Here is a 72,089-nt window from a genome sequence, read left to right on the forward strand (position 1 = left end):
AAGGTTTTAATATTTTGTTATCAATTATACCAAGTGTCCTTGTACATAATTTCACCCCTGTTTTAATTATTCTAGTGGCTATTAATCCATTCCCGTGTCCGGTTAAATGAACGATTATTCGTACATATAAATACCCCGCCCATCGTGTCCGATTGAGTGTATATGGTAATTTATAGGGACGCCCAATTGTAAATCTTTATATTAACATTAACAAACTATCATTTAGTTAAACAAATATAAAGCCCATTAATAGCTCATAGTCTAATTTCCACAAGTGTCATTCTTTTGTCCAAACCCCAATTATGGTACAAAGCCCAATTACCCAATTTTAGTAATTAGCCCAACATCATGATTACTTCGGATTAAATAAGCATAATAATAACTTAGCTACGAGACATTAATGTAAAAAGGTTGAACATAACTTACAATGATTAAAAATAGCGTAGCGTTACACGGACAGAATTTCGACTTACACCCTTACAATATTCGCTAACATACCCTTATTATTAGAATTAAAATTAAAATTAAAATATAAATTATAAATATACATTTTACGTATATATGGAGAGAAGAGAAAGATAGATGGATTTGTGGTGCACCAAAGCTCGATTTTTATAGGCATGTGGGCTGGAACTGGGGCTCATGCGATCGCATGGATTTATGCCTTCCAGGCCATGCGATCGCATGGCCAGCTGGGGAGGCTCATATTTGGTTGTTTTCTTCTGCCGACGGTTTTATAAATAATATAATATATTAAATAATTATAAGAATTATTTAAATATTATATTATATTTATGTGCATAGTTGACTTGTAATTTTTAGTCCGTTGCTTCGAGCGTTGAGAGTTGACTCATGTCCCGGTTCCGGATTTTCGAACGTCCTTGCGTATAATTTAATATCTTGTACTTTGCGTTTTGAATCTTGTACTCTTGTAATTTCGAGACGTTTCTTATCAATAATTGGAACCTCTTTGATTGTCTTTTGTACTTTTGAGCTTTTTGGTCATTTGCGTCTTCAATTCGTCGAATCTGTCTTTTGTCTTCACCTTTTATTATTTAAACGAATATCACTTGTAAATAGAACAATTGCAACTAAAAGCTTGTCTTTCTTGAGGAATAATGCTATGAAATATATGTTCGTTTTTAGCATTATCAAATATTCCCACACTTGAGCGTTGCTTGTCCTCAAGCAATATCGTCTTGAAATACTAGAATCACTTCTTTATTCTTCACACTTTGTACATCAGTGATTTCTATACGGCGGTATAAACAATGATAGTAACGATAGAACCATGGTTAAAGGTGGGTGTGTCATCCACAGTTGCCTCGGGTTTAGGTCAACGACACTTGCAATCAAATAGCCGATTTACTTTCGGTTTCCAAAGCAAAGTGCACATTTGAAAGGCGGTTTACAGTCCCACATGACTATGAAAATGTAGATCCTTAAGGAAATTGGATCTTTATGAAAATATTTGATCTTTTGAAAATTCAATCTAGCTTTTACCCTAGATAAGTTTTCCGGAATAACCCTTCACCGGTGTTTGCAAAATATTTTTGTGGGCTTGGTGGGTTTCAGATTTGAAAATTTTAGCTCAAAACTTGCGGTTTTGTGTCACCCACTTGCTAACCTTGTATATGGAAAGCAACACGTCCAGTTTACTTGTCCCGTATATTACCTTTCGATAAACTACCGTCCGGTTGTAAAGGAAAGCGTTGAACAAGCAACTGTTAAGGCAATGTCCCCTGACATGCTTTTAATTATGGTCTATAACGTGTCGGATGCAATTACTATCCTTGGTAGGAGCAATAGTAAAGCTCACCCTTATGATTTTTCGGTCTGGCACAAGGTCCTGTCTTCGACCACTATGCAACCACCGTTCTTACGGTTGACACCCGATTTAGTTCAGGTGACCTAATGAATTCCAGGTGAATTCCTAGGATTTTACGTTCAATGGTAATGAACGCATTGAAAATAGGGTTTTCAGAAAACAAATAGGTTTGTAATTTTGATCAAAATATTTTCTCGTTCAAGCTCAAGTTCAGATATCATTGAATTCCATGAGTTTGTAATTCTCAATCTTTAAGGTCAATCTCTAGGATTGAGTAATATCAGTCTTAAAAGCTGATTTTTGATCTTTTAAGGAGATTATCCTTTCTGGGGATCTAATTCATTAGTCTTATCAAGCTAATTTGCATGGTGCCCCCCCATTGTACGAGATAAATCCTTCTCATGGTTAGGATAAATCTGACCACTTGGTGACCCTGTTTGATGCTGAGGTCCGTGGATTTCCTGCTGATTTTAGAGATGACTTTTCTAGATTTTTCGTCAACCTACAGCTGGTCTAGACGACAACTTCTTGACCTAAATCAAGAAGCGCGTGTCTTTTTCGGAAGACTTTACTTCCTTTAAATGATGGAATTGATTCATCGTGTAGATCCATCTCTTCTTTTCTTTCATCGGGTAAAATGGTTTAGTTTAGTCCAAAGCAAAAGTATTTTCAGTTATTTGTTACAGATATATGTGACATATGTTTAAGATAACTTGGTAAATTTTCCCACACTTGGCTTTTATTTTCCTTTTTATCGTCCTCTATTCCATTTTAAATGAATTTTAACATTTTGGTTTGTTTCTCAATTTATGTCCTTTCAGAGGTAACAATAATTTCGGTGTTAACACCTAGTTTTATCGTTCATAAATATGTATAAACATGAATTTGAGTTCATTTAATTGAAAATTTTTAAAAATTTTACTAGAATTGGGTAGTCAGTATATAAGACTAGGGCTGTTCTTTATTATCAGAGAGCACTAGATTCTAATACAACTACTGCTTTACTAGTATTTTTAATAGTAACCAAGTGTATAAAGTAAAAAATTTTAAAATCCGAAAGAATTTAACCCCTTCCCACACTTAAGATCTTGCAATGCCCTCATTTGCAAGAAATCAGTACAATTTAAATTATTGAGGGTGATTAGCGTAGAAATGATTAAATTTTACCAAAGTTTCCAAATATATTGGCGTTTGTTTGCTGAATGATAAATGGTGCATAGCATTTTTTCATTTCGTCTGTTGTTACATCACATTTATTTGTCATCTTGTCGTCAAAATTAGTAGCTTTTGCTGAACTTAATGCCAGTCTTTGAAAATGCGCTGTTTTACCCTGTTTTGAACAATCGACAATATACATACATACAAGTATAATCATGCATGGCAATTTGAAATGGGACTTAATATCCCACTTTCAAATTCTAAATATGAAATATTAGTACACAATAATAATAAAATAATAAAAATTACACAAATATATCCAATAACATAAGTTTAAACATGAAAAAGTCAAAAGATAAAAACATAATAATCATAAAAATAACCAAATGGAACTAAATCAGTCTGGATAGGGGTTCCAGTTCATCTCATCGGGTGGGTTCCATTGTTAGTTATAGGTGTTCTGATAGGCTTGGTTATAGTCATACCGGTTAAAGGGTGGTCGGATATCGGGGCTATGTGGCGGAAAATGAGCAGGTCGAGTAGGTACATAGTTATTTGGTTCCTGATATGATAGCTGGCTCATGATTTGGTGCTGATGAACTAACCAGCTATCATGTTGGCATCACCTATAATCCTCGTATACTCGCTCGGAGTTCCACTGCTCATACATACTATGTCTTGCCGCGTTCGTCATTGCTTCCTCATCTATACGAACGTGGACGTCAAGAATAGCATCTCGAAAGACATCCCTAATGTCTTCCGCCTTCTCCATTTCCTCGTCTGAGCCTCTCTCTACCTGAGGATGAGATCCCTCATAGGGTACTGCCTGGTTACGTCTACTTTTCAATACCTTAGCACCCACATAAACTTTCAATCCTAAGGGCTCAACCTGTTCTCTACAAATCTGTAATGGACCCCCTTGGTTCCTATCAACACCTAAATAGTCTCCAATGAGAGTAACAAAAATACCTCCTCCTATTATACTCCCGTCCTGCAATCCCTCTACCATTTTAGATAAATAAAAAGCAACACAGTAAGGGATATTGACAAAGCTTCAAGGATCCCGAATACACTTTAGGTAGAATAAATCATATAAGGTAATTTTTTCTTTATTATGACCTCTTTGTGTAATCGAGTTAGCCAAAAATCTATGAATAATACGAAGCTCGGCTCTGTCAATATGTGTATAGGAGTGTCCTCCTGCTCGTGTAAAAACATCAAAATGTGACATACGCCTCCAAATGGCGTCAGCGTCAAAGTTACTATCTACCCGTTCACCATAATGAATCAAGTTTGTACAATCGGGTAATAGCAACTCACCAGGAGTATATATCTGTAAGGCCCTGGCCATGTCCAGCATGGACATTCTGTACATCCTACCGCCAAGGATAAACCTAAGAAATCTTCTATCATCTATTCTAACTATATTTGTATCAAGTGATACAGTACTCATCAACTCAACACACCATTCCTTATATACAGGTCTACGAATGGTGAAAAGACGTTCCCAATCTGTAAAAGAAGAACTGCCATACCTTTGAACTAAAAGCTGTCTAACACGGTCAGCTAGATGGACCGTTTCCAAAGGGGCCCAATCAATTACCCTTGGCACCTCTACATTTTTTGTTACCAATTTGAATTTGTTCCTTTGATATGTCTCGTAATCTCTCCATCTTCTATCAAATCTCAGATTAGGATGTAGAGTGTGCTCAGGAATCGTTGGGAATTCTACTGGCGGCCTCATTGGGAATACTATGAATTCATCAACAAACTGTACCGGATCATAATAAGGTATGTGCTGATCAGGCTGTTGTTGTTCCTGTTGCGGTTCTTGTTCGTGTTGCATTTCTGGTTCTGGTTCTGGTGCTGGTGCTGGTCGTCTAGATGATGATGCTCCTGAACCTCCAGTGTCGGCTCTCTGTAAAATACATTAAACACAAAATTTGTGCATCCAAATATGCATTAGTGTTAGCAAAATAACAACTTAAAACAATCACTATAACATGTTAAATCAAAATTAAATTTATACACATTTTCACAATTTTTCACAATTCTACATTTTTCAAATAAGCACATATGAAAATGTATACAAAATTCATAAGCATTTAACTCAAATAACATGTCAAAATATTCATTACTAATAATTTAACAAGTCTCAAATGGCAAATATATCAAATAAATCAAGTTCATGACTTTTGGACTTAAAAAGTCCACTTTAATCTCCAAAAATCATGTTTAGGATCATTGTTTGGATCATTTAACTATCTAAACATGTTACACTACTCAATTTAGCAATAATTCATGACAAAAATCGGCCATAACCTGTTTATATCAAAAAGCCCCAAATTGCTCAAGAACACAAACCCTAGATTTCTAAAAATTTTGAAGTTTTTGGCTTCAAATCATGTTAAATAGCATCAATCTAGGTTATACATGCATAAAATACTAACAATTTAACACTAATTACACTAAAAATTAACAAAATTGCATTAGGTAAAAAATTGGTAATTATCACAAAAACTAGGAATTTATAGAGTTTAGGGGTGTAATTTTTACCAATTTGCTGAAGAATGAGAATCTAGGCATGATTAGAGCAAGAAAAATGACGAATTACGGTGGAAAAATGGCGAAAATTGGTGAATTTTTGGGTGAGTTTCGTGAATGTGTGTGTGTTGTGGTGAGGAAGACAGAACAGGCTGCTGTATGTATCAGGCCTGGATTTCAGCTCCATGCGATCGCATGGAGTTGAAGTGTAAAACCCATGCGATCGCATGGGGGTCCGGGTACAGTGTTTTCAGCCTTTTTTTTTTTTTTTTTATAAAACCTTATACTTTATAAAACTTATAATTAATTAAATTTTAAAAATTTTGTTTTCCTTTAGGAGCGAGGGCGTTTCGGATCGTTGTCCTAGTCTGTCCCTCGACAAAATTTTAAAATTTGTCAAATCAAAGCGCGGTTTTTATAAGTAAAGATTTTTGGGTTTTTTTTTTTTATGTTTTTGGCATACTTTAATTTAATAAGATTAAAAATAATGATAATAAAAGTTCTCGTCCCTCCCTCGGGTAAAGCAATTTCGGTTCAAAGACCTAGTCTTCAACTTACGACGAATTTTAAAAATCATATTTTTAACTTAATGAGATAAAGTAAATTTTTGTTTTTAAATTCACACAACTTAAATATAAAATTCAAAATTAATATTAAAAATTCACACCAAACTTAAAATTTGAAATGCATAAAATTAAAAATTCATATTTTAAAAATTAAAAATTCACACCAAACTTAATTTAAAAATTCAAATATTTACAATTTTTAAAAATATTATTTTTACAAAGTTTACAATATTAATTTAAGATTTAAATATTAATTTTAAAAACATGGTAAAAATAAAATTAAAAATCTTTTTGGCTTTTTATCCCACTTTAATCAATCAAATATTATCAAAAATATTCGTCCCTCTTTTCGGTAAAGTAATTTCGGTTCCAAGACCTAATTTAACTCATGACAAATTTTTGAAATATTTTGGGTTGATTGATTAAAGATATTTATACCTTAAGAATAAACGTTAAATTTCGCAGTGATGTAATAAATTTTTGAATGATATCAATAATTTCGGTCGCCAAACCTAATTTTATTCAATACCAATTTAATACTTTATAGCGAACAAATTAGCGTTTATTATCAAAAGGTTAAAAATAAAAAAAATAAAAAAAACTGTACAAACATACCTGTGAAATAGATTTCTTAGTTATATGATATATCCCATTCATAAGATAGTCAGTTTAATTGGTTTTCCATAGCTACATAGGCGTAACCTCGAGCATTCAGTGTCTTTTCTTCTAAACATATGAACGGTCCGTCTCTGCATAAAGTAACAAATTCGGTGTTTGAATAGGTTTGATTATTTGAACATTTACCTCCATGTGACCATTTTCCGCATTTGTGACATATTTCTAGGTGTCGTGCTCTTCTTTTTGCTGCGGATTTTGATTTTTCTTTACCAAATTGTAACTTATTATCTTCGCATCTGGATTCTTTTCTAACTCCGTTCATTCTTTCTCTGATTACTGATACTAATTCACTCGGAAGTATGTCATTATTACGTTTAGTGATCAAAGCGTGTAGCATTAGACCATGGTTTAGTTCACAGGCAGTCTTCATTTCGTAAAAACCTAAAAAAAATAAAAATTCAGAATGGGGGGGAGAAGACTAGTTCTTTAGGGTCTGCTAGGGAAAGACCATTCGGATTCTATTTTCGAGAACTACACGAAAACAGACAATCTAACTCTAACAGAAATACATATTATCCTTTAAAGACTTTATTCTCCCCACACTTAGTTAGCTGTGGTGTCGAAATTGTGATTAACTTCGTTGTCGACTTCCATCGGACTATCTATGTAGTGTTTAACTCTGTGACCATTAACTTTAAATTCAATCCCATTTGAATTTATTAATTCTATCGTTCTGTATGGAAAAACTCTTTTGACTATGAATGGTCCAGACCATCTTGATTTCAATTTTCCAGGAAATAGCTTGAATCGTGAATTGAAAAGAAGAACTCTGTCTCCTTCCTTAAATTCTTTTGAACTTCTGATTCTTTTATCATGCCATTTCTTCGTTCTTTCCTTATAGATTAACGAATTTTCGTATGCTTCATGTCTTAATTCTTCTAATTCGTTTAGTTGACTTAATCGTAGACGTCCAGCTTCATGTAAATCAAGATTACATGTTTTCAAAGCCCAAAATGCTTTGTGTTCAATTTCTACTGGAAGATGACATGCTTTTCCATAAACAAGTCTAAAAGGTGTGGTTCCAATTGGAGTTTTGTAGGCTGTTCTAAAAGCCCAGAGGGCATCCTCCAATTTAATGGACCATTCCTTCGGATTTGATCCTACGGTTTTCTCTAGAATACGTTTTAAGGCTCGGTTGGTATTTTCAACTTGTCCACTTGTTTGTGGATGATATGCGGTGGAGATTTTATGAGTTACTCCATATCTTTTAAGAACTTTCTCAAGTTGATTATTACAGAAATGAGTACCCCGATCACTTATTAAAGCTTTCGGTGTTCCAAACCTTGCAAAAAGACGTTTTAAAAAGTTGACTACAACTCGTGCATCGTTAGTTGGGAGAGCTTGTGCTTCCGCCCATTTAGATACATAATCAATGGCTACGAGTATGTATAGATTATTATGTGATTTTGGAAATGGACCCATAAAGTCAATACCCCAAATGTCAAATACTTCACATACTTGGATAACATTTTGTGGCATTTCATCACGTTGACTTATTTTTCCGGCCCTTTGACAAGCATCACAGGATTTGCAAAGAAGGTGTGCATCTTTGTAAATTATAGGCCAATAGAATCCAGCATCATAAACTTTTCTTGCTGTTAGTTGAGGCCCATAATGCCCTCCTGTTGGTCCTGTGTGACAATGGTTTAATATTTTACTAGCTTCATCTCTAAATACACATCGGCGTATTATTCCATCGGGACAACTTTTAAACAAATGTGGATCTTCTCAGAAATAGTGTTTTATATCACTGAAGAATTTCTTTCGTTTTTGGTACGATAATCCTTTTTCAAGGAATCCACAAACTAAGTAGTTTGCATAGTCTGCAAACCATGGGATTTCTTTATAATCTATCTTCAATAGATATTCATCAGGAAAGTTGTCTTGTATGGCCGATTCATTTAGAACTTCTAACTCAGGATTTTCAAGACGTGAAAGATGATCAGCGGCGAGATTTTCTGCTCCTCTTTTATCTCGGATTTCAATATCAAACTCTTGTAAGAGTAAGATCCAACGGATTAATCTTGGTTTAGCATCTTGTTTTGAAAATAGGTATCTAAGAGCAGAATGGTCGGTATAGACCACCGTTTTTGCTAGAACGAGATATGATCGAAATTTTTCAAAAGCAAAGACAATAGCAAGGAGTTCTTTTTCAGTAGTTGTATAGTTCGTTTGTGCTCCTTGTAACGTCTTACTAGCATAATATATAGGTTGAAATCGTTTTTCAATCCTTTGTCCTAAAACGGCTCCCATTGCAAAATCACTTGCATCGCACATTAGTTCAAATGGTAGATTCCAATTTGGTGTTATCATGATCGGCGCATTAGTTAGTTTCTCTTTAAGAATATTAAAAGATTTGATACACTCATCTGAAAAGATGAATGGAGCATCCTTTTCTAGGAGTTTATTCATAGGAGTGGCAATTTTAGAAAAATCTTTTATGAAACGTCGGTAAAAACCGGCATGCCCTAGAAAACTCCTAACTCCTCTAACATTGGTGGGATGTGGAAGTTTAGCAATTACATCTACTTTAGCTCTATCCACTTCAATTCCTTCTTTTGAAATTTTATGTCCAAGAACGATGCCTTCTTTAACCATGAAATGGCATTTCTCCCAATTAAGTACTAGATTTGATTGTTCGCATCTAATAAGCATTCATTCCAGATTAACTAGACATGATTCAAATGTATCACCGAAGACTGAAAAGTCATCCATGAATACTTCCATGCATTCTTCTATCATGTCATGAAAAATTGCCATCATACACCTTTGAAAGGTTGCAGGGGCGTTACAAAGTCCAAATTGCATGCGTTTGTAAGCAAAAGTACCATAAGGGAACGTGAATGTGGTTTTCTCTTGATCTTCGGGTGCTATTGGAATTTGAAAATATCCGGAAAATCCATCTAGAAAACAATAGTAACTATTTCTGGCTAATCTTTCCAACATTTGATCTATGAAAGGTAAGGGAAAGTGATCTTTTCTGGTGGCGTCATTTAATTTTCTATAATCAATACACACACGCCATCCTGTTACAGTCCTAGTAGGAATAAGCTCATTTTTCTCATTTGTAATGACAGTCATGCCACCCTTCTTAGGCACGCATTGAACTGGGCTTACCCATGGACTATCAGAAATTGGATATATCAAACCTGCATCTAGCAGTTTAATAATCTCTTTCTTAACTACATCTTGTATATTAGGATTTAGTCTTCGTTGGCGTTGCACATACGTTTTATGACCTTCTTCCATAAGGATTTTATGTGTGCAATACGAAGGACTTATTCCTTTAATATCATGAATCTTCCATGCAATGGCTGGTTTATGAGCTTTCAACACAGAAATGAGTTATGATTTCTCATTTTCAGTAAGAGAAGACGATATTATTACAGGTAATTCAGATTCACCATGTAAATAAGCGTATTCCAAATGGTTTGGAAGTGGCTTTAACTCTAATTTCGGAGGTTCTTCTATCGATGATTTATATCGATATCTGTCTTCTTCTTTTAGCATTTGAATTTATTCTGTTGTTGGTTCATATCCATTAGCTATAAGTGTAGCTAACATTTCAGCTTCATCAATTGGTTCATTACCTTCTCCTAAAGAACATTCTCCTGTTCCTTGTAATTCTGGAAATTCTTCTAATAATTCTGCATGTGCATCTATAGTTTGAATATAATAACATGTATCATCTGCAGATTGTGGTTGTTGCATTGCTCTATGATATTACTCAAAATAGACATATCATTAGTCACAATATCAAGTCCTATCGTCGGTTATTTCATACGAATATGTAATATTTCCATTATTATTCCGTTGTATTGTAATTAAGCATAGAATCATTAAATACTTGAAGAAATGTTGAAGATAATGAATGAAACAACTCAAAGATCAAAACCAGAACAAGAAATGAAGAAACAGAAAAATGAAAGCTACAGTGCGCGCCGCGCACTATCCGCGCACACCACCGCGCACTTAAGACTTTGATCAGAACATTTGATTAAAATGGAAACCAGAGAGCGCCCCGCGCAATTTCAACAGAGCGCGCCGCGCACAAGAGAGCGCGCCGCGCACTTCGCCGCGCACAAATACCTGAAACGTTCTAATTGGAGTGCGATCGTGAACTCGAAAGTAAAAGTGTGGTAGGTGAGTGGTGCGCTCCGCGCACCCCTTATGTGCTCGCCGTGCACAGTGCTTTCCAACTACTTTTCAGCCTTTTTAAACCTCTTTCCAGCTTCATTCCAAGTGTGCCAGTTTTCTTTCTGTTCAGAGACGAAAACATATCATTCAAAACAGTTCTTGAGCTTATCAAATTGCATCTAAACACTAAAATTATTGAAGATTCAAGGATCATTCAAGGGATTCATCCAAGATTACTCTAAAAAGGTCAATCTTGTATTTACAATGAATTCTATCTTTGTTACTGTTATGTTTAAGTTTTCTAGCATGATTGTTGGCTAGTTCCTTTTATGTTCATCTAGATAAATAACCGAGATGTTGAATGTTTACTTTTGATTGATAGTTACCATGCACGATAGTTTGATGTTTGAATACAAGAACCATTCTTGTTAAGTTTAATCTTTTCGATTCAACTAGTTAGTATACTTGTTCAACTAAGAAACACCATCTTGCTGATTTAGTATATTGATTTACACCTAGTGACAAGTGTTTACCCATCTTTTACCAAAAGGGGTAAGTTGCGTTCAAACGGTTAATCTATATAGGAATGTAAGAACGACTCTTGTAGATACTCTCAGATAGCTTAATTGATATGTGTAGTTGTCTAGGTGAACGATCAATTCCCTAGAATCTGTTATACATATTTTCACTACTCAATTCCATATAACTAATAGGTGTTAGTAATTTGCCTTATCTAGTGACGTTTATAGGGATCTTATTACCACACTTAATTGTTTACTTGGGTTGGGTGAATTGAACATTTAACTAGACTAAGGGAATGAACTAAGCTAAACCATTAGTTGACATAGGAGTGGATCATGATCAACACACCATTGACTTGATCATTCTTCAAGTCTTTAGACTAGTTGAATTAGTTGATTACAAATAGGAGGTCTTAGATGACAAGAACATCACTTGCGTCGTGTAATCCCGTTTGAGTGTTTATTCAAGACTACTCCTGGTAAACCGATCAATTAGTTCTCGTGCATAACCAATCAATCCGATCTTAATCATAAATAAACATTCACATCGAGGGTAAAAAGTCTAGATGAGCATATTTCATCTCTTTGATATCAAAACTATCTTAATTGCTTTCCTTGCACTTATAAATTTAAAAGACCAAAAATATTGTTTTTACTTTTACTCTTCTCTGATTTGGCTAATCGTTAAATAAGCCACAAAACATAAAACTTGTACCTTTAAGCTTCATTTGCTTAGTTAAGCATAATATAATTTATAATTCTAGTTTGACTAATACAACTGTCCTTGGAACGATACACGGATTTTACCATTATCTATACTACTACACGATCGGGTACACTTCCCGTTAGTGTGTGTAATCTTTAAAACCGGTATTTTCCATACAACAATTCATATACCACTTTTCGCACATCAAGTTTTTGGCGCCGCTGCCGGGGCAAAGAATTGAAAAACATTTCAAGCCCATTTATTATGCTAGCAAGACATTGCAAGGAGCCCAACTTAATTACACTACCACCAAGAAGGAACTCCTGGCAATCGTCTTTTCGTTTGATAAATTCCGATCCTATTTGGTACTAGCAAAGACGGTTGTCTATACAGACCACTCGGCATTGAAGTACTTGCTTGCTAAGCAAGATGCTAAACCCCGGTTAATACGTTGGGTCTTGCTTTTGCAAGAATTCGACATCGATATTAAAGACAAAAAGGGGGCCGAAAACCTAGCTGCCGATCACCTTTCTCGACTTGATAACCCGAATCTTGGGGTTCTCCATGAGACTGTTATCCAAGATAACTTTCCAGACGAAAATCTCATGAAGATTGAGAAAATTGATGATCCATGGTTTGTAGACATAGCCAACTATCTTGCGGGTGGATTCCTAGAAACCGGTATGTCACATCAGAAACGAAAAAAGATTTTCAGTGACATAAAATACTATTTTTGGGAAAACCCGTATCTCTTCAAACGGTGTCCCGATGGGATAATCCGTCGATGTGTCTCCGGGGAAGAATGCAATCAGATTCTTCTCCAATGTCATCTTGGTCCCACTGGTGGACATTTCGGACCCCAAGTCACGGGGAGAAAAGTCTATGAGGCCGGTTTTTATTGGCCTACCATCTTCAAGGATGCCCGCCAAGTATGTAAATCATGCGATTCTTGCCAAAGGGCAGGAAAAATTAGTCAGAAAGACGAAATGCCTCAAAACATAATCCAAGTTTGTGAGGTTTTCGACATTTGGGGCATTGATTTCATGGGACCATTCCCAAAATCTAATTCCAACCAATACATACTCGTTGCAGTTGACTACGTGTCAAAATGGGCGGAGGCAAAGGCTCTCCCCACAAACGATGCACGAGTTGTTATAATTTTTCTTAAAGAGCTTTTTGCCCGATTTGGTACCCCGAAATCATTAATTAGTGACCGTGGTACCCATTTTTGCAACACCCAATTGGAAAAGGTGTTGAAACGATATGGGGTAACCCATAAAATTTCTACATCTTATCACCCACAAACAAGTGGGCAAGTTGAAAACACGAATCGGGCATTGAAAAGGATCCTTGAGAAAACAGTTGGATCAAATCCTAAGGTGTGGTCAACAAAGCTTGACGATGCTTTGTGGGCGTTTAGAACCGCCTACAAAACTCCTATTGGAACCACACCTTACCGCCTAGTCTATGGGAAGGCATGTCATCTCCCTTTGGAGATAGAGCACAAATCACATTGGGCTCTTAAGACATGTAATCTCGATCTTACGGAAGCGGGAAACCTCCGTCTAAACCAACTTAATGAGTTGGATGAGTTGAGACAAAATGCCTATGAAAACTCACTCATTTACAAGGAAAAGACCAAAGTTTGGCACGATAACCGTCTCAGGAATCCAAAAGATTTTAAAGAGGGTGATCGTGTCTTGTTATTTAACTCACGATTTAATCTTTTCCCTGGAAAACTCAACTCCCGATGGATGGGACCATTTGTGGTTAATAAGGTTTTTCCATATGGAACGGTGGAGTTAAGAAACGCAAAAGGTGACACGTTTAAGGTAAACGGGCACAGGGTCAAACTATATGTTGATGGACCCATGAACATTGAAGATGAGGTCAACCTCATCTTCGACCCCAAAGCTACCTAAGTTTGGGGGAAGAGTCGAGTGAAGCGACTCAAATTTTAAACCTTCACGAATGGTAGAATTAGGATTGCATGATTTTGAGTGATTCTGTGTGATTTTTACTTCTATGATTACCTTAAAAGTTACCAACTAAAGCTAAACTGATCAAAAGTGAAAAAACAGTGAAGAAAACATGGTGCGCGCCGCGCACCCTTGTTTGTGCGCCCCACGCACACCACTGAATTCATTATATCGGGAAAAATTTTGATCAGCAAGCTTCCTGAGTTAGTCTCTGGTACATTTCGCGCAAAACCAAAAAGAAAAACACCGTGCAAGCTTGTGCGCGCCGCGCACACTTCTGTGTCGCTCCACGCACCCCTCCGTTCAGCTAATTACTGGTTCAATTATTGTGGGGCCCACTTTTAATTCTCAACCACAAAAACCCCAACCCCGATTTCTACCATTTTTCATCCCCAAATTCTGCATCTATCTCTTCCAAACTCAAAAACCTACCAAACCCTAACCAATTTTCATCCAATCTTCACCAAATCTCTTCCATTTTCAAGCAAATTCAAGATGAGGAGAGTATGTTCATGTTCTTCTACTTTTTATTCTTTTTAATACATCGATTTTAATCTCTTAAATTCGAATTTGTTGAAGAATTTAAGTGGGTTTTCTTTAAATTCATGATTTTTGTGAACATTAACATGCTATAAATATTATGTACACCTTGTATGCCTTAAAATTGAAGATTCCATTGTATTTTTATGATATTCTTATGAATCTAGGGTTTACATGCCAATAGAATTGCTAGCTTGATAATGTGTTAAGGATAGTTTGTAATTAGTAATTGTGGGTTGATTGAAGATGATTTTGGATGTTTTATGAGTCTTGTTATCTTGAATAAAAGTCTCAAAGTTGGAATGCTAACATGAATTGAATGAAAATTTGATAATGTAAGCATGAAAAATTTTAGTGTCCACTTAATTATGCTTGTTGTGATATGATTAATAGATTTTTGGGTAACAATAACATGATGAGTTAAATTGTGCTTAAGGATTATGTTCAAATTTGGTTTCTATAATGCTATACTAGTCATGATAATCTTTGCTCTTAAAATGATTTATTTGCTTGAAGGATTAACATAACTATTGCTATATGTATCTTTGAACATGTATTTTGATTTAACCTAACACTAACAAGGTATTATTTCTATATGCCTTTTTGTTTTGGTGATGTTTCTTATGTGTAGACAAGGTCATCTAGTCAAGCGGCCCAACAAGGACAAGGTTCAAACCAAGGAAGACAACAAGCACCCGTACCAGATCAAAATGATCCTGCTGTTTGGTTAGCTTATGTCCGGGATCATGAGGACTACGCGGAAGAATATGAATGGGTGGTAAGAAAAAAGTGTGAAGCCACTTGGTATTTTGACCCGGAACCATTGGTTCAAGCAAGAGAGTACAATAGAGTCGCACGAATGTTAGAGGTGAAACACCAATTGTCATCCGGACAAGAAATCACAATTCGGGCATGGGAACGGGTTATGCGGATAAATGAAACCATTTACCCCGAGTTGTGCAAGGAATTCATCGCAACTCTGAACTTTCAATGCATTTTAAATCCGAGAGGGCAGGATTTTATGAGGTTTAGATTGGGAGGTTTGGCTCGATCAATGAGCCAAATCGATTTAGCTCGTGCTTTGGACATATATAACGAGCTAGATGACGATCAATTGGACGCATATCTCCGACAGACAGAGTATTACGACTCCAGCTACAATCCCAGAATTTTTTGGAGCGACATAAGTAATTACCAATTCGCTGCTAGTCGAAGCACATTCACGAAAATACATCATCAAGAGGCGAAGTTAATTCAGAGGTTGGTTTCTTGCACATTCAATGCAAGAATAGAAGGAAACAACAAGGTAACGAGGCTAGACGTTTTTCTGATGGACATAATCTACAATAAAAGTCCAGTTGATATTCCAACCACAGTGGCAAAATATCTAAACGAAACAGGGACAAGAAATATAAACCCTATTGTAGGTGGTCACTATATCACTCGAATAGCGAGCTCGTTTGGAATTAACTTTGACCGGCTAGTAGTAAATCCGGACATGATGGAACCTTTGGGAAGTATATACTATATCAATGCCCAATTTTTGCAGCTCAACCAACACAATCGGCTCATTCCCTTTGTTCCTAGGATGGAACCACCTAAAAACCCACCCCGTGCCCACGATCATGAAGCAGGTGGTAGCGGTGTCGGACGAGAAAATGTGCAGGAGGAGGTTCACATGGAGGAACCTGAAAGTAAAGAAGAATTACCTCAGTTTCAAAGGAGAAGGCGTAGGCAGACGCAAAGGACACGGGAAGAAGAGTTGGAGGAAGTGATTTCCGGTTTTCATGAATTTCAGGTTGGTTATCAACACAGAGACGACCAATATGAAGAACAAAGGCGACAATTTAACGAATTTCAGGAAGAACAACGGGAACATAATAGGGCTTCAAGGTATGATCAAAGGTGGGGGAATTACAGGGGCGATTGGCTTCGCCATAATGTTAGTTTGTATATGCAACACCCACAGGATTATTATGCCACTTCCTACCAAAACCCGACCTATTATAACACACCGAACAGAGTTCCGAGTCCTCCCTTATACGATGAGCAAGCAGCTATGCAGGATGCACAGACGCGCTTTGAGGACCAATACCCGTGCGGGAGACCTCGAAATGATGGTTCGGGAACCTACTCCGGATGGCCTTTTGGTAATTTCTCTAGTGATGATTAGAGGGCAAATGTACTTTATTTGATGATTGGTAACAATTTGGTGATTTTTCAGAAGCTTTGGTTTGTAATTATTTGAATATTTGTATTGTAGACTAATGTTTGTGGTGGTTGTGTTAAAAACACCATTTTTTTTCTATTTTTATTTTGTGTGCTTGTTTATTTCTTATTGTTAAGGTTTAGTGATGCTGGCATTAAGTTCAGCAACGTACAAACATTTTGGAATTTGTGATAAAGATCAAGGAATGAACGATGATCTTATGCTGGCATTAAGTTCAGCGCCATCGCTCACCTAAGTTTCACGATCTCAGGCTTATTATCAAGGTTTTTTTCGAACTCTTTTCACAGAAATGCCCTCGTGAATTTAAGTAATAAGATTTAAGTAATGAGGGCCTTACTTAATTTCAAGTGTGGGGGTTAATTCTCTCGGGTACATCTTGGCTTACTTCCACATTCTTAATGGAAATAATTATTAAAGCCTTAACGAAAAAGCCAAGTGTAATTATTAAAGCCTTAACGAAAAAGCCAAGTGTGGGGGATTTTACCAATCTTTTCGAATTACTATCACAAAATTTTGCAAAATTAAAACGATTAAAGTACGTTTGGCTTGAAAAAGGAATAAAAGTCACTAAACGAAAGGATGCATCTAGTTCATCCTTGAAGGAAGTAAAGGCTTCCGAATTTCGCCTTACTTGATATAGCAAACTTCCTAAACTATGTCATTTCATACTAATATCATTTCACGATATAAAGTACAGTGGGAAGGGAAAGTCTTGAACTTTCAAACCCGAAAATAAACTTGGTAGGGTAAATTCAAGTCGCTATCCAGTGCAAGACCGATTACGGTGTATAAGCTGGAGCAGGATCTGTCCCGCGCGATAGCTTAGTCTTCGCAGTTTTAACCCTTGATCTTAATTGTACAAAATTGACATAAAAGACCGATATTTATATCGCGTCAGGGGGCGCCCGGTTAAGAGTTCCATGATACTACAATCATGGGGGCGAATAGCTTGCTACTCGCCGACTGAGACTTCGGTTTTCAGTTACCCTCAACCGGAATTTGAGGTTAAAACCGGAAAACGTGTCTAGTTAAAACTAGCAATGACATTTTCAAAATCTTAAAACGTTTTCTCAAAGATCCAATTTTCCCTAAGGATCCAAATTTTTAAAGAACTTTCATCGAAGTTCACCTCTCCCAAGCAATCCAAATGTGTGCGTGTGTTTCATAAATTGTGTGTTGTACCCTCACGAGTGTGTATTCCAATTGTGTAAACATGTGTTCATATAGCGTGAGTTGTGTTACAAAATAATGCGTGTGTTTTGTGTACTTCATGTGAATCGTGTGAAAATTGTGTACCATATAGCGTGAGTCTTTGTGTGTGTTTTGCGTGATTCGTGTGATTTGTGTATAATGTACTTCAACCAATGTTTTTTTTATTCATATATATTTGTGTTTTGTATACGCATGATTAGAACAAGACTTGCTTGAGGACAAGCAAGAGTTAAGTGTGGGGGATTTTGATATTACTCAAAATAGACATATCATTAGTCACAATATCAAGTCCTATCGTCGGTTATTTCATACGAATATGTAATATTTCCATTATTATTCCGTTGTATTGTAATTAAGCATAGAATCATTAAATACTTGAAGAAATGTTGAAGATAATGAATGAAACAACTCAAAGATCAAAACCAGAACAAGAAATGAAGAAACAGAAAAATGAAAGCTACAGTGCGCGCCGCGCACTATCCGCGCACACCACCGCGCACTTAAGACTTTGATCAGAACATTTGATTAAAATGGAAACCAGAGAGCGCCCCGCGCAATTTCAACAGAGCGCGCCGCGCACAAGAGAGCGCGCCGCGCACTTCGCCGCGCACAAATACCTGAAACGTTCTAATTGGAGTGCGATCGTGAACTGGAAAGTAAAAGTGTGGTAGGTGAGTGGTGCGCTCCGCGCACCCCTTATGTGCGCGCCGCGCACAGTGCTTTCCAGCTACTTTTCAGCCTTTTTAAACCTCTTTCCAGCTTCATTCCAAGTGTGCCAGTTTTCTTTCTGTTCAGAGACGAAAACATATCATTCAAAACAGTTCTTGAGCTTATCAAATTGCATCTAAACACTAAAATTATTGAAGATTCAAGGATCATTCAAGGGCTTCATCCAAGATTACTCTAAAAAGGTCAATCTTGTATTTACAATGAATTTTATCTTTGTTACTGTTATATTTAAGTTTTCTAGCATGATTGTTGGCTAGTTCCTTTTATGTTCATCTAGATAAATAACCGAGATGTTGAATGTTTACTTTTGATTGATAGTTACCATGCACGATAGTTTGATGTTTGAATACAAGAACCATTCTTGTTAAGTTTAATCTTTTCGATTCAACTAGTTAGTATACTTGTTCAACTAAGAAACACCATCTTGCTGATTTAGTATATTGATTTACACCTAGTGACAAGTGTTTACCCATCTTTTACCAAAAGGGGTAAGTTGCGTTCAAACGGTTAATCTATATAGGAATGTAAGAATGACTCTTGTAGATACTCTCAGATAGCTTAATTGATATGTGTAGTTGTCTAGGTGAACGATCAATTCCCTAGAATCTGTTATACATATTTTCACTACTCAATTCCATATAACTAATAGGTGTTAGTAATTTGCCTTATCTAGTGACGTTTATAGGGATCTTATTACCACACTTAATTGTTTACTTGGGTTGGGTGAATTGAACATTTAACCAGACTAAGGGAATGAACTAAGCTAAACCATTAGTTGACATAGGAGTGGATCATGATCAACACACCATTGACTTGATCATTCTTCAAGTCTTTAGACTAGTTGAATTAGTTGATTACAAATAGGAGGTCTTAGATGACAAGAACATCACTTGCGTCGTGTAATCCCGTTTGAGTGTTTATTCAAGACTACTCTTGGTAAACCGATCAATTAGTTCTCGTGCATAACCAATCAATCCGATCTTAATCATAAATAAACATTCACATCGAGGGTAAAAAGTCTAGATGAGCATATTTCATCTCTTTGATATCAAAACTATCTTAATTGCTTTCCTTGCACTTATAAATTTAAAAGACCAAAAATATTGTTTTTACTTTTACTCTTCTCTGATTTGGCTAATCGTTAAATAAGCCACAAAACATAAAACTTGTACCTTTAAGCTTCATTTGCTTAGTTAATCATAATATAGTTTATAATTCTAGTTTGACTAATACAACTGTCCTTGGAACGATACACGGATTTTACCATTATCTATACTACTACACGATCGGGTACACTGCCCGTTAGTGTGTGTAATCTTTAAAACCGGTATTTTCCATACAACAATTCATATACCACTTTTCGCACATCACTCTATCAACTGAAAAGGTAACACTCTCATCCTCTATACTTAGGGTCAGTTTCTTACCGAACACGTCTATCATTGCTTTAGCCGTGTTTAAGAATGGTCTTCCTAATATGAGAGGAACTTGAGAATCTTCTTCCATGTCCAAAACAACAAAATCTACTGGAAATACTAAAGTACCAACTTTAACTAGCATGTTCTCCATTATCCCTCTAGGATATTTTATTGATCTATCGGCTAGTTGTATGCTTATTCTGGTTGGTTTCAATTCTCCAAGGTCTAGTTTAGTGTATAGTGAATACGGCATTAAATTTATACTAGCACCTAAGTCTGCCAATGCTTCTATTGAACTAAGACTACCCATAAAACATGGAATTGTGAAACTTCCTGGATCAGATAATTTTTCTGGTATCTTATTCAACAGCACTGCTGAACAATTAGCATTCATAGTAACAGCCGAGAGTTCTTCCATTTTCTTTCTATTTGAGATTAGATCTTTCAAGAATTTAGCATATCTAGGCATTCCTGAAATCACATCAATGAAAGGAAGATTTACATTTATCTGTTTAAACATATCCAAGAATTTGGATTGCTCGGCTTCAAGTTTTTCTTTCTTCATTTTACTCGGGTAAGGAAGTGGTGGTTGGTATGGTTTAACATAAGGTTTATCCTTAACTGTGTTATCTTCATTAACCTTTTCAACTACCGGTTCTTTTTTCTTATCTTGATCAGGTTGTGGTTCTTGTGGAGTAGGAATAGCTTCATCAGAAGTTACAGGTATTTCCGGTGGTTTAAGTGTTGTACCACTTCTTGTGGTAATGGCTTTAGCTGTTTCATTCCGGGGGTTAGCATTTGTATCACTAGGTAGACTTCCCGGTTTTCTTTCACCTATTAACCTTGCTAGGTTACTTACTTCTTGGTCCAGATTTTGAATAGAAGCTTGTTGATTTCTAAATGCTTGCGCATTTTGTTCATTAGTTTGTTTCTGAGATGTGAAAAACTGTGTTTGAGTTTCAACTAGCTTCATCATCATATCTTCTAAATTCGGCTTTTTATCATCGGTTTGTTGTGGTGGTTTATTTTGAAAATTAGGTCTTTGCTGATTATAAGTATTATTGGATACTTGTTGATTGCTAGGACCTTGTTGGTTGTTGTATGGAATATTTCTGTTATAATTCTGGTTTTGATTGTAAATCGGTCTTGGCGGTTGATAATTATTCTGATAATTATTTCCAGGCCTTTGGTTTATGTATGAAATATTCTCTCTTTGTTCCATTGTTAATTCAATACTGAGACAATCTTTTGTCAAATGTGGTCCTCCACACTGCTCACAACTAATTCGTATTGAGTGAATATCTTTAGTCATTTTTTCCATTCGTCTCTCCACAGCATCTATCTTTGCGGAAATGGAATCTAAGTCATGGCTAGAATCTGCTCTAGCTGCTTTAGATGATCTAACGATATCTTTTTCTTGGTGCCACTCATGTGAGTGGGAAGCAGTGTTATCAATAATTTTGTAAGCATCAGTTTCGGTTTTCTTCATAATAGAACCACCAGCTGCTATATCTATTTCTTTCCTTGTAGTGATGTCGCATCCTTGGTAGAATATTTGTACTATTTGTTAGGTGTCTAAACCATGTTGCGGACATCCTCTTAATAACTTTCCATATCTTGTCCACGCCTCATATAGAGTTTCATTTGGTTTCTGTGTGAACGTAACAATTTCTGCTTGAAGTCTTACGGCTTTAGATGCAGGAAAGAATTGTTTAAGAAATTTGTCAACTAAAACATCCCATGTATCAATCGCCCCTTCAGGTAACGATTCCAACCAATCTTTGGCTTCTCCCTTTAAAGTCCAGGGAAATAACATGAGATATATCTGTTCATCCTCCACTTCTCGGATTTTAAATAGTGTGCAGATCCTATTAAAGGTACGTAGATGTTCATTTGGATCTTCCTTCAGCGCACCACTAAATTGGCATTGATTAGTCACCATGTGTAGAATTTGTCCTTTGATTTCATAATCTGGCGCATTAATGTCTGGATGAGTAATTGCGTGACCTTGGCCAGTGCGTTTAGCTCTCATTCGGTCTTCCATACTTAAAGGTTCCAGATTCCCCATAATTGAATTTGTTGAATCGGAATCACTAGAGGATTCTGATTTAATGGTTCGTTCCTCAACAATCTCTGTTTGAATGATTGGTGGTTCCGGAGGAAAGTTTAATGGTTCAGGATCTACGAACCGTTCCTGAATATTCTCCGGATTCTCAATTGTGAGGTCGGGTTCAAAAAATGGATTATCGGAAATTTGAACTGAAGTACTTGGTCGACTGGATGACGATTCTAAAGAAAAATCAACGGCGATTATATTTGCTAAATGTCTTGATCTAGTTACAGGTGGTGAACGTACAAAAGGTGGTGAACGTCTTGCTCGGTGCATTCACTGAATATCCTATTAGTTTTAAAAAGGAAAGAAAAATTATAATAAGTTATCCAATCAATAGACTTTTCTGATTTTGCCCACGTTTCGAATAGCTAAAAGATGCAGCAGAGGGGCAGGATTCGTTTGGTCTCAATATAATTGAGGACTGTTTGGCTCCAATAATCCGGTCCACGTACAAATCCAACTATTACTACGAACCAGAAAATTTTGATGTCTATCAATTTAACCACTTAAAATAAATTTTCGTAATTTTAAGAAAATTAGATAAGAAGTAGAATAAAAATCTATGTCCTAAAACTAGAAAAGCGAGAAATAAGAAAGAAAAAGAGTTCGTCGAAAAAGGTCGAAAAAGAAAAATGGTTGAAAAATAAAAGGTGACGGAAAAATAAAAGAAACTTATAAAACTTAAAAATACTTGACTAACCTAACCTTATTACTACAACTAACTTAAAATTATAATCGCAAATTGAAATTACTAATTGGAATGATAATTGATACATAGGTAAAAGTCGTCTAAAAATATTAAAGCTTACAAGAAAAACTAAATCCCAAATGGAAATAACTTAAAAAGAAACTAAAACTTAAAAAGGCGTCGCAAAATTCTAAAGCACTTAAATCTTAGTCTAAAGAAAAAGCACTTAAGGAATTCTACGGCAAAGCCTAAAAATTTAGAAGTAAAAATAACTATGGCAAAGACTATGAATTAAAACTAAATATGAGCGAAAAATACAAAAGTTACGCTAAAATGATTAAAAAAGGACAAAATATAAAAATATACAAAAAGTTGTAAAAAGTACAATTTTTATAAAAATATTATTTTTATATTATTTATTTTATTAAACTATTAATTTTGTAATTTATAAAAACTAATTAAAATTTTAAATACAAATTAATTAATATCTAAAATTAATTAATATAATAACCTAAACCTAATTAGGGTTTAATATTAATAATAATTAATAATATTCCGTAATTAATGCTGTCGGCAGGTTCAGTAGGGCGTGTCAGATGGGCTCATGCGATCACATGAGTCCTCAGTTTCCCAGCCATGCGATCGCATGGGCTAGGGTTTCGGGCCACAGAGTGGGCTGCTACAGTACAGGCCGAATTAAATTTTTTTTTTTTTTTGTTTTTGCTGTAAAATATAAAATATATTTATAAATTAAATAAAACTTAAATTTTTACAAACTAAAAAAAATAGAAATAAAGAAACTTTATAAAACTTAAATATTTACCAAACTCTTAAAAAAATATTTATATTTTTGTTTTTCTTTTAATATTTTTGAATATTTAAAACGTATTTTTACAAAAGCGTACTAAAAAATCTTTTTTTTTTTTTTATATTAGCGTTGCGCTTCCGGCTTTTAAGCTAGAATGATGTTCCCCGGCAGCGGCGCCAAAAATACTTGATGTGGTAGCGGAGTGGTATAAAATACTATTAATTTTAGCAGGAAATACTATTAAATACGATACATTTTTACACAAGATATTTATTTATTTATAGAATGGATATACTTAAACCTTGCTACAACACTTATAGGCAGTGTACCTAATCGTACAGTAGTGTAGTTTTTAGTAAGTCCGGTTCGTTCCACAGGGAATCTTTTTAAACAAAGCTTAACGTTATATTAGTTTACTTTTATAAAAATACAAATATATATATAAGTAATATTATTATTATAAAAAGGGGGTTTTTACCGTTTAATGACCGGTTTGTCGATTTTAAAACTTTAGTCGCAGTTAAAACCAAATGTAAAGTATTAAAAATAAATACAAGACTTAAATTAAAGCGTAAAGTAAATAACAATAATGAAATTGCGAATAATAAAAGTGCGATAAAATAAACTTGCGATAATTAAAAAGTACGATAATTAAAAATGCAATTAAATAAAATAACAATAAAAATGCGATAATTAGAAGTGCAATTAAATATAAAATAAAGGAAATTAAATATGAAATAAAAGAATTATGCTTATTTAAACTTCTGTAATCATGATGTTTGACGTGTTGATTTTAGTTTTATGCCCATGGGTTAATTGTCCTTTGTCCTGGATTATTTAATATGTCCGTCTGGTTTTTGTCCATAACAGTCCATCAGTCATAAATATAAAGTGCAAGTGTCCTCGTCAAATTATCCTTATACCCGAAGTTAAATATTCCAACTAATTGGGGACTTAAACTGTAACAAGATTTTAATACTTTATTTAATAATTACACCAGGATGTCGACTGAGTGTAACCCAAGGTTTTAATATTTTGTTATCAATTATACCAAGTGTCCTTGTACATAATTTCACCCCTGTTTTAATTATTCTAGTGGCTATTAATCCATTCCCGTGTCCGGTTAAATGAACGATTATTCGTACATATAAATACCCCGCCCATCGTGTCCGATTGAGTGTATATGGTAATTTATAGGGACGCCCAATTGTAAATCTTTATATTAACATTAACAAACTATCATTTAGTTAAACAAATATAAAGCCCATTAATAGCTCATAGTCTAATTTCCACAAGTGTCATTCTTTTGTCCAAACCCCAATTATGGTACAAAGCCCAATTACCCAATTTTAGTAATTAGCCCAACATCATGATTACTTCGGATTAAATAAGCATAATAATAACTTAGCTACGAGACATTAATGTAAAAAGGTTGAACATAACTTACAATGATTAAAAATAGCGTAGCGTTACACGGACAGAATTTCGACTTACACCCTTACAATATTCGCTAACATACCCTTATTATTAGAATTAAAATTAAAATTAAAATATAAATTATAAATATATATTTTACGTATATATGGAGAGAAGAGAAAGATAGATGGATTTGTGGTGCACCAAAGCTCGATTTTTATAGGCATGTGGGCTGGAACTGGGGCTCATGCGATCGCATGGATTTATGCCTTCCAGGCCATGCGATCGCATGGCCAGCTGGGGAGGCTCATATTTGGTTGTTTTCTTCTACCGACGGTTTTATAAATAATATAATATATTAAATAATTATAAGAATTATTTAAATATTATATTATATTTATGTGCATAGTTGACTTGTAATTTTTAGTCCGTTGCGTCGAGCGTTGAGAGTTGACTCATGACCCGGTTCCGGATTTTCGAACGTCCTTGCGTATAATTTAATATCTTGTACTTTGCGTTTTGAATCTTGTACTCTTGTAATTTCGAGACGTTTCTTATCAATAATTGGAACCTCTTTGATTGTCTTTTGTACTTTTGAGCTTTTTGGTCGTTTGCGTCTTCAATTCGTCGAATCTGTCTTTTGTCTTCACCTTTTATTATTTAAACGAATATCACTTGTAAATAGAACAATTGCAACTAAAAGCTTATCTTTCTTGAGGAATAATGCTATGAAATATATGTTCGTTTTTAGCATTATCAATACCAAACTTCAAAAATATATATATATGTTTGCAGTTTATCTTATGTACACAACAGGGTAAAACAACGCATTTTCAAAGACTGGCATTAAGTTCAGCAAAAGCAACTAATTTTGATGACAAGATGCAAAATATATGTGAAATAACAACAAGACGGAATGAACAAATGATGTGCACCATTTATCATTCAGCAAACAAACGCCAATATATTTGGAAACTTTGGTAAAAATTTAATCATTTTCACACAAATCACCCTCAATAATTTAAATTGTTACTGATTTCTTGCAAATGAGGGCATTGCAAGATCTTAAGTGTGGGAAGGGGTTAAATTCTTTCGGATTTTAAAAATTTTATCTTAAACACTGGGTTACCATTAAAAATACTAGTAAAGCAGTAGTTGTATTAGAATCTAGTGCTCTCTGATAATAAAGAACAGCCCTAGTCTTATATACTGACTACCCAATTCTAGTAAAATTTTTCAAAATTTTCAATTAAATGAACTCAAAATCATGTTTATACATATTTATGAACGATAAAACTAGGTTTTAACACCGAAATTATTGTAACCTCGGAAAGGACATAAATTGAGAAACAAACCAAAATGTTAAAATTCATTTAAAATGGAATAGAGGACAATAAAAAGGAAAATAAAAGCCAAGTGTGGGAAAATTCTCCAAGTTATTCAAAACATATATCACGTATTTTTGTACAAATAACTGAAAATACTTTTGCTTTGGACTAAACTAAAAAGTTTTACCTGATTTACTGTAAGAAAGATGGATCTACACAATGAATCAATTCCATCATTAAAAGGAAGTAAAGTCTTCCGAAAAAGACACGCGCTTCTTGATTTAGGTCAAGAAGTTGTCGTCCAGACCAGCTGTAGGTTGACGAAAAATCTAGAAAAGTCATCACTAAAATCAGCAGGAAATCCACTGACCTCAGCATTAAACAGGGTCGCCAGGTGGTCAGACTTATCCTAACCATGAGAGGATCTGTCTCGTAAAATGGGGAGGGCGCCATGCAAATTAGCTTGATAAGACTAATGAATCAGACCCCCAGAAAGGATAATCTCCTTAAAGATTAAAAATCAGCTTTTAAGACTGATATTACTCAATCCTTGAGATTGACCTTAAAGATTGAGAATTCAAACTCATGGAATTCAATGATATCTAAACTCGAGCTTGAACGAGAAAATATTTTGATCAAAAGTTACAAACCAATTTGTTTTCTGAAAACCTATTTTCAATCCGTTCATTACCATTGAACGTAAAATCCTAGGAATTCACCTGGAATTCATTAGGTCACCTGAACCAAATCGGGTGTCAACCGTAAGAACGGTGGTTGCATAGCATGGTCGGAGACAGGACCTTGTGCCAGACCGAAAAATTATAAGGGTGAGCTTTACTATTGCTCCTACAAAGGATAGTAATTGCGTCCGACACGTTATAGACCATAATTAAAAGCATGTCAGGGGACATTGCCTTAACAGTTGCTTGTTCAACGCTTTTCTTTACAACCGGACGGTAGTTTACCGAAAGGTAATATACGGGACAAGTAAACTGGACGTGTTGCTTTCCAAATACAAGGTTAGCAAGTGGGTGACACAAAACCGCAAGTTTTGAGCTAAAATTTTCAAATCTGAAACCCACCAAACCCACAAAAATATTTTGCAAACACCGGTAAAGGGTTATTCCGGAAAACTTATCTAGGGTAAAAACTAGATTTAATTTTCAAAAGATCAAATGTTTTCATAAAGATCCAATTTCCTTAATGGATCTAAATTTTTATAGTCATGTGGGACTGTAAACCATATCGTTACTACCATTGTTTATACCGCCGTATAGAAATCACTGATGTACAAAGTGTGAAGAATAAAGAAGTGATTCTAGTATTTCAAGACGATATTGCTTGAGGACAAGCAACGCTTAAGTGTGGGAATATTTGATAATGCTAAAAACGAACATATATTTCATAGCATTATTCCTCAAGAAAGACAAGCTTTTAGTTGCAATTGTTCTATTTACAAGTGATATTCGTTTAAATAATAAAAGGTGAAGACAAAAGACAGATTCGACGAATTGAAGACGCAAACGACCAAAAAGCTCAAAAGTACAAAAGACAATCAAAGAGGTTCCAATTATTGATAAGAAACGTCTCGAAATTACAAGAGTACAAGATTCAAAACGCAAAGTACAAGATATTAAATTGTACGCAAGGACATTCGAAAATCCGGAACCGGGACCAGAGTCAACTCTCAACGCTCGACGCAACGGACTAAAAATTACAAGTTAACTATGTATATAAATATAATAAAATATATAATTAATTATATAAATTATATATATATTATATTTATATAATAAACCGTCGGTAAACAAAGAGCCAAAATGGAGTGAGCTGTATTTACAAACTCCGCGACTCGCGGAGTTTGAAGGCAAAAAGGGCCGCGAGTCGCGGAGCCCCAAATTCTGAAACTCCCTATAAAAGCAAACGAATTCTGATCGCAAAAAACATATATATCCATCCTCTCTATATCTATACGTAAATATTTATATTTATATTTTAATTTTAATTTTAATTTTAATCCTAATAATAAGGGTATGTTAGCGAATGTTGTAAGGGTGTAAGTCGAAATTCTGTCCGTGTCACGCTACGCTATTTTTAATCATTGTAAGTTATGTTCAACCTTTTTAATTTAATGTCTCGTAGCTAAGTTATTATTATGCTTATTTAAAACGAAGTAATCATGATGTTGGGCTAATTACTAAAATTGGGTAATTGGGCTTTGTACCATAATTGGGGTTTGGACAAAGGAACGACACTTGTGGAAATTAGACTATGGGCTATTAATGGGCTTTATATTTTTTTAACTAAATGATAGTTTGTTAATGTTAATATAAAGATTTACAATTGGGCGTCCCTATAAATTACCATATACACTCGATCGGACACGATGGGCGGGGTATTCATATGTACGAATAATCGTTCATTTAACCGGACACGAGAATGGATTAATAGCCACTAGAATAATTAAAACAGGGGTGAAATTATGTACAAGGACACTTGGTATAATTGATAACAAAATATTAAAACCTTGGGTTACACTCAGTCGACATCCTGGTGTAATTATTAAACAAAGTATTAAAATCTTGTTACAGTTTAAGTCCCCAATTAGTTGGAATATTTAACTTCGGGTATAAGGATAATTTGACGAGGACACTCGCACTTTATATTTATGACTGATGGACTGTTATGGACAAAAACCAGACGGACATATTAAATAATCCAGGACAAAGGACAATTAACCCATGGGCATAAAACTAAAATCAACACGTCAAACATCATGGTTACGGAAGTTTAAATAAGCATAATTCTTTTATTTCATATTTAATTTCCTTTATTTTATATTTAATTGCACTTATAATTATCGCATTTTTATTGTTATTGTATTTAATTGCACTTTTAATTATCGTACTTTTTAATTATCGCAAGTTTATTTTATCGCACTTTTATTATTCGCAATTTCATTATCGTTATTTACTTTACGCTTTAATTTAAGTCTTGTATTTATTTTTAATATTTTACATTTGGTTTTAACTGCGACTAAAGTTTTAAAATCGACAAACCGGTCATTAAACGGTAAAAACCCCCCTTTATAATAATAATATTACTTATATATATATTTGTATTTTTATAAAAGTAAACTAATATAGCGTTAAGCTTTGTTTAAAGATTTTTCCTGTGGAACGAACCGGACTTACTAAAAACTACACTACTGTACGATTAGGTACACTGCCTATAAGTGTTGTAGCAAGGTTTAAGTATATCCATTCTCTAAATAAATAAATATCTTGTGTAAAATTGTATCGTATTTAATAGTATTTTCTTGTAAAATTTAATAGTATTTTACACCCCGCTGCACACATCAATTTGCGAACAAGTTTAGAATTAACTAAACTATGTTCTAGTGATTACTAGTTTACCACTTCGAATATGATAGCTTTTTATGTATGAATCGAATGATGTTATGATCATCATTACTACCTTAAGTTCCTTGGATAAACCTACTGGAAAAGAGAAAAATGGATCTAGCTTCAATGGATCCTTGGATGGCTCGAAGTTCTTGAAGCAGAATCATGACACGAAAACAAGTTCAAGTAAGATTATCACTTGAAATAAGATTGTTATAGTTATAGAAATTGAACCAAAGTTTAAATATGATTATTACCTTATATTAGAATGATAACCTACTGTAAGAAACAAAGATTTCTTGAGGTTGGATGATCACCTTACAAGATTGGAAGTGAGCTAGCAAACTTGAACGTATTCTTAATTTTATGTAACTAGAACTTGTAGAATTTATGAAGAACACTTAGAAATTGAAGTTAGAACTTGAAAGAGATCAATTAGATGAAGAAAATTAAAGAATGAAAGTGTTTGTAGGTGTTTTTGGTCGTTGGTGTATGGATTAGATATAAAGGATATGTAATTTTATTTTCATGTAAATAAGTCATGAATGATTACTCATATTTTTGTAATTTTATGAGATATTTCATGCTAGTTGCCAAATGATGGTTCCCACATGTGTTAGGTGACTCACATGGGCTGATAAGAGCTGATCATTGGAGTGTATATACCAATATTACATACATCTAAAAGCTGTGTATTGTACGAGTACGAATACGGGTGCATACGAGTAGAATTGTTGATGAAACTGAACGAGGATGTAATTGTAAGCATTTTTGTTAAGTAGAAGTATTTTGATAAGTGTCTTGAAGTCTTTCAAAAGTGTATGAATACATATTAAAACACTACATGTATATACATTTTAACTGAGTCGTTAAGTCATCGTTAGTCGTTACATGTAAGTGTTGTTTTGAAACCTTTAGGTTAACGATCTTGTTAAATGTTGTTAACCCATTGTTTATTAAATCAAATGAGATGTTAAATTATTACATTATCATGATATCATGATGTATTAATATATCTTAATATGATATATATACATTAAATGTCATTACAACGATAATCGTTACATATATGTCTCGTTTCAAAATTATTAAGTTAGTAGTCTTGTTTTTACATATGTAGTTCATTGTTAATATACTTAATGATATGTTTACTTATCATAATATCATGTTATATATATATATATATATATATATATATATATATATATATATATATATATATATATATATATATATATATATATATATATATATATATCCATATATATGTCATCATATAGTTTTTACAAGTTTTACCGTTCGTGAATCGCCGGTCAACTTGGGTGGTCAATTGTCTATATGAAACCTATTTCAATTAATCAAGTCTTAACAAGTTTGATTGCTTAACATGTTGGAAACATTTAATCATGTAAATATCAATTTCATTTAATATATAAAAACATGGAAAAGTTCGAGTCACTACAGTACCTACCCGTTAAATAAATTTCGTCCCGAAATTTTAAGCTGTTGAAAGTGTTGACGAATCTTCTGGAAATAGATGCGGGTATTTCTTCTTCATCTGATCTTCATGCTCCCAGGTAAAACCGGGTCCTCTACGAGCATTCCATCGAACCTTAACAATCGGTATCTTGTTTTGTTTAAGTCTCTTAACCTCACGATCCATTATTTCGACGGGTTCTTCAATGAATTAAAGTTTTTCGTTGATTTGGATTTCGTCTAACGGAATAGTGAGATCTTCTTTAGCAAAACATTTCTTCAAATTCGAGACGTGGAAAGTGTTACGTACAGCCGCGAGTTGTTGAGGTAACTCAAGTCGGTAAGCTACTGGTCCGACACGATCAATAATCTTGAATGGTCCAATATACCTTGGATTTAATTTACCTCGTTTACCAAATCGAACAACGCCTTTCCAAGGTGCAACCTTAAGCATGATCATCTCTCCAATTTCAAATTCTATATCTTTTCTTTTAATGTCGGCATAGCTCTTTTGTCGACTTTGGGCGGTTTTCAACCGTTGTTGAATTTGGATGATCTTCTCAGTAGTTTCTTGTATTATCTCCGGACCCGTAATCTGTCTATCCCCCACTTTACTCCAACAATTTGGAGACCTGCACTTTCTACCATAAAGTGCTTCAAATGGCGCCATCTCAATACTTGAATGATAGCTGTTGTTGTAGGAAAATTCTGCTAACGGTAGATGTCGATCCCAACTGTTTCTGAAATCAATAACACATACTCGTAGCATGTCTTTAAGCGTTTGTATCGTCCTTTCGCTCTGCCCATCAGTTTGTGGATGATAGGCAGTACTCATGTCTAGACGAGTTCCTAATGCTTGTTGTAATGTCTGCCAGAATCTTGAAATAAATCTGCCATCCCTATCAGAGATAATAGAGATTGGTATTCCATGTCTGGAGATGACTTCCTTCAAATACAGTAGTGCTAACTTCTCCATCTTGTCATCTTCTCTTATTGGCAGGAAGTGTGCTGATTTGGTGAGACGATCAACTATTACCCAAATAGTATCAAAACACTTGCAGTCCTTGGCAATTTAGTGATGAAATCCATGGTAATGTTTTCCCATTTTCATTCCGGGATTTCGGGTTGTTGAAGTAGACCTGATGGTTTCTGATGCTCAGCTTTGACCTTAGAACACATCAAACATTCTCCTACGTATTTAGCAACATCGGCTTTCATACCCGACCAACAAAAATGTTTCTTGAGATCCTTGTACATCTTCCCCGTTCCAGGATGTATTGAGTATCTGGTTTTATGAGTTTCTCTAAGTACCATTTCTCTCATATCTCCAAATTTTGGTACCCAAATCCTTTCAGCCCTATACCGGGTTCCGTCTTCCTGAATATTAAGATGCTTCTCCGATCCTTTGGTTATTTCATCCTTTAAATTTCCCTCTTTTAAAACTCCTTGTTGCACCTCCTTTATTTGAGTAGTAAGGTTATTGTGAATCATTATATTCATAGATTTTACTCGAATGGGTTCTCTGTCCTTCCTGCTCAAGGCGTCGGCTACCACATTTGCCTTCCCCGGGTGGTAACGAATCTCAAAGTCGTAATCATTCAACAATTCAATCCACCTACGCTGCCTCATATTCAGTTGTTTCTGATTAAATATGTGTTGAAGACTTTTGTGGTGGGTATATATAATACTTTTGACCCCATATAAGTAGTGCCTCCAAGTCTTTAATGCAAAAACAACCGCGCATAATTCCAAATCATGCGTCGTATAATTTTGTTCGTGAATCTTCAATTGTCTAGACGCATAAGCAATCACCTTCGTTCGTTGCATTAATACACAACCGAGACCTTGCTTTGATGCATCACAATAAATCACAAAATCATCATTCCTTTCAGGCAATGACAATATAGGTGCCGTAGTTAGCTTTTTCTTCAATAACTGAAACGCTTTCTCTTGTTCATCCTTCCATTCAAATTTCTTCCCTTTATTCGTTAATGCAGTCAAGGGTTTTGCTATTCTGGAAAAGTCTTGGATGAACCTTCTGTAGTAACCAGCTAGTCCTAAAAACTGGCATATATGTTTCTGAGTTTTCGGGGTTTCCCACTTTTCAACAATTTCTATCTTTGCCGGATCCACCTTAATACCTTCTTTGTTCACTATGTGACCGAGGAATTGAACTTCTTCCAACCAAAATGCACACTTTGAAAACTTAGCGTACAATTCTTCCTTCCTCAATACTTCTAACACCTTTCTTAAATGTTCACCGTGTTCTTGGTCATTCTTTGAGTAAATAAGTATGTCATCAATGAAAACAATGACAAACTTGTCAAGGTATGGTCCACACACTCGGTTCATAAGGTCCATGAACACAGCTGGTGCATTAGTTAAACCAAACGGCATGACCATAAACTCGTAATGACCGTAACGTGTTCTGAAAGCAGTCTTTGGAATATCATCTTCTTTCACCCGCATTTGATGATACCCAGAACGTAAGTCAATCTTTGAATAAACAGACGAGCCTTGTAGTTGATCAAATAAGTCGTCGATTCTCGGTAGTGGGCAGCGGTTCTTGATGGTAAGTTTGTTCAACTCTCGGTAGTCGATACACAACCTGAATGTACCATCTTTCTTCTTGACAAACAAAACAGGAGCTCCCCACGGTGATGTGCTTGGTCGAATGAAACCACGCTCTAAAAGTTCTTGTAATTGGCTTTGCAGTTCTTTCATCTCGCTAGGTGAGAGTCTGTAAGGAGCACGAGCTATTGGTGCAGCTCCTGGTACAAGATCTATTTGAAATTCAACGGATCGATGTGGGGGTAATCCCGGTAATTCTTTCGGAAATACATCGGGAAATTCTTTTGCTACGGGAACATCATTGATGCTCTTTTCTTCAGTTTGTACTTTCTCGACGTGTGCTAGAATAGCATAGAAACCTTTTCTTATTAGTTTTTGTGCCTTCAAATTACTAATAAGATGTAGCTTCGTATTGCCCTTTTCTCCGTACACCATTAAGGGTTTTCCTTTTTCTCGTATAATGCGAATTGCATTTTTGTAACAAATGATCTCTGCTTTCACTTCTTTCAACCAGTCCATACCGATTATCACATCAAAACTCCCTAACTCTACTGGTATCAAGTCAATCTTAAATGTTTCGCTAACCAGTTTAATTTCTCGATTCCGACATATATTATCTACTGAAATTAATTTACCATTTGCTAATTCGAGTAAAAATTTACTATCCAAAGGCGTCAATGAACAACTTAATTTAGCACAAAAATCTCTACTCATATAGCTTCTATCCGCACCCGAATCAAATAAAACGTAAGCATATTTATTGTCAATAAGAAACGTCCCCGTAACAAGCTCCGGGTCTTCCTGTGCCTCTGCCGCATTAATATTGAAAACTCTTCCACGGCTTTGTCCATTCGTGTTCTCCTGGTTCGGGAAATTTCTAATAATGTGGCCCGGTTTTCCACATTTATAACAAACTACATTGGCATAACTTGCTCCGACACTACTTGCTCCGCCATTACTCGTTCCGACACCATTTGTTCCTTTCGTTCTGTTAACCCCTGGTCCGTAGACCTCACACTTCGTCGCACTATGACCATTTCTTTTACACTTGTTGCAAAATTTGGTGCAGAACCCCGAGTGATACTTTTCACACCTTTAGCATAGCTGCTTCTGATTGTTGTTGTTGTGGTTATTATTGTTGTTGGGATGATTGTTGTAGTTGTTGTTGTTGTTGTTGTTGTTGTTGTTGTTGTTGTTGTTGTTTTTGGGCCGTTTGTTGTAGTTGCGATTGATGTTGCGATTGTTGGGATAGTTGTTGCGATTATTGTTGTAATTACTGTTGTTGTTGTATTGGTGATTCTTATCACCGTTTTCCTCCCACTTTCTTTTGACTTGCTTCACATTGGCCTCTTCAGCAGTCTGTTCTTTAATTCTTTTTTCAATCTGGTTCACTAGTTTGTGAGCCATTCTACATGCCTGTTGTATGGAGGCGGGCTCGTGTGAACTTATATCTTCTTGGATTCTTTCCGGTAATCCTTTCACAAATGCGTCGATCTTCTCTTCCTCATCATCGAACTCTCCCGGACACAATAGGCACAATTCTGTGAATTGTCTTTTGTACGTGGTAATATAAAATCCTTGGGTTCGTAACCCTCTAAGTTCTGTCTTGAGCTTATTGACCTCGGTTCTGGGACGGTACTTCTCGTTCATCAAGTGCTTGAATGCTGACCACAGTAGTGCGTAAGCATCATCTTGTCCCACTTGCTCTAGATAGATATTCCACCATGTTAACGCAGTACCTGTGAAGGTATGCGTAGCGTACTTCACTTTGTCCTCTTCAGTACACTTACTTATGGTAAACACCGATTCGACCTTCTCGGTCCACCGTTTCAATCCGATCAGTCCTTCGGTTCCATCAAATTCCAAAGGTTTGCAGGCAGTGAATTCTTTGTAGGTGCATCCTACACGATTTCCTGTACTGCTAGATCCAAGGTTATTGTTTGTATGTAGCGCAGCCTGTACTGCGGCTATGTTTGAGGCAAGAAAGGCACGAAATTCCTCTTCGCTCATATTCAAGGTGTGTCGAGTAGTTGGTGCTATTTCCTTCAAAATAGTCAAATGAAACAAGTTAATCATACAGAATATTAAGAGTAGTCAATAGTATCTCGTAGCATAATATGAACTCATTTATAAAAGCTTTTTCTTCATATTAGCATTTTATAAGTTTAAATTCGGGTAGTACCTACCCGTTAAGTTCATACTTAGTAGCTAATATACAATTCAACTACTACAATTCTATATGAAAAACTGATTATAATAATATTTCGCGTTCAAACTTTTACACAATATTTTACAAACTTACAATACCGCTTATTTTACATATAGCATGAAATATAGCACACAATAAATTTGATACAAGATGGTTGTGAAGATAATTCTAGCTAGTACACAAGTCGTTCAGCAAAGGCAATAAAGACACGTAATTCATACGTCCAGAAACAAGTCATGCATTCTGGTTTTACTAGGACTACTTCCCATCATTGGTCTTGTGGAACATAACCGTTATGGCCGTTGATAAGACAGCGTGTTGTAACATCGTCAAAGGGACGAGGGTTACGTAATGTCCAACAGTCCTGTAACAATCTAAAAACCTCATTTCTTACCCCAATTACCGACTCCGTCACTTGTGGGAACGTTTTGTTTAATAGTTGTAGCCCGATGTTCTTGTTCTCACTTTGGTGAGAAGCGAACATTACTAACCCGTAAGCATAACATGCTTCTTTATGTTGCATGTTAGCCGCTTTTTCTAAATCACGAAGTCCTATATTCGGATATATTGAGTCAAAATAATTTCTTAACCCATTGCGTAAAATAGCATTTGGGTTCCCCGCAATATATGCGTCAAAGTAAACACATCGTAACTTATGGATTTCCCAATGTGATATCCCCCATCTTTCGAACGAAAGCCTTTTATAAACCAAGGCATTCTTGGAACGTTCTTCGAATATCTTACAAACTGATCTCGCCTTAAATAGTTGTGCCAAGGAATTCTGACTGACTCTAGACAAGATTTCATCAATCATGTCTCCGGGTAGGTCTCTTAAAATATTAGGTTGTCTATCCATTTTGTGTTTTTATACTGTAAAATAGACAAGAATTAGATTCATAAAAAAAAATACTTATTAATACAGGCAATTTTTACATATATCATAAAGCATAAGCACACTATATTACATATATTACACCACACGAATACAACTATCTTATTCCGACTCGCTCGTTTCTTCTTCTTTAGTTTTGGTTCATTTTGCCAAGTTTCTAGGGATATATGATGTTCCCCTAATACGAGCCGTCGTTTTCCACATTGGTTTAGAAAAACCTGGTGGTTTAGAGGTTCCCGGGTTATTGTCACAACTTAAGAAATACGAGTGTTGACGATACATATAAAGTTCATCGGGTTTGGAATCAAATTTCTCTATTTTTATGCCCTTTCCCTTATTGTTCTCTTTTGCCTTATTAAATTGTGTTGGGGTAATTTCTATAACATCATCGGATTCCTTGTCAGGATCCGATTCATCGGAGAATTGGTAATCCTCCCAATACTTTGCTTCCTTGGCGGAAACACCATTGACCATATTTAACTTTGGTCGGTTGGTTGAGGATTTTCTTCTACTTAACCGTTTTATTATTTCCCCCACTGGTTCTATTTCTTCTTCCGGTTCGATTCTTCTTCCGGTTCCGATTCTTCTCCCGGTTCCGACTCTTCTTCCGGTTCCTCTTCGGGAACTTGTGAATCAGTCCACGAATTATTCCAATTTACATTTGACTCTTCATTATTATTAGGTGAGTCAATGGGACTTGTTTTAGAGGTAGACATCTATCACATAATATCAAACACGTTAAGAGATTAATATATCACATAATATTTACTTGTTAATAATATATAGTTTCCAACAAAAATGTTAAGCAATCATTTTTAAAGAAAACACGGTCGAAGTCCAGACTCACTAATGCATCCTAACAAACTCGATAAGACACACTAATGCAAATTTTTCTGGTTCTCTAAGACCAACGCTCTGATACCAACTGAAATGTTCTGTTCTTGTTGATTAAAAACGTTCCATATTAATTGATTTCGTTGCGAGGTTTTGACCTCTATATGAGACGTTTTTCAAAGACTGCATTCATTTTAAAACTAACCATAACCTTTATTTCATCAATAAAGGTTTAAAAAGCTTTACGTAGATTATCAAATAATGATAATCTAAAATATCATGTTTACACGCGACCATTACAAAATGGTTTACAATACAAATATGTTACAACAAAATAAGTTTCTTGAATGCAATTTTTACACAATATCATACAAACATGGACTCCAAATCTCGTCCTTATTTAAGTATGCGGCAGCGGAATCTCTTAATAATCACCTGAGAATAAACATGCTTATAACGTCAATAAAAATGTTGGTGAGTTATAGGTTTAACCTATATATTATCAAATCATAATAATAGACCACAAGATTTCATATTTCAATACACATCCCATACATAGAGATAAAAATCATTCATATGGTGAACACCTGGTAACCGACATTAACAAGATGCATTTTTAAGAATATCCCCATCATTCCGGGACACCCTTCGGATATGATATAAATTTCGAAGTACTAAAGCATCCGGTACTTTGGATGGGGTTTGTTAGGCCCAATAGATCTATCTTTAGGATTCGCGTCAATTAGGGTGTCTGTTCCCTAATTCTTAGATTACCAGACTTAATAAAAAGGGGCATATTCGATTTCAATAATTCAACCATAGAATGTAGTTTCACGTACTTGTGTCTATTTTGTAAATCATTTATAAAACCTGCATGTATTCTCATTCCAAAAATATTAGATTTTAAAAGTGGGACTATAACTCACTTTCACATATTTTTTTTACTTCGTCGGGAAGTAAGACTTGGCCACTGGTCGATTCACGAACCTATAACAAATATGTACATATATATCAAAGTATGTTCAAAATATATTTACAACACTTTTAATACATTTTGATGTTTTAAGTTTATTAAGTCAGCTGTCCTCGTTAGTAACCTACAACTAGTTGTCCACAGTTAGATGTACAGAAATAAAATTGATATATATTATCTTGAATCAATCCACGACCCAGTGTATACATATCTCAGTATTGATCACAACTCAAACTATATATATTTTAGAATCAACCTCAACCCTGTATAGCTAACTCCAAAATTCACATATAGAGTGTCTATGGTTGTTCCGAAATATATATAGATGTGTCGACATGATAGGTCGAAACATTGTATACGTGTCTATGGTATCTCAAGAGTACATAATATACAATACAAGTTGATTAAGTTATGGTTGGAATAGATTTGTTACCAATTTTCACGTAGCTAAAATGAGTAGTTTTTACCAATTTTGTTTTGCGCGCCATTTCTTCGTTTCTAATCCGTTTTGAGTGATTTAAGCGGCCATGGTTTCGTATTGAACTTGACTTTATGAAACTAAACAGAAAAGGTATAGGTTTATAGTCGGAAATACAAGTTACAAGTCGTTTTTGAAAGAGGTAGTCATTTCCGTCGAAAGAACGACATCTTGATGACTGTTTTGAAAAACATACTTTCACTTTGAGTTTAACCATGATTTTTGGATATGGTTTCATTTTCATAATAAAAATCATTTTCACCGAAGTATAGCTTTTAAATCAAAGTTTTTCATAGTTTTTAATTATCCAAACCAAAACAGCCCCCGGTTGTAACTACGACGGCGTAAATCCGGTTTTATGGTGTTTATCGTGTTTCTGGGTTTTAAATCATTAAGTTAGCATATCATATAGATATAGATCATGTGTATAGTTGATTTTAAAAGTGTAGTTAGAAGAATTAACTTTATTTGCGAACAAGTTTAGAATTAACTAAACTATGTTCTAGTGATTACTAGTTTACCACTTCGAATATGATAGCTTTTTATGTATGAATCGAATGATGTTATGAACATCATTACTACCTTAAGCTCCTTGGATAAACCTACTGGAAAAGAGAAAAATGGATCTAGCTTCAACGGATCCTTGGATGGCTCGAAGTTCTTGAAGCAGAATCATGACACGAAAACAAGTTCAAGTAAGATCATCACTTAAAATAAGATTGTTATAGTTATAGAAATTGAACCAAAGTTTGAATATGATTATTACCTTGTATTAGAATGATAACCTACTGTAAGAAACAAAGATTTCTTGAGGTTGGATGATCACCTTACAAGATTGGAAGTGAGCTAGCAAACTTGAAAGTATTCTTGATTTTATGTAACTAGAACTTGTAGAATTTATGAAGAACACTTAGAACTTGAAGTTAGAACTTGAGAGAGATCAATTAGATGAAGAAAATTGAAGAATTAAAGTGTTTGAAGGTGTTTTTGGTCGTTGGTGTATGGATTAGATAAAAAGGATATGTAATTTTGTTTTCATGTAAATAAGTCATGAATGATTACTCATATTTTTGTAATTTTATGAGATATGTCATGCTAGTTTCCAAATGATGGTTCCCACATGTGTTAGGTGACTCACATGGGCTGCTAAGAGCTGATCATTAGAGTGTATATACCAATAGTACATACATCTAAAAGCTGTGTATTGTACGAGTACGAATACGGGTGCATACGAGTAGAATTGTTGATGATACTGAACGAGGATGTAATTGTAAGCATTTTTGTTAATTAGAAGTATTTTGATAAGTGTATTGAAGTCTTTCAAAAGTGTATGAATACATATTAAAACACTACATGTATATACATTTTAACTGAGTCATTAAGTCATCGTTAGTCGTTAGATGTAAGTGTTGTTTTGAAACCTTTAGGTTAACGATCTTGTTAAATGTTGTTAACCCATTGTTTATTAAATCAAATGAGATGTTAAATTATTACATTATCATGATATCATGATGTATTAATATATCTTAATATGATATATATATATATATATATATTAAATGTCGTTACAACGATAATCGTTACATATATGTCTCGTTTCAAAATCATTAAGTTAGTAGTCTTGTTTTTACATATGTAGTTCATTGTTAATATACTTAATGATATGTTTACTTATCATAATATCATGTTAACTATATATATATATATCCATATATATGTCATCATATAGTTTTTACAAGTTTTAACGTTCGTGAATCGCCGGTCAACTTGGGTGGTCAATTGTCTATATGAAACCTATTTCAGTTAATCAAGTCTTAACAAGTTTGATTGCTTAACATGTTTGAAACATTTAATCATGTAAATATCAATTTCATTTAATATATAAAAACATGGAAAAGTTCGGGTCACTACATAATGCATCCTAACAATTACCAGTTAAACACACTAATGCAAATTCTTGTTCCCAATGACCTCAAGCTCTGATGCCAACTGTGATGACCCGTCCAAACCATTTGGATGAATACATCATTCATTGATTTCATAGTGAGGTTTTGAACTCTATATGATACGTTTTGTAAACATTGCATTCTTTTGAAAAAGTACACCATAAATGAATATATAAATCCAAGGTTTTCGACGTCTGATGATTTCTACGTATAGACAATCATCGTATATAATAGTTTCTAACAATACATCCGTTGACAATACAGTAAAATAAGATACATGGTGATGATTTTGTGAATGCAAAGTTTTCTCGAATAAAGCATGTATGACTCCATGCACATAGCTTATATAATGTATAAGCAAACAGCGGAAGACTTCTAGGAACCTGAGAATAAACATGCTTAAAAGTGTCAACACAAAGGTTGGTGAGTTCATAGTTTTAATGTTGCACATAATCTGTATATAAAGGTGGATCACAAGATTTCAGTTGTTTCATCCGAAACGTTTATCAAAATATTCTACAAGATTGAGCACCCTGGTAACTAAGATTTAACGTTATAATAAGTACCCCTGTTTTAACATACATGCAACCAACATGTACAATACACGCACACCAACGTGTACTAATCTCAAATAGCATACGTATGTTTTATAGTTCAGGCTAGGGTTTCTATACCTGGAACAGACGGGGATGTCAAGCCCTATGGATCCATATACAACTACTCGCGCCCACCAGTTCTTATAACCTGCAGTTACTTGTTACCAAAGCTAAGGGATTTTCGGTTCAAACTCAGTGTAGAATTTAGTATGTACTTGTGTCCATTGTGTTTAAAATAAAGTGCATGTATTCTCAGCCCAAAAATATAGATTGCAAAAGCAATTAAAAAGGGAGCAAATGAAACTCACCTTAGCAGCACATAAGGTCATTCGCCGAAATGTGACCGAAATTCGGAGTGTAAAATAACCGTAGATCTCAACCTAGAGAACATATGTTGGTCAATAGCTATAACCCATAGTTATAACCCATAGTTTCCTTAGCTTAAACCCATTTGAAAACTCGTTTTGAAATCGTTCGAGCGTACTCCCGTCGTAATATTTTATGTATAATACTACTAATAATAAGACCAATAATAAGATTAATAATAATATTAATCCTAATAATAATAATAATAATAATAATAATAATAATAATAATAATAGTAATAATAATAATAATAATAATAATAATAATAATAATAATAATAATAATATAATAATAATAATAGTAATAATAATAATAATATAAATAATAAAATAAATAAATTATTACGGAGTATATTAGTAAGATAGAGAGATAGAGTGTGAAGAACTGCGCGAGAATTCGATCAATTTATAGACATTTCCTGATCCCAAGCCCCATGCGATCGCATGGCCAGCTGGTACGCACCCAATATGTTTTGTTTTCTTGTTTGTCAACATATTTTTCACTGTAGTAAATAGTGTTCACTGTAGCAATAGTGTATTGTAGCAATAGTGGTTTACTGTAGCAAATAGTATTTACTGTAGCAAAGTCATTTTTACTGTACCAAATAGTGTTTTACTGTAGCAAAGTCATTTTTACTGTTGCAAATAGTGATTTTCGAAAACACTGTAGCAAAATGATTTTTACTGTAGCAAATAGTGATTTTCGAAAACACTGTAGCTTTTCGGGTATTGTAGCAATTCGAAAATACTGTAGTAAATTAGTGTTTTACTTGTTCATCTTAAACGTTTTAGTTAATTTATTTAAATATCAATCGAATCAATAAACGAATGTTACTATCATTTACTAAATAACTTGAAATTATATATATGTATGTATATCTTTATTTAATATACATAAATCTGTTTTTAAATACACATTGCAAGTTATTTATGAATAATTAATATTCCAACTTATTGTATATATATAAAAATATATTTATATATATATATATATATATATATATATATATATATATATATATATATATATATATATATATATATATATATATATATATATATATATATATATATATATATATATATATATATATATATTACAAATAGATGTTCGTGAATCGTCGGTCAATAGTCAAATGTTAACTGAATATATAACATTAATTCAAAAAGTTTGAGAATCAATATTACAGACTTTGTTTATCTTGTGGATATCATATAAAGATTAAGTTTAAATTTGGTCGGAAATTTTCGGGTTGTCACACGATAGCTGCTTGTCAAAGTTCAACTTCTGCTCCGGTGTCATTTTCTCCAACTCCTGCCTAATGCCAGCAGGAGCGCACCCCTGCATGTATAAGTTCTGCCCAAGCGCGGCCCACTTGAATGTCAACATATCAATTATTTTCAGTATCGACACCCAAGTTGAGGGCGTGGCATCGGCTCGGCTGGTAGCATGGGTTGAAGAGGGTGGAGCAATAACAGCAAGAGGAGTTGGAGTCGCTGGTTGGGTATTACCATCTGGGGGGCAGGAATCACGAGGAGCGCACATGTAACATAGGAAGTCGCATCAGTAACAGAAGGTTCCACGTCTTCTTCAATATGAACAACTGGTAACAGGAAACCATAATCAGATACACATGACATAAAAGTACCAACTATGGAAAATAAAATAAGGTATGAAGATAGTATCGTACCTTCAGATGAACGCGTTGCTTTATTCTTCTTGGTTAGAGGATTGAGGTGCATAGATGACCTGCGCTTCGAAGAAGCCTCATCCGCTACCTCCTCGCCCTCCAAGGCTTCAGCATCTTTTATACTAACATCATGCTCAACCACTTCTTTCTTAATGGCGTAACCTTTGAAAGTCCTCCACAAGAATCCCACGAACGTTCATCTCTGCAAAAATGACACACAAAGGTTAGCATGCATTTCAGTAAATCATTTATCAAGTGATTTTGGAAAATAAAAAATATACCCTTTCCTCTAAGAATGATGACAAGATTAGTGCCAACACACGGCCAGTAAGATGAAATTCCAGTAAGATACAAAACTTCATTGGGATAAACACGAAGTTTAAGCTTTTTATCGGAGCATAGGTTAATCAATTCTTGTTCGGCCTTATTCATGGGAGGGGGTCAGTTTAAAGAAGTGTTAGAACCAGTGTGCCATTGCAGGATATTGGCAAATTCACGAGGAACAAATTTTTTGTTGAAAAAGTAAAAAAAGTCTTTCCAAGAATTTTGCAGACCTTTTTTCTGACCAGCTGTAAACGACACTTGATCGAAAAAACCATACCAATCATGCTCGCTTAGTTGATACCGAAAAACATTTTGAAAAACGATCAACAACGGTTCACGATTATTAGCCCTACACCACATCTCAAAGAGAGACAATCGAGCATCACTATTCGGATGAAGTTGACCTAGCTCTATGTTGTACGCTGATAAAACTCTCATAAAGAAATTAGTTGGAGGAATTCGAATGTTTCCAACTTTGAGGGTATGATCGTATATGGCAATCATGTTCGGGGGAGGTTTATGCGCTCGTTCGTTTGATTTTGGGAGTGTAGGGTTAAAATCAATGATTGGTGGGTGTCATTCAGTTATGCATTTGATAGATTCTTGGTCAAGAGTAGAAGCGATTGAATGAACATGAAAGACAGTTGTGCTAAAGGAAGAAGATGCCATGGTTATGAAATGTAGATTAAAGCAAAAAATGTAAACTAACCTGTGCTACTGATTGTGTGATTGTCGGAACTTGATCGGATGAATTGGGAGCGAAGGTGAAAAAGAAATTGATTTCAAATTTTTTTTTTACCCTAAATGGTTATGAAGGGGTCCTATTTACATTCTGAAGGATTAGGGCTCCAAAAATGGGTAACTTGATGTCAACCGTACACGTGTCGCAATCAGAACGAGTGATAAAGTGAATGAATGGTTAACGATAAGAAAATCGCATGGTTTGTTTTTGGAATATGTGCAAGTTAGCAAATCCCGGTGGTTATGCAGTTGTGATTGGACAACCTATCATAATTACCTGTCCTACAACCGTTTCCAATGCCATCATTAGCAGATGTTTGATTGATAGCGTTTGTGTCACAAGTAATGGTGAATAGTGCAAAGATATTTGAATTTGGGTGCCTAGTTATGGGGACTTGCGAAGCCTTATTCTAAACGAAGCCCATAAGTCAAGGTATTCGATTCACCCCGGTGCCAATAAGATGTATGATGTGATGAAACTATACCTTTATTTATAAACGGATTTGAGTTGTTTTGTTACACGAATTGATTTATTGTAAATATGGTGTTTTAATGAATTCGGATTGATTTCACACATATATAGGCAACTAGTCCTATCCGCGTAGTTTAGTTTTATAGGTAAATCCGATTCGTTCCGCAGGGAGATGGAGTGTTTAGTGGTTTTTAATAGTCTTTGAAGTTAAAATTATTTAAAGGGGGTTTTAGATTAGGAACTTATATTTAGCATACTAATAATAAAATATAACTTAATCTTAATTTAATTAAACTACTTATTAATTAAAATTACAAGATTACATGATTTATAATTATTAACTTAAAAGTGAACTAATTGAAACTATATTATCTGTGATAGAACAATTTTATTACTAAATGGTAATAAGTACAACAATAATTTAATAAAACTAAATGATTAGGAATTTGTTTTAAACAATTAAATAAAATACAAATTTACTTAAATTAACTAAATAATAAGTTTTAATTAAATTAAAGATGGATAAAAGGAAATTATAATAATTATACTAATTATAAATGAAATACTTAAAAGTAATGATAAAAGATTTAATTAAAACTTGGAATCAAACAGTATTCGTACCAGTACTGTTCTTGTACATACGCGTTTCGGGTATCGATATACGCGTTCCGCGTATGTTTTAATTGATGTGACAAAACAGTACGTATTAAACTAAAGTTTATTGATTTATATCTTTAATTTTTCTGTATAATAATACGTAAATAAATAATAATAATAATAATAATTTGCAATATATAGATGGGAGTGTTCACCTAAATGTTTCACCTCTAGATCCATGGATTGTTTTAAAATTAAGCTCTATTAAAATGTTTTAGTATAAAACTTTATATTTTTCTTTCGAATATATAAAGTTTCAACTAGGTAAATTAAATCTAATTTTCATTTGACCTTATTTAGGTAGTTTACTATTCCCCAAGTATTTAAATTGAGACCCAATCTAGTTTTGACTTTCGCCAAAACCCAAATAATAACGGTTTCCCTTTTTACAATTTCACTATTATATAACTAATGATATCACCCAAACCATCGAACTTTATTTCTAAATTAGTGTTAATAACTTATTCATAAGTTCGTCTAAATCACTATTAATGTTGAAGCTTAATTTATATAAATAAAAATCACTTTCGTTATTTGAATTTAATAAATTAAGTGACAAGGGTTAAATATCTAAATACATAATAATGGTTCTTTTAATTAGGCTCAATGTTAAAAATACTTAAGTTACATTTTAATTTTTACAAATGATAACAATCCATTTCACTAGGGGTTCTACATCTAAGCAAACACTATGGAAATTTAGCTACTCATTATACTAGGGTAAACATAAAAATACAAGTATACAAACATAATAATAACGATAAAAATTGATAACGATAATTTTAATAGAATATACTTACGAAAATCTTCACTTTCATTAACTTCAAATGGTAGAAAAATTACAATAACAACACCCTTTCACTCGAATAATAATACCCTTAATCACGAACAATACACCCTTAATATTGAAACTATCCTAATTCTTGAGCTTGAAAATTAATTGGAACTGAAAATTAAAATTGATACGAATACTTGAAAGAAATAAATATACTAGTAAAATAAATTTGTGATGATTCTCTCTCTGCTCTCTATCTTTCTGTGTCTCTGTCTCTCTGTACTCTCTTCTTTCTGTATATATATCTAAAAATAGTACTCGTATTTAAATTATATCCCTCCAAGTAGTAGGTAGACTTGATCTACTTTATACTGTAAAGACTGAAAAAGAAATAATATTAAACATAAAAATCCACCGTCCCATTTGCAATTTTGGATCTGAATCTGGACAGAACATTACGCGTTTAGCGTATAGAACCACACGTTTCGCGTAAGAACAAGTTTGAATCTGCATTTATAAAATAACTTACGCGTTTCACGTGAATACTTACACGATCCGCGTAAGTTGAAACAGAAATTTTCTTATTTTTACATTTGCGTTTGTTCTTTGTTGATCCCGTGTTCACGTATATTGACTTGGAACTTTCATTTAAACTCTTTTTCTTCGATTATCTTTAACTTGCATTCGAGTAACGTTATCTCGATATATATTTGGTTTAAATCCGTCGTTTTATCGTCGTTTCTTCAAACTTCGAGCTCGTGTTTACTTTTCTCGTTTTTCTCGTGAATTATGCATTTGAATGTCTTCGTAAACGGTAAAAGCTGATGAAATATAAATGATATTGCGTCGAAATATATGTATGTTTAAAGCAATATCAAAATACCCCACACTTGAACGTTGCTTGTCCTCAAGCAATTACCTCTTTTAAATAGAATCGAAACATTACATATTTTTCCATGTCGAAAATTAAATCACACAACTCACGCCACACGAAATGAAAACACACGCTATATGGAATAAGTTTGGAAACACTACACAATATTTATTGGATCACACGCACACCACACGAAATGAAATTCTGACAACAGAAACAAAGTTGAAACTCGTGATTAAGGTTTAAAAATTTGGATCCTTAGGGAAAATTGGACCTTGTGAAAACGTTTTATGATTTTATAAAATGGCATGCTAGTTTTTGCACTAGACACATTTTCCGGTTTTAACCTCAAATTCTGATCGAGGGTAACTGAAAACCGTAGTCTCAGTCGGCGATTAGCAAGCTATCCACCCCCATGATTGAAGTATCATGGAACTTGAAACCGAATGTCCAAAAAATGGTTTTACAAAATATAGTTCATAAAATAGCATAAGTTTTAGAAGAATCTTATATCGTGTCCAAATATCATCGGTGAACCATGAGTTTGCACACCTCAATTTGTTATGGCATATGTATGTTGACCGCAGTTAAACATAGATGCGGTTGATCTTTACGGAGATCATCCATCTGGGGATTAGATTCATTAGTCTTAAAAGCTAATTTGCAATGTGTCCCCCATTGTACGAGACAGATCTATCTCATGGTTAGGATAAGTCTGACCACCAAAAACCCTGTTTGATGCTGAGGTGAGGTGGATTTCCAGCCGATGATAGAGATGACTTTTCAAGATTTTTCGTCAACCTACAGTTGTTCTGGACTACATCTTCTAACATAAGTTAGCAAGTGTGTCATTTTGGAAGACTTTACTTCCTTAAAGGATGGACTTGATTCATCCTTTATTACTCGTATCAATGGATATTCAGGTTTATACATTTCAAAGCAATGGTATCTGCAATAAACTTCATAGAAACATGTGATAAATGGTTTTAAACATATGGGTTTATAAATTCTGTTATACTTGGTTTTCTTTTATAGGTTTTAATCAAATAAACTTATGTATTTTTAGTGTATGGAGACAATAATATCGGTTTTTGACACCTAATCTTTAATTGCTCGTAATTACCTTAAAATTGACTAGATATATTTGTTTAAAAATTTTCAAAATTTTTTCGTAAAAACTACCAAGTTATAAGTTCTCGAGAATTTATATATTCCCACCCCACACTTAAGATTATGTAATGCCCTCATTACATAAAATCAGATTAAATGTATAAATTTGAGAGGACAAAAAGTGTAAAGTATTTGGAACTTCCTTTGTTTTCAATTATTTTTTTTTCAACTTTATAAGTAATCAAATTTTTAAAATACCTTTTTATAAATTTATATTTGTTGTAACGGAAATTTCAGCTGTTATACCTAGTCTTTATCCGTTTATAAATTTTCAAATTCAATTTATAAAATTTAATGCTTTAAAAGTTAAAGTTTTAATATTTTTCGAAAATAAAATTGAAATAAAACAAAACACTCTATATTTTTTTTTTTTTAAAAATTAAAAGAAAATTAATATTTCAAAATTTTAAAACAAGTACATGAAAAATAAAAATTAAATGAATTTAAAAATACACTCTATTTTATATATATATATATATTGAAGGTATTTCGTATGCCCGAAAGACATATTAAATCAATGTGGCTAATATGTTATGATCCAAGTCGGGTCATACCCAATAACAAACTTTCCGACACCTTAAACGTATTTAATATTGACGATTGGCTCGTTAAATAAATACGCGACACTTGAACTTTAGAAAATCAGTTTTCTAAAATATAATCACTTGAGATAAATTATTTGGATAATTTATATACATTATGAATTTAATTATTTATAGGTTTAAATAATTATATTGTGTTATATTTTGTAAATGGTTTATGAAATATGCAAGTAACTTACAAAATATTGGGCATTTTGTAACAAGCTTTTATAAAACAATAATACAAGTTTTATAAAAAAAATAAAAACCACCCCACATGGTGGACGGTTTTGGGGGGTCTCCAAGGTCCTCCCATGCTTGTTTTCTTGTTACTTGTGTTGGCACAAGTTCATATATGCATGGGTCATTCAAAAACAAATTTTTCTTTGACTCAAGATTGAGAAAACAAGTGAAAAACTCTCTCCCATTTTCTGCACTAGTTCTGTCCTAATTTTGCAGCAAAGAATAGGGGTTCTTGAGTTTATTAGAAGCTCATTTAAGTGTCAAACAAATCCTAACCAAAAGCTAGGGTGTTGGTGCACAAGTTTGGGGTATAATCTCTTGAGGTTTCATTGTTTTGGAGCTCCATTTTGCATCATCTCCTTCTACATTTCTGCTGTCCAAAATTCAGCCCTCTACTATCTTAGAGGAGGTATAAACACTCTTCTAATCTTGTTATATTTGTAAGCATATGATTCATGACTTGATATTAATATGGAATTTAACAAAATGGCTTTACAAATACACTTGTTCTATTAATGCTTCCGCTTGTATTAACTATCTTAAAATTGGTTTTATAATTGTGTAAACTAAATGAACATGTTGTTTTGAAACTCATTAAATTCCATCAATGGTATCTAGAGCCGAGGTCTATGGATTATGCTTCTTATATGGTCTTTAAACCCACTATATTTGCATTTCAAGTACATGCATGAGAATGAAATGCAAAAATTGTCGGGTTTGGGTGGGTTTGGAATTTAGGCCGATTTTAAGGAGACCCAAAATGGGTTTTTGGGTTCTTCCATTTGGTCTAATTTTGGTTGAATGTAAATGTTCACAATCTAGGCCTTGACCTTGTGTTTGGTTGCATGCATGGTTGATTAATATTTATTCAATTGGTTTGTAATAATAATTATTCATTTGGCATGTAATAATTCATTTGGTTATGTAATTTATTTTATATTTGGTATGTAAAATAGAATAGGTTGTATTTTCATTTTCTAGATAAAAATGTATTAGGATACATATTTTGTAAAATGAAGATACATGATGATGAAGACTTGAAGAACACAAGGAACATATGGATGCAAGGTTAAGTGGGAGATTTGAAATCTCCTACTTTGTATTATTACCCCTTAACCCGGTGACATTTGTTTTCGGCTAAACAAATGTCCACCAAAATGGCTAGATTGTGAACATACTTGTTTTGCATGTGTGGTTGTTTGTTTGTTTATTGTATTGTATGTTTGGTTGATACAATTGATCACAAGATAACAACAAGCAAAATGACAATTTAATTGGTTAAATTAGACGTATTAACAATAAGCAAAACGACAATTTAATTGGTTAAATTAGACGTATTAATAACATGCAAGACGACAATTTAATTGGTTAAATTAAAAGCAACTAAAGACCTAAATAAATGGTTATTAAGAACAAGAAAAGGATCACATATATATAAAATGGTTTATATCAAGTAATTGGCAAATTACAAGCCTTGAAAATGGATTTCAAATGAACCATACACTAAATGCATGTTGGTGTATGGCATAAATGTTTTCTTAAACTAGAATTAACGAAAACTTAAAATCCCTTAATCAACAAGGTAAACAAGTTTAACGCCATCCTTTTGTGGGACACTTAAACATAGTAGGGAACTCATAATGGGATAAAGGTCACCTAACCGTTATGAGCTAACTAATATGGTTAAAGTAAAATTCGCATGCTTGTGGGATAAAGGTCACCTAACCACTTGTATGTTAATTTTACATGTTTACACAAGTAGGACGACTTGATTTGGGAATCATGAACTTAGGGTCACCGAAGCATGAGGAACAAATAGGCGTTGATGGGATAAATATGCCGTGCAAAAGGATTGCATGATCCCATAATATAGAAGTTGCAAAAGGATTGCAATTGTCATATAAATGACTACCTAGCTAAATCAAATAACGGGATAAAGGTCACCTAACCGAAATTTGATTTACCGTTGGATTCTAATATTTAATAAAACAATTATATATAAAAGGGTATTATTTATTAAATTTAAAATTGATACTTAAATGAACTTTGTTAATTTTGTAGATGGCCGCAAATAACAACAACATGCAAAATGCACCACTTAACCTAAACAACCTATCATTAAGGTCTCTCCTCGAGAAAGACAAACTCAACCATACGAACTTTATGGATTGGTTCCGTAATCTTAGAATTATCCTCAAACTTGAGGATAAGGCGTATGTGTTGGAAGACCCCATTCCCGATCAACCCGACGAGGATGATACGGAAGGCATGGCTTATTGGGATAAGTATTGCGCCGATTCGGTGCAAGTCGCTTGCCTAATGCTTGGGACTATGATACCCGAACTCCAAAAGTATTTCGAACATCATAGTGCATATGACATGATTACGCAATTGAAGGAGATGTTCCTTCAACAAGCACGTGTCGAGCGCTTCGAAACGGTTCGAGCACTACATGCATGTCGTATGGATGACACCCAATCCGTATCCTCTTATGTCCTCAAAATGAAAAGCCTCATTGATCGCGCAAACCGTCTTAACCTCAACATATCTAATGAGCTAGCCACCGATCTTATCCTAAACTCCTTGTCAAAGAGGTTTGACCAATTTGTAATTAATTACAATATGAATGCGATGGATAAGACCATTGGCGAACTTCATGGCATGCTCAGGACGGCGGAAACTAGCATGGGTAAGAGGGCTTCACCCGTGCTAATGATCAATGATGGTGGGTCCAAAGGTAACAACACCTCTAAGCCAAAGGCGGCTAAAAGGAAAGGACCCGCCCATCAAGGCAAGGGAAAGGGGAGGATGGTTACCCCAACCAAAAATAAGAACAAGAAGCAAAAGGTTGCCGGACCAGCAAACCCCAAGGAAGACCCGTGCTTCGGTTGCGGTGAAATGGGTCACTGGAAACGCAATTGCCCGGTCTACCGTAAGGAGTTGAAGGAAAAGAGGGATGCGGGGCAATCCTCAGGTAACATATATATGGTATATATAGAGCTTAGTATTACTTCTTCTAATACATGGGTATTAGACACTGGATGTGGAACTCACATTTGCAATTCTTTGCAGGGGTTCAAAAGAAGTAGCAAGCAAACGGGAACATCAAGTCTCTTTATAGGTAATGGAGCCAAAATGCAAGTGAAGGCTCAAGGAGACTTTGTATTAAAGCTTCCAAGTGGTTTGGAACTTATTTTGAACAATGTTTTGTATGCACCGGATTTATGTCGAAACATTATTTCAGTTTCACGTTTAAAACAATGTGGTTTTTATCTTAATTTTGTTAATAATGATATCCATGTTTATTTAGATAATGTATTCTATTTTAAGGCTTCACCTTCAAATGGAATTTATGAATTGGTTCATGATGATACATCATCTAGTAGCTCAATATACCATACTAGCACCAAGAAACTCAAAAGGGATTTGAGTGATTCCTACTTATGGCATTGTCGCCTTGGTCACATAAACAAGAACCGAATGCATACACTTCAAAAGAATGGACTCTTGAAATCAAATGAGATGGACTCGTTTGATGTATGTGAATCTTGTTTACAAGGCAAAATGACTAAAGCACCTTTCAAAGGGACCTATGAAAGGGCTAAGGACTTATTGGGATTAATACATTCGGATGTATGTGGACCCTTTAAGCCCATAGCTAGGAATAGTGAAAGATACTTCGTTACTTTCATTGATGACTTCAGTCGTTTTGGATATGTCTACTTGTTAAGACATAAGGACGAAACTTTTGAAGCATTCAAAGAATATCAAAGCGAAGTACAAAATCAACTCAATAAGACAATCAAGGTACTTCGTACCGATAGAGGAGGTGAATACCTGAGCGATGCTTTCCAAGATCATCTTAGAAGTTGTGGGATTATCTCGCAACTTACTCCACCCGGGACACCACAACTTAATGGAGTTTCCGAAAGGAGGAACCGAAACCTAATGGATATGGTTTGATCTATGATGGCTAGAAGCTCGTTACCTCTATCATTTTGGGGTTATTGTCTATGCTCCGCGGCTCGTATTTTAAATATGGCCCCAACCAAGAAAGTGGAACGAACACCTCATGAGATGTGGTTTGGAAAACCTCCATCTATATCATACTTAAAGGTATGGGGATGTGAAGCTTATCCTAAGCGTTACGTCCCTAATAAGTTAAATGCTCGATCCATGAAGTGTATCTTCATAGGATATCCCAAGGATGATATGGGATACTATTTCTATGATCCAACCGAGCAAAATGTATTTGTTGCTCGAAAGGCGGAATTCCTTGAAACTAAGTTCCTAATGGAAGGAAATAGTGAAAGGAAGATAGATCTTGAAGAGGTTCAAGATCAAGTAGATGATACACAATTGGCTGACACTAGCACTCAACATGAAAATGTTGAGAGTGATCAGATGGATGATCAAAATACACAAGACGTTCGCAGATCTGGTAGGATTAGTAATCCTCCTGAGAGATATGGGTTTCTCATGGATGGTTGCTATGTGGTTGATTTGGATGAACCAATAAACTACCAAGATGCTTTATCAAGGATTGATAAAGATAAATGGCAGGAAGCCATGAACGCTGAGATGCAATCCATGTATGACAACCAAGTTTGGGAACTTGTTGTGCAACCTCCTGGCTCTAGGCTAGTTGATTGTAAATGGCTGTTCAAAATGAAAACCGACATACATGGAAACTTGGATACATATAAAGCTAGACTTGTAGCAAAAGGTTTCACTCAAACTCAAGGGGTTGACTATGATGAAACTTTTTCGCCTGTGGCGATGCTAAAGTCTATTAGGATATTACTTGCCATTGCTGCTCATTATGATTATGAAATATGGCAGATGGATGTCAAGACCGCCTTCCTAAACGGACATCTTGAGGAAGATGTCTATATGGTTCAGCCTGAGGGTTTTGTTGATCCGAAATATCCTAAAAAGGTATGCAAGTTAAAGAAGTCAATCTACGGATTGAAACAAGCATCTAGAATGTGGAATCATCGTTTTAATGAGGAGGCCAAGAAATTTGGCTTCATTAAAAATGGTGATGAAGCTTGTGTATACAAGAAAGCTAGTGGGAGCACTATCATGTTCCTTGTACTATATGTGGATGATATATTGTTATTTGGAAATGATATTCCGGCAATGCAAGGTGTTAAAACTTGGTTAAGCAAATGCTTCTCCATTAAGGATCTTGGAGAAGCACAATACGTTTTGGGGATTGGGATCTACAGGGATAGATCCAAGAAACTGATAGGTTTAAATCAAAGTGCATACATTGAAAAGATCTTGAAAAGGTTCAAGATGGAGAACTCTAAGAAAGGTTTGGTACCTATTCAAAAGGGAACACTTCTCAGTTCATCTCAGTGCCCCACCACGAAAGATGAACAGGAGAGAATGAAGAAAGTCCCATATGCTTCTGCCATTGGGTCTATCATGTATGCAATGATATGCACTAGACCGGATGTGTCATGCGCTCTTAGCCTGACAAGTAGATACCAGAATAACCCAGGAAACAGTCATTGGATTGCTGTCAAAAGTATATTGAAATACCTTAGGAGGACTAAGGATATGTTTCTAATATATGGGTCTGGTGAGGAGGAACTCGCTGTAAAAGGTTACGTAGATGCGAGTTTTCAAACTGATTGAGATGATTCTCGATCACAATCCGGTTATGTCTTCACGTTAAATGGAGGTGCGGTCTCTTGGAAGAGTTCAAAACAGGATGTTGTTGCTTTATCCACTACAGAGTCGGAGTACATCGCTGCATCATTGGCAGCTCAGGAAGCTGCATGGATGAAGAAATTGATCGACGACTTAGGAGTAGTCCCTTCCATTCAGGACCCTCTTGAGATCTTTTGTGACAACGAGGGTGCGATTGCTCAAATAAAAGAACCCCGTGCTCACCAAAAGACCCGTCACATTGAGCGGAGATTCAACTACATAAGGGATGAAGTTGAAAAGGGAAAGATATGTATTCACAAAGTTCACACAGATCTTAATATAGCGGATCCTCTCACGAAGCTCTTACATGGAGCAAAACATACAGGACATGTTTGTGCATTAGGGCTTCGATATTCTAGTGATTGGTCATGATCTGTTTTAAGTATTGTAACGGAACGAAATTGTTCGAACTCATTAATATAATTATGGTATTAATTTATTTTGAGTCATGTTCCTATTTTGCATATTTATCCATGAATAAGTAATTATTCTAAATTCCGTAGTCGATCACATTCGTGGGAACAAGTGTGAGGTTTAGACTATTATGAACTTGGATTGGTATACATTCACAGACTGAATGTGGGGCAAGGTTGCTACCAAGGTTCATAGATATTTGTGGGATGCAAATATTGGAAGACCCGCCCTCAAGATTTACTAAATGGAGCCTTTGTGGTTGATCACATGTAATCTTGAGTAAAGGCGAATATCATTGTATCCTCTGACCTGAGATGCATGTTGGGTTCGGATATCTACCGAGTATTGTGTCTTGATTCTTTCCTTCACTATTCTGAAATATGGAAGTTCATAAGGAAGAGCTCAGGTATAATACAAGGTATATATTTAGGACGCATGTAGTCAAGATAGAATTTGTCCCTCTTATTCGTTGAGAGTCAGATGTTTAAGGCCTGATAAAGTTAAATCTAGAAGAGAGTGATCACTCTGTGTCTCTTGGATTTAACATGACATCTAGGACAAAAGGATGTGATGAAAGATTCACCTATTCATATTCGAGATGGGAACTCGAAAGGGATGATGTTATTGAATGGCACAAAGTCATAACATATTGGGGGTGATGGACGGTCGTTAGGTGGTATCCATCACTTGCATTAATTTCTTATGTTTCTCGTGCAAGTGGGAGATTGAAGGTATTTCGTATGCCCGAAAGACATATTAAATCAATGTGGCTAATATGTTATGATCCAAGTCGGGTCATACCCAATAACAAACTTTCCGACACCTTAAACGTATTTAATATTGACGATTGGCTCGTTAAATAAATACGCGACACTTGAACTTTAGAAAATCAGTTTTCTAAAATATAATCACTTGAGATAAATTATTTGGATAATTTATATACATTATGAATTTAATTATTTATAGGTTTAAATAATTATATTGTGTTATATTTTGTAAATGGTTTATGAAATATGCAAGTAACTTACAAAATATTGGGCATTTTGTAACAAGCTTTTATAAAACAATAATACAAGTTTTATAAAAAAAATAAAAACCACCCCACATGGTGGACGGTTTTGGGGGGTCTCCAAGGTCCTCCCATGCTTGTTTTCTTGTTACTTGTGTTGGCACAAGTTCATATATGCATGGGTCATTCAAAAATAAATTTTTCTTTGACTCAAGATTGAGAAAACAAGTGAAAAACTCTCTCCCATTTTCTGCACCAGTTCTGTCCGAATTTTGCAGCAAAGAATAGGGGTTCTTGAGTTTATTAGAAGCTCATTTAAGTGTCAAACAAATCCTAACCAAAAGCTAGGGTGTTGGTGCACAAGTTTGGGGTATAATCTCTTGAGGTTTCATTGTTTTGGAGCTCCATTTTGCATCATCTCCTTCTACATTTCTGCTGTCCAAAATTCAGCCCTCTACTATCTTAGAGGAGGTATAAACACTCTTCTAATCTTGTTATATTTGTAAGCATATGATTCATGACTTGATATTAATATGGAATTTAACAAAATGGCTTTACAAATACACTTGTTCTATTAATGCTTCCGCTTGTATTAACTATCTTAAAATTGGTTTTATAATTGTGTAAACTAAATGAACATGTTGTTTTGAAACTCATTAAATTCCATCATATATATATATATATATATATATATATATATATATATATATATATATATATATATATATATATATATATATATATATATATATATATATATATATATATATATATATATATATATATATATAATTATAATTACTTTCAAATCAACTAATTTTCAAACTTAAAACATTGTTTTCTATCAACTAGGTAGAGATAATCTCGATTGTTACACCTATCATTACACACGACAAAGTTTATAAGTTATATATTTTTACGGTTATTGATAAAAAAGTATATTTTTAGTAGAAATAATTTTTCTTTTGTTTTTGTGGTTTACTATTTAAAAGATATCTTATGAATCCAACAATAAATTTCGTGCAATTTGAAGAACGACAATTCAGTTGTTACACTTAACATTATCGTTTTCAATGAAAACAGGTTAAACTCAAGGTTTATCAATTTTAAATGGTATACCTTTTTAATAAAACACACATCAAACAAATACAAACTAAAACACACCAAAACATAAACACAAAAACGCACAAACACACAATTGGCGAGAAAAAGAATTAGATTGTGAAACCGCGTTGACTCGCCTCATAGTAGAGTCGTACCATTTCGCCCCCCATGGCTTCGTAGGCGTAACCTATTTGGTTTAAGAGGTTTTCCTTTGAACATTTAAAAGGCCCTTCTGGGTACAAGGTTACGTACTCGTAATTAGAGTCCGTTTGGTTCTTCGGGCAATCTCCGTAATGAGTCGGTTTTCCACATTTTACACACTTGCCCAAATGACGCGCTCGACGCTTCTTAGTTGATTTTGATTTGCCTTTTGCATAATTTTTCTCATTAAGTTCTTGCCTTATTTCTTTTCTCGCATGATCGCATCTACTCTTTATATCTAATACCACATCCCTCGGTAAAATATTATCACACATCAAAAGGAAGTGGTTGTAGACATATTGATTACGCATCTTGAAAATAAACAATAAATAAAAACGAAAAGAAAAGAAAATAAAAAGGTAGAATGTAGGGAGAAGACTAGTTCTTTAGTGTCTGCTAGGGAAAGACCGAACAAACTCCACTCTTAAAGATAAAAATAAAGATCGAGAATGGAGTTGAAAACCTTAAAGTTACCCCAAATTTACTTGTCCTTAGGGTAAAAGGTGATTTCGTCTCTTTCCGTAGTTTTGATTCCGTCAAAGTATAACTTGAGTCGATGACCGTTCACCTTGAAAGTTCCACCGTCTTTGCTATATAACTCTGCATATCCAGATGAAAAAACCTGTTTTATTATATATGGCCCAGTCCACTGGGATCTAAGTTTCCTAGGTGAAAACTTAAAACGTGATTGGAAAACTAATACTTTATCCCCTTGTTCGAATTCTTTTCTTTCTTTTAATCGTGCATCGTGCCATCTCTTAGTTTTCTCTTTGTATGTTTTAGAGTTTTCATAAGCTTGTAGTCTTAATTCGTCTAATTTATTAAGTTGTAAGAATCGGTTTTCTCCGGCTTTCACAAGGTCAGTGTTACATTCTCTTAGAGCCCAATATGCCTTGTATTCAACTTCGACAGGTAGATGAAACTCCTTATCATAAATTAATCGGAAAGGTGTAGTACCAATGGGCGTTTTGAATGCAGTTCTAAATGCCCAAAGCGCATCATCTAGCTTTCGATGCCAGATTTTCGGATTATTTTTAACCGTTCTTTCTAAAATCCGTTTAAGACCTCGATTTGTGTTTTCAACTTGGCCACTCTTTTGAGGGTGGTAAGAAGTTGAGAAACGATGATTAACTCTGTACTTTTTAGGTACTTTCTCGAGTAATTGAGTTGTAAAATGAGTTCCACGATCACTAATTAATGCTTTTGGAATCCCAAAACATGAAAATAGGTTTTTTAGGAAGTTCACAACAACACGAGCATCGTTTGTGGGTAAAGCTTTTGCTTCGGCCCATTTAGAAACGTAGTCAACTGCCACAAGGATGTATTTGCATTTATTCAATGCGGGAAATGGACCCATGAAGTCAATACCCCAAATGTCAAATACTTCACATACAAGAATGCCTTTTTGTGGCATTTCGTCCCTTTTTGAGATGTTACCGGATCTTTGACATGCATCACATGTTTTAACCATGTGGTGTGCATCTTTGAAAATGGTTGGCCAATAAAAACGCGAGTCAAAGACCTTCTTAGCTGTATAGCTAGGTCCAAAATGACCACCAGCTGGGTCTTGATGACAGTGCTCCAATATTTGTTGAGCTTCTTTACCATATACGCATCGGCGGATAACTTGATCTGCTCCTATTCGAAAAAGATTAGGGTTTTCCCAGAAGTAAAACTTTAAATCAGCAAAGAATTTCTTCTTTTGTTGGTACGTTTGATTTTTAATTAATACTCCTGCAGCGAGATAGTTTGCAAAATCTGCAAACCATGGAACTTCAAATTCGGTTTCTATTCTCATTAGAAACTCATCGAGAAAAGTGTCATGAATAACTGACTCATCTAGTTTTTCTAGGTCGGGATTCTCAAGACGAGACAAGTGATCAGCAGCGAGATTTTTAGCACCCTTTTTATCCTTGATTTCTATATCAAATTCTTGTAAGAGAAGAATCCAACGTATCAATCTAGGTTTTGCATCTTGTTTCTTGAACAACTACTTTAGGGCTGAATGATCGGAAAAAACAATCGTTTTGGATAACACAAGATATGATCTAAATTTATCAAAAGCAAATACAATTGCAATGAGTTCTTTTTCTGTAGTTGTATAGTTGAATTGTGCTCTTTTTAGTGTTTTACTTGCATAATATATTGGTTGAAATTTGTTATCTTGGCGTTGTCCTAAAACGGCTCCTAGTGCTAAATCACTAGCATCACACATTAGTTCAAATGGTTTGGACCAATCGGGGGATACTATGATAGGTGCATTCGTAAGTTTGTCTTTTAGAATGGAGAAAGCTTGTAAGCATTCGTCATTGAAGTCGAATGTACTATCTTTCTCAAGAAGTTTAGTCATGGGTCGAGCGATTTTGGAAAAGTCCTTTATGAATCGTCGATAGAATCCCGCATGACCTAAGAAACTACGAATTCCTTTAACGTTAGTTGGAGGAGGAAGCTTTGAGATTACATCGATCTTAGCTTTGTCTACTTCCATTCCATCTCGAGAAATCTTGTGTCCTAAAACAATGCCTTCCTTCACCATGAAGTGGCATTTTCCCCAATTTAAAACAAGATTTGATTCCTCACAACGAATTAACATTCGCTCGAGGTTTGAAAGGCATGAATCGAAGGAGTCTCCAAAAACAGAGAAATCGTCCATAAAGACTTCCATACTTCCTTCTATCATGTCGTGAAAGATTGCCATCATATACCTTTGAAAGGTGCCTGGCGCGTTGCATAATCCGAACGGCATTCATCGGTATGCGAAGGTACCAAATGGACAAGTAAAAGTTGTCTTGTCTTGGTCTTTTGGATCAATGGGAATTTGAAAATAACCGGAGAATCCATCAAGGAAACAATAGTACTCTTTTCCCGCTAAACGTTCTAGCATTTGGTCAATATAAGGAAGTGGGAAATGATCTTTCCTTGTGGCGTCGTTTAAATGACGGTAGTCTATACAGACTCTCCAACCAGTGACTGTTCTTGTAGGAACGAGTTCATTCTTATCATTAAGGATGACAGTTGTACGCCCTTTCTTAGGTACCACTTGAACAGGACTAACCCATGGGCTATCGGATATAGGGTATATTAACCCGGCATCAAGTAACTTGATAACCTTCTTTTTAACAACTTCTTTCATGTTAGGGTTTAACCTTCATTGTCTTTGTACCATGGGTTTAAAATCTTCTTCCATTAGAATCTTATGAGTACAATAAGCGGGGTTAATCCTTGGAATATCGTTTGTTTTCCAAGCAATTGCCCTTTTGTGAGCTTTTAGAACCGACATTAACCTACCCTTTTCGTTATCGGATAGTTTTGATGAGATTATTGAAAGGACCCGTCCTAATCCATCCGGACGAAGTCTATATCGATTATAAATGATCCACAATAGTTGATTACATCGCGAGGTACTTGACCTCTATATGATACATTTTACAAACATGGCATTCGTTTTTGAAAAGACAATCTTTCATTACATCGAAAGTTGACGGCGTGCATACCATTTTATAATATATCTAACTATAATTGACTAAATAATAATCTTGATGAACTCAACGACTCGAATGCAACGTCTTTTGAAATATGTCATGAATAACTCCAAGTAATATCCCTAAAATGAGCAAATGCACAGCGAAGATTTCTTTCATACCTGAGAATAAACATGCTTTCAAGTGTCAACCAAAAGGTTGGTGAGTTCATTAGTTTAACATAAATAATCATTTCATAATTTTTAATAGACCACAAGATTTCATATTTCTATTTCTCATAACATACGTCTCATGCATAGAGACAAAAATATCATTCATATGGATTGAACACCTAGTAACCGACATTCACAATATGCATATAAGAATATCCCCATCATTCCGGGATCCTCCTTCGGACATGATATAAATTTCGAAGTACTAAATCATCCGGTACTTTGGATGGGACTTGTTGGGCCCGATAGATCTATCTTTAGAGTTCGCGTCAATTAGGGTGTCTGTTCCCTAATTCTTAGATTACCAGACTTAATAAAAAGGGGCATATTCAGTTTCGATCATTCAACCATAGAACGTAATTTCGATTACTTGTGTCTATTTCGTAAAACAGTTATAAAAGTTGCGCATGTATTCTCAGCCCAAAAATATAAAGGGTAAAAAGGTAAATGAAACTCATCTAATGTATTTTGTAGTAAAAATACATATGACTATATTGAACCATGCAGGGTTGGCCTTGGATTCACGAACCTATATCAATTGTATACTTATTAATATTCATAGTTGTAATTGAACATATATATGTATAAGTGTATTAGTTATATCATTTTTATATTAATAATATATATATGTTTTATATGTTCATTTTTGTATATACAAATATTAAATTTTGTTATGTTATATGTATTGAATATATTTTTATATGATTTGTTTGTTAAAAATAATGTAGTATTTATAATAATGTTAGAAATGGTGAAATCATAATAATGATAATACTTATTATTATTAATAAAGATAATAATGTTACTAATTATTTTAATAGTTATGGTAATGACAATGAATATCGTAACTATAATTGTCAAATATGAATTTTATTGTTAATGATACTTATGATATATTATTAATACCCATGATAATATAAATGATGACACTTATACTTATATTAGTGGTAATAGTAATAGAAATCTTAATATTAATTTTTAATGATTATAATAATAACTTATAGTATGATAGTTATAGTAATACTTAACTAAACCATAAAAACAATAATAATTGTATCAATCTTATTACTAATGTTAATCTTAATGATAATACTCTTGTTAATAGTAATAATAATAATAATTAAAAAAAATGATACAAATAATATTATTAATAATACTAGTTTGTATTAGTTTCATACTAACAATAATAATAATAATCTTACTCATAATAATAATTATATTAATATTAATACTAATAATTACGCTAATAATAATACTTAGTGATATTTCTTAATAACAAAAAAAAGTAATATTATTAACCATAATATTTATGTTACATAATAATAACAATAATTAATGATAACAATAACAATAACAATAAATATAATAATAATAATAATAATAATAATAATAATAATAATAATAATAATAATAATAATAATAATAATAATAATAATAATAATAATAATAATAATAATAATAATAATGATAACAATAACAATAATAATAAATATAATAATAATAATAATAATAATAATAATAATAATAATAATAATAATAATAATAATAATAATAATAATAAGGAAATAAACTACCTTCAAATAAGCCCTTTATTAAAAAGATTGGCCCAAGCCGGGCTCGAACCCGAGACCTCTCGTAAACTCGAACACCCTCTAAACCATTGCACTAATTCAGTTTTTCTGATATTTAGATTAACCCGAAAATATATAAATCGTACCTTCCTGTTTCCCTTTCTTCTTTCTCTAATTCAATCGACCAAAGCAAAGTAACAAATACATTTTCAACTTATGTTTAGAAATTACAGAAAAACAGAATAACAACTTGTTGATGTTAATCAGTCGCAAAAAAAAAATATAAAACAAAACAAGAGCAGCAGCTCTGTTCGTAAAAAAATAAATAAATATTTAAACTCAAACTTTGATTCAAGAATTTAGACACTTTTAGATGTTAATTAAAACATGAAAGGTGTTGTAAATCATTCATATAACCTGTTTAAATCATCAATTGACCTTGAATTTTAATAGGTAACGCGAATTTCTCCAAGGAAGAATCGTTGGACTTTTTTGTATTAAATGTTTGACTCCAAAATTCGAATTTGTTAACAAGAATTGGAAGGTGGGATTTTAGAGAAAGGTTACATAAACGATTCCTAACACGACCCCATTAAAGGATTTTGAAATCTGTTTCGACATCGAGTTTTTAAAAAAATTATCAAGAACAGATGGAGCGACATCTGTTTTTCTTTTTTTTTTCTGATGTTTTAATCTTATCTAAATTGCAGTTGTTTATCTATAAAGAACGACTATTGAAATTGAAAACAACTTGTAACAACATCCGACATGGACAAAAATCAGGTACAGTTTTGATAGCTGTTCTTAACAACTCGTACGGTTTAATATATATAATTGTATTTATATATAAATTATTTATATAATTAATATTTATATTTATCATTTATATAACATTTATATTTATATATTTGTATTTATATTTAATTATAAATCTGTATATATATTTTATATATCACGGTATTTATACATATATATGTTATATTAGATTAGATTTTATATCACAATTTAATGATATAGTTTATTAATAAATCCATTAATATATATATATATATATATATATATATATATATATATATATATATATATATATATATATATATATATATATATATATATATATATATATATATATATATTTTTATTTTTTTTACTTTTTAATAAGAATTCTAATAATAATAATAAGAATGATAATAATAATAATAATAGTATTACTAATGATAAGAATATTCATAAAAAATAATGGTAGTTATAATTTTTAAATGAAGTGATAATTAATAATAATAGAGTTTATAATAATAATAGTAATAATAGGAGTAGTGATAATATTAATGATAATGAAAATAATAATAATAATTATAATAATACCTATAGTAATAATAATATAACAAGTTTCATATAACAACTTCACATTATAATTTTAATAATATTAATAATACTAATATGAATATTAATAATACTAATGAATGTAACAATAATATAACAACTATAATAAATCTTGTCATATATAAATATTACCATTTATTAGTTAGCCATTATTGTATGATAACATTTATTGAATATTCGTTACGTATATATTTTATATGTATTACAAAATAATAATATTTATTAATATAAATCATATATATCCATATAGATTCATAATACTATCATATGTATAATTATACATATTCATTTACTCTAATTGTTCGTGAATCGCCGAGAATAGTCATAGGTCAAATGTATACATGAAACAGTTCAAACTTTTTAAGACTCAACCTTACAGACTTTTCTTATCTTGTCGAAATCATATAAAGATTAAGTTTTAATTTAGTCGGAAATTCCCGGGTCATCACAGTACCTACCCGTTAAAGAAATTTCGTCCCGAAATTTGAGTGAGGTGGTCATGGCTAACAATAAAAATGTTTTCATGATGAATATGAGTTGATAAATTGAGTTTTATCATCATTGAGTAATATGGATAAAAAAATTCGATTATTCGAAGAGTACGAATGAAGCTATCACCAGAGAGTGAAATAAGAAAGTAAAGATTCATCTTAACTTTTGACAGAGTCAGGGTTGAATTCCGAAATTCAAGGGATTTAAAGAAAATCTTAAAAATCTAAAAGATTTGATTCTTTGATGAATAGGGGAATTAAGATCTCTATAATTAAATACGATGATCTGTATCGATTGCTTTGCCTGCTATCTTCACTATAAATGAACTTCTTCTGTTCCCTTATTTTCATCATTCCTATACTTTCATTCTTAATTCTTACTTCTAAAAGGTTGGGAAAGTGCTTCCTCCAGTTCTACTCCTTGATATTTTCTTAATTATCATTTCTGTCATCCTTCTTTTCAATCTTCCACCAGAAGAATCTGTTTACTCCTACTATTAACTTGGGGTAATACTATTCTTAATTATACCATGTCTTTATATTGTTATTCGTATTAATATCCACGGTTTGTAACCTTCGTGTTATTCTTGAGCTTTATATTTTCTCTTATATTTTGGAGCTTTGTCCCTTCGTTTCTTCTTCTTGCGATTAAACACCGCTTGTAATGGTTCAGAATTCGCAGATATAAATTTCAGAATGAACATTGTTAATTTTCTAAGAAGGAAATCGTAATGGCATGATTTGATTTGTTGAATTACCAGAATCACTGAGAATAGAACTATCAAGAATATATTTTCTTGATATGTTCAGAAGTTAATTTGAATGAAAGAGTTATGTAACATGGCACATGATGACGTTATGATCTGTGAATCATCACATTCCATTAGAAACTCAGCATGACTTACTGTAATATAATCACGTTGATCAAGTGTCATTATATTATACTAACTCATGCATCAGTTTCCAACATTACTTCAATAACATTCATATCTTAAGCTTGAAAGTTTACAGAATATAGAAACTAACAGTTTCTATATAATGTAACACTGATAGCACAAATAGATTAATGATTTCAGATAAGAATAGTTATGAAAATATCTTCAAAAATATGGAGGATATTTATAATGAAAGATACGATGGTATCTTGGAATTTCTAATATCGCTGGATGATGAAGAAGATTTATTCGTAAGGGTTTAGATTCGGAAGCAAGGTATTCGTTAAAGATTTCATCTGAAACAGAATCATTTGGATTCTTTGAAGTCAAACTTATTCTTTGCGAGTTGTCCACGGCTTTCTTCATAGTTTCGCATAATCTGCTTTTCGGTACTAAATTTTCTATTGAATGTTTCCAATATAATGATATACAGGAAGCACGAAGAGGTATATAATTTCGGACGAGAATATTTATGAAAATATCCTCAGAAATATCGAAAATATTGATGATGATATTTTGGAATTTCTAAGTTTGATGGTTGATGGAGAAAGATTTTCCGCAAGATTTTAACATGACTTCGGAGCAAGATATTCTCTAAAGATTTCAACGTATCTAGATTTATCTGGGTTCTATGAATTTAGGGTATGTTACTTGTATTTCTCCTTAGTTTTCTTTATGGTTAGCTCAATTCGCTTTCCAGTTCCAACTTTTCTGAGCTTTTCCAACATACTAATCTTTATCATCAAACTTTCGATGATTATGGTCGTTTACGGTTTTATCTACAGTTTCTGCTGCTTCATTCAGCTTTTTCAACATTCAGAGTATTGATTTGTGACTGAGTGCTTTTCAGAATTTCAGAATGAGAGATCATAATTCTAAGAGATTAATGTCATACATATAACTGTTGATGTAGATATGCTGTGAGTTTTCAAAGTACTGATTGCTGATTTCCGTTAATTGTTATGGCAGTTCTCGTTATAAGATGTGGATGAGTATATGATAGGGTTTCAATGAATAAATATAATAATTTATCAGAGAGATTTAAGCCAAAAAGCAACGAGGTTGCTGGTACGTCTGCTGGTAATATGGTGGAATATAAAAGAATTCTCCGGTATTAAAAGGGTAATTATGTATATCAGGATTATAGTAAGGCTACTTCGAATGAAAAGTCAAAGTTGACTTGCTGGAGCTGTGACAAAATTGACTACTTTGAAAGGGATCGCAAAGTTATTTTTGCTAATAAATGCCAAAGGATCTGATGCAGCTACGTGTTAAACTTTTACTCAATTGTCGAGAGTTTCTCAGGTGCATACCTATATGCATAAATTTTCCTTCTGTAGATGAAGTTCGGTTGGTTCATCCTCTCGATTGAGGTGTTTTCAAGAATCATGAAAGGTTTAAACGCAGATTGTAATCGTCAAAATACAAATGAGGTTTAAGATGAAATCAAGTGGCAAACTTGAAGAATTGTTTAGTTTCATATATTATAACCAATATTTTTAATTCATTTTAATTGTCCAATGTTATTAGTCCACAGTCGATAGTCCACAGTTAACAGTCTAATAATTTATATATAGTTTAATATCTAATATTCGAATTAATTACTAAATATCGTGACCCGTGTACATGTCTCAGACTCGATCACAACTCAAAGTATATATATTATTTGAGAATCAACCTCAACCCTGTATAGAGAACTCGATCATTACTGAATATAGAGTGTCTATGGTGATTCCAAATAATATATATAGATGCGTCGATATGATATGTCAAAACCTTGTATACGTGTCCCGATATTTAAAGTGCGTAAAATAAATAACAGAAATTAAATGACGATAAATAAAGTGCGTAAAGTAAATAACAGAAATTAAATGACGATAAATAAAATTGCGAGAATGTAAATTGCGATAAATAAACTGCGATAAATAAATTGTGATAATTAAATGGTAATACGGAATTAACAGTTAGCTAGGAACAGTTAGCTAGGATTTTGTTAGCGTGGATTCTTAATAGAATTTCATATTGTTAATTAATCTGTTTCTAATCAATTTTTATTGTGTCCATTATTTCTTCATTATGCCACTTGTTGGATTCTGATAGGTCAAAATCCAAATATGTAATTGGATGAATATGGTTATTCTGTGGTGAACGGATTTGTATATCGGTGGATGTAAGTAGGATAGTATATGACTGTTGAAACAGATTCGAAGAACGTACAATGTAACTTATTAATGTGAAATTTAAATAGTCCTCGGGTATTACCTACCCGTTAAAATATTTTCACCATTAACAGTTTATACAAGAGAATTTTTAATTACAATCTTTATGAAAACATATATACCTATATATTTTCTTCAGATGTATTCATGGATTTAATGAGTTAATATAATATTAAACCCATTTGCTTTTCGGTTGGAACTAGAATAAATAATCTCTAAAACTTTAGAGATTACATATTCGCCATGTCGAACGAAGATAATTGAGGTAGAACGATACGTAGAATGAAGATCATACTCAAAGTACAGATGATGATATTGAAACATGGATTGTTGATGGTACTGGTGCTGTTATTGATGGTACTGTTGGTGCCGGTGATGTTGCTGAAGCTAGTACATTTTGCACCATATTCTCCGAATTGATTATTCGAGCGCGAAGTTCGTTGACTTATTACTCCAGGATGATTGTCGATCGGAACGAGCGGATGAATAAGGTTCAGAATTATGGATAGAATATAATCTTGTCGAGTTTCCCTGGAAATGAGACTGAAAATGGTGTCTCGAACAGGTTCACCGGTAAACGCTTCAGGTTCATTGTCAAGAGGTGAATTCGGTTGGTGGAAGGGATCGCCTTCTTCGCGTCTCCATTGTTTAAGTCGACTACGAACTCATCAAATGAATTGGGGATGACTGATTGATTGATTCATTCTGGTGACACCGCTTTTGGAATTTAGGTGAATATCCCTGTCGGAATAGCTGTCGGAATAGCTGTCGGAATACTTATCGGAATAGCTATCGAAATCTGTGGGACTCGAACTAGTTGTGGGATTCAACTCGTACGATCAGATGAAGAATTTTCGATAAGAAATAGATTATAGGATGTAGATTAGTACCCTGCAATACATAATTTACATATGCATATATAATACTAAAATCCCATAAGTTATGGAGGAATCTACGGTAGCTGTCAGGCAAAGTCTACAGTAACAGATATGCTAAGATATGAATTAGTACATACGCTAAGATACGAATTTTGTCTATACACTATTCATGCAATCATTGCAGTAAGATGTGTCTAGACTAGGAATGATAAGCAGGTAATATCCTAAGGATGATAAGCAGATGATTTTCGACAAAAATGGTAAGCAAAACTTTTGACATGCAGACACGGTAGAAGTCCAGACTCACTAATGCATCCTAACGACTATCAGTTAGACATACTAATGCAAGATCTGGTTCACTAAGACCACCGCTCTGATACCAACTGAAAGGACCCATCCTAATCCATCCGGACGAAGTCTATATCGATTATAAATGATCCACAACAGTTGATTACATCGCGAGGTACTTGACCTCTATATGATACATTTTACAAACATGGCATTCGTTTTTGAAAAGACAATCTTTCATTACATCGAAAGTTGATGGCGTGCATACCATTTTATAATATATCTAACTATAATTGACTAAATAATAATCTTGATGAACTCAACGACTCGAATGCAACGTCTTTTGAAATATGTCATGAATAACTCCAAGTAATATCCCTAAAATGAGCAAATGCACAGCGGAAGATTTCTTTCATACCTGAGAATAAACATGCTTTCAAGTGTCAACCAAAAGGTTGGTGAGTTCATTAGTTTAACATAAATAATCATTTCATAATTTTTAATAGACCACAAGATTTCATATTTCCATTTCTCATAACATACGTCCCATGCATAGAGACAAAAATATCATTCATATGGATTGAACACCTGGTAACCGACATTCACAATATGCATATAAGAATATCCTCATCATTCCGGGATCCTCCTTCGGACAAGATATAAATTTCGAAGTACTAAAGCAACCGGTACTTTGGATGGGGCTTGTTGGGCCCGATAGATCTATCTTTAGAGTTCGCGTCAATTAGGGTGTCTGTTCCCTAATTCTTAGATTACCAGACTTAATAAAAAGGGGCATATTCAGTTTCGATCATTCAACCATAGAACGTAATTTCGATTATTTGTGTCTATTTCGTAAAACAGTTATAAAAGTTGCGCATGTATTCTCAGCCCAAAAATATAAAGGGTAAAAAGGTAAATGAAACTCACCTAATGTATTTTGTAGTAAAAATACATATGACTATATTGAACCATGCAGGGTTGGCCTTGGATTCACGAACCTATATCAATTGTATATTTATTAATATTCATGGTTGTAATTGAACACATATATGTATAAGTGTATTAGTTATATCATTTTTATATTAATAATATATATATATGTTTTATATGTTCATTTTTGTATATACAAATATTAAATTTTGTTATGTTATATGTATTGAATATATTTTTATATGATTTGTTTGTTAAAAATAATGTAGTATTTATAATAATGTTAGAAATGGTGAAATCATAATAATGATAATACTTATTATTATTAATAAAGATAATAATGTTACTAATTATTTTAATAGTTATGGTAATGACAATGAATATCGTAACTATAATTGTCAAATATGAATTTTATTGTTAATGATACTTATGATATATTATTAATACCCATGATAATATAAATGATGACACTTATACTTATATTAGTGGTAATAGTAATAGAAATCTTAATATTAATTTGTAATGATTATAATAATAACTTATAGTATGATAGTTATAGTAATACTTAACTAAACCATAAAAACAATAATAATTGTATCAATCTTATTACTAATGTTAATCTTAATGATAATACTCTTGTTAATAGTAATAATAATAATAATTAAAAAAAATGATACAAATAATATTATTAATAATACTAGTTTGTATTAGTTTCATACTAACAATAATAATAATAATCTTACTCATAATAATAATTATATTAATATTAATACTAATAATTACGCTAATAATAATACTTAGTGATATTTCTTAATAACAAAAAAAAGTAATATTATTAACCATAATATTTATGTTACATAATAATAACAATAATTAATGATAACAATAACAATAATAATAAATATAATAATAATAATAATAATAATAAGGAAATAAACTACCTTCAAATAAGCCCTTTATTAAAAAGATTGGCCCAAGCCGGGCTCGAACCCGAGACCTCTCGTAAACCCGAACACCCTCTAAACCATTGCACAAATTCAGTTTTTCTGATATTTAGATTAACCCGAAAATATATAAATCGTACCTTCCTGTTTCCCTTTCTTCTTTCTCTAATTCAATCGACCAAAGCAAAGTAACAAATACATTTTCAACTTATGTTTAGAAATTACAGAAAAATAGAATAACAACTTGTTGATGTTAATCAGTCGCAAAAAAAAAATTAAAACAAAACAAGAGCAGCAGCTCTGTTCGTAAAAAAATAAATAAATATTTAAACTCAAACTTTGATTCAAGAATTTAGACACTTTTAGATGTTAATTAAAACATGAAAGGTGTTGTAAATCATTCATATAACCTGTTTAAATCATCAATTGACCTTGA

This window comes from Rutidosis leptorrhynchoides, chromosome 1 (genome assembly GCF_046630445.1).
Source record: "Rutidosis leptorrhynchoides isolate AG116_Rl617_1_P2 chromosome 1, CSIRO_AGI_Rlap_v1, whole genome shotgun sequence".
Lineage (NCBI taxonomy): Eukaryota > Viridiplantae > Streptophyta > Magnoliopsida > Asterales > Asteraceae > Rutidosis > Rutidosis leptorrhynchoides.